The following is a 72,089-nucleotide window of genomic DNA, read 5'->3' on the forward strand; positions in this document are numbered from 1 at the left end:
ATACGTCTCATATCACTAGATTCTTACCAATACACACACCTTCTACATTATAACTGTAACAATTGTGTTTCGCTTGTATGTTGTTTATCTACGATGCCCGAGGAAAACAGATTAAAATGAACAAAAAGATGGCCATTAAGAGACTCGAGCTGAAATCACAGCTTCACATTTTTAATTACACCCGGAGCCTCCTGAGTGTGTTTTCAGCAAGATCTGGTCACGTGATCCAACGAGTTTGCGGCGGCGATTTTAACGGTCCTGCGGCGCACCAGTGGACGATGAGATGAGATGAGGATTGGCCTCGGGGGTTTGGGTCAGCGGCCAGCGGCTCGCAGTTGTGTAATCTGGGATTATGTAAGAGCTGGTGGCGGCGGGAGGAGGTGGCGGCACCTATGAAGGCAGGAATTTGCTCTTCCTTTGTCTGCCGTGTCACGCCACAAACCAGCGCCACAAAGCCAGTCGCGCTGGAAATGTCGAATCACGGTGACAACGAACCGATGGCATGTTTGCGTTCGTTGCCAAGCAGACGATATATATCACGAGTCTCCGACGACATCCTTTTTTTACGCTGAACTCTTGCCTCTTGACGTTGCCATGGTGACGACACAGATTTCATTAGTTGGCTTTCAGAGACGCCGAGACCTTTAGGATCTCTGTCAGCGTTATTTGTGTGTGTGTTCTAGAGGTTTTCCACTTCGGCGAGAAAAAATGATTAAGTCTCGGGCCCGCAGTCATAACAAGCGCTGGGTTGGGTCACGACGTCGACTCACGGCTCACATTTCAGGAAACGAGCCGTCTGACTGAGACGCCGAACAGAATGTTGGCGAGTCAGCGGACGGGATTGGACAGACCCATGACTGGGATGAGATCTCATGAGGACATGGTTCTCACTTTCACACATGAACTGCTGTCACTGTTTATTAGGAGTGTGTATTGTCAAGAATCTGGCGATACGATACGTATCACAACACGGGGTCAGGTGTAGTAACAAGGAGATATTCGTAGTATTGTCGAGTACTTGACTTCTGGTGTTGCAGAATTTACAGACCACATGACTCTTGATGAAGTCGTAACTACTTTCATTTGTTTTCAAACCAAAATATGTTTAAACATCTGCTTTAAAAGTTGCGAGTCCACTGTATCCTCTCGTCCTCAGTTATTGCTCGGATCTCGCAAGATTGGTCCTAAAAGCTTAATTGCAACACAAAAATGAACAGTCGCTGTGAATGTTTGATATAATTGAAAAAATATACTGTATATATATTTTTTAAACACACTTAATTGAAATATAAACTATAAGAAATATTAAAAATAAAACATGATTTGAAAGACAAAGTGCTGTTGAATACCGATATGTTATAGTGGAGAAAAATAAATAAATAAATAGTGTAATTTGGGTTCCTATTCCTAATCCTAATTACTAATGTGTTTCGTCATGTTAACACTATAATTCAGATTAAATGATAGTTCATTCTGATGCTTTATCTAACCTTTATCAATAAATAATTCATATTATTAGTCAATAATATTCATCATCCACATCCACAGAAGGTTCTTATTGTTCCTCATTAAAAAAATAATTGATAAGAAAACCAAATCTTCCTAATTTGTAGAGCAAGTTTCTCCCAAGATGATCCTAACAGTATTATTTATTGCTACTATTACAAAACTATATGAGCCATAAAGAAACCAAAATTGATGGTTGTTTAAAGACGAATCATTTTCCTCTGCTGGGCTCAGCGCTCGAGCAGCACGTCACCACAACCCACGCAAACCAAATCCTGTAAACTTCTGAGTCACGATAGATACATTAACTTTCCGAAAAAATAACAGTTTGACATTTGTTGTCACCTCTTATACTTCAGATAAGGCGAACTGATTTTTCTGCAGCTGCCAAAGAGCACTAAAGCACACAGCTTTTCTTTCTGACACCAAATTGTTACTTGGAAGTGTAACGTCTGTGTTTGATGAACCCACAACTCTGAATCATCCAGGGCTTAAGCTCAGGTGAAGACTCTCTTTGTCGCACAGTCATGAAACATCCGCTCAGTTTGAAAAGTCAATAATGACTTAATAAGGAAGAAAATTAAAACACGATGACACTGTCGAAAAAACGTGATTTCAAATATCTCTTCTGAATTCCAGCTTGTGACTATAGTGCCACCTTATCCATGTCTGAGGCCTGTGTGTGTGTGTGCGCATGTGCACGTGTGTGTGTGCGCATGTGTGTGTGCGATCTCGTGCATATTTCAAAAAGGTCAGTTTTGACATACGTTGGGTCAAATCCTGTCAGTTTCTCTCACATGTCAGCATCAGCCTATGCGTTATGACATTTCCTGTTGAAAAATGTCAGCCGTCTTGAGATTCTGCTGTTCTGACCCGGTTTCCCCAGGCACCCATCAAACCACCCGTCTGCGAAGATGCTCTTTTTATTCGGTTATTTACACAGAATTGTTTTTTTTTTGGTTGTTGTCAGACACTGTCTTTGTTTCCTGCTCTGAAGTTTTTGAGTCACGGCATCGAAACTCTCTTGTGGGAGCAGCCATGGTGGTCTCCCTTCTTCAGAAATGGTTCTGACAGGAACTTGTGAAACCTTTGTCACGACCCGATGCTGCTAGGTTGCTTGAATCACTAGAGAGAAGTCATTTTTCTGTTGTCTAGCGTTTCTGTTTTTTCTTTTTAACTTTCCGTTCCGGAGTTAACAGCCTGTTTCTGCACTATTTTTGGACTATTCCTTTTTTTAACACATTCTAGTTTGTGCTGCATCTGCCAGTTTTGATTCCTCCTCGTTTATTTTACCTTGTTTAAGCATCAACGCTGTCAAACACACAGCCAGCGATGACAAAGTATTTGAATTGAGACAAATATAAGCGAAAATGAAATGTTTTTATCATTTTTTCTCCTCCAGAAAAATCCTTGATACTTTCGGCATGCAATGAGTTTTTCTAGGCCACGTGTGTGACATCAGTGATAAAGATAAGAAACATAACAGTAAAAATAGTGTTGAAGGAAAGGAATTTCCTTGTTGAGTGTTTGATAAAAGCACTCTGGTTTCCTCCCACAGTCAATTCAATTCAATTCAATTCAATTCAATTTTATTTAAAGTGTCTTATCATAACAAAGTTATCTCAAGACACTATACAGTTGAAATAAGACTACAGTTGACTAAGGAAAAATAGATCCCAGCAATTCAACAAAGAGCAAGAAACAAAACACTGTACAGTGAGCAATGGCGAGGAAAAACTTCCTTTTAGAAGGCAGAAACCTCGAGCGGAACCAGACTCATTGTTGACGGCCTGTCGCTTTGACCGACTGGGAGGAAGGATGGGGGGGTAGACAGATGGATAAGGAGAGGAGTGAGGGAGGATATAGTGAGAGAAAAGAGGAGAGTGTAGGAGGGTCCATGGGGGTGCTGGAGAGAACTCGGGATCTGATCAGTCCAAAAACATACGGTTAATATTACAACTCTTTTATTAATGATTCTTAATACTGTAGTCAAGTGAGTGTTCTGTCTGTACGTGTCCTGCGATGGATGTGATCTGACCCGGGTGTTCCTTGCCTCTCGCCCTATGTAGCTGGGATAGAAACTCCATCCCCTTTTGACCATGTTAAGGGGATGATCGAGGAGTAATGAATGGAGGAATATTTTTCATCATAAATTATTGGATTTGTTCTTAAATTGCGAATATCTTTATTCTAAAACCGACTTTAAATGTTACTGTAAATCATTTAACAATGTCTGATAAAGAAAATTTTGGAAGTTTAGGATTCATTGAATCCATTGAACCATTTCCTCAACTTTTCAGACACAACCATTTTGAACAATTTCTTGTGGATTTAATTACATTGAAATGTCATTTTTATTTATAAGGCACTTTAAGGCGTCAAAGGTTTCCCACTAAGTGTTGTACGAAAGTTAATAAAACAAGCAATAAAATACAGAGAGTTATAATAAAGTACTATCAGACAACGAGAAGGAGCACAAAAACCACAAGATGAAGCTCTTAAATAAAGGATATAAAGTACCAAGCTGAGCTAATGAAAAAATACTAAATGAGAATTATCAGCTGTGTGCTTTAATAAAAGCAAAAGAGAAGAAGTTTGTTTTAAGATAACTTTTTTTAAAAGAAGATTGATGTACATTTTAGTTATAACTTCTTCTTTTGGGACTCACTGTCAAAGTCTAGTAAAGTCAAACAACAACATTCTGGTTTATAAAAAGCTATGGATTCAACAAGTCTGTATCTTGAGCTCAGAAAAGTCGTCCTGTTTGTATCTTTAGATCCAAACCTATTTTTGTTAAGCTTGTGTTAATCTTAGATCCCTGGAATAGAAAAAGCTCCATCAATAGACGACCACGGGAAAATGCCCCTAAATGGCTGCTTTGAAAAACATTCCCTGTGAAATAAGTGATATTTTTAGAGTCGCTGCTCACTCGACTGATTCCCAGAGTTCAGAGCAAATATTTTCTCTGGAATTATTTTAAGTCAAGTAGCAGAGTTTCATTCAGGAGATGGTGAACAGAAAAACATGTAGTCGCTACTTTTGTCAAACACCCTTAGTAATAATATACATTTATTTGTAGTATTGTCTGAGTACTTTGACGTACGTTGCAGAATTTACAGACCACATGACTCTTAACGAAGTCGTAACTGTTTTCATTTGTTTTCAAACCAAAATATTTCCAAACAACAGCTATAAAAGCTGCTGGAGTGGAATGTATCCTCTTGTCCTCAGTCATCGATAATAAGCTGCGGAGGACGTAATGACTGCTGCCATCCAGTATCCAGAAGTTTAATTGCAAGATTTCATCTCGTCCTCAGTCATCACCAGGATCTTGTGGGATTTTACAGTTTCTTTAGCACAGTATGATTGTTGCCATCTAGTGGCTGGGAGTTTTATTGCCACACGGGCACCAAGACAAAATATAATTTCAAAATGGAATTTGCCACATCAAGTGATATTTCTTAATCATATTTTCTACTTTTTTCATTCTTTTATAATTGCAGAAGGTCAACGTTAAATTTCAAATAAAACTAGATTAATTATCTACTTTCTATTTCTAATGGTATAGTAAAGTAGTATAATCAAACATTTAAGTCATTAGAATCAGCATAAGCTTGCTTGGTTTGACAAAATTAAGCCATTTTAAAGCAAAAGTTTTTTGTAATGTAATTGTATATTTTTTTATTTTTAATAATTTTCTTGGCTTCTTTTTATTTTTTCATTTTTGGGTTGCAATTCAACTCCCAGCCACTAAATGGCAACAATCATAACGTGCTGAATAAACAATAAAATCCAACAAGATCCTGGTGATGACTGAGGACGAGAGGATACAGTAGACTCCAGCAAATTTTTAAAGTTAATGTTTGGTTTCAAAACATAATGATAGGGAGTTAAAATGCAACACAAAGATGAACAAAAGCAGAGAAAATAATTGAAAATTTACATTTATTTATATTTATAAAACCAAGTAGCTACAAGCTACTGCTAAACTTTGACTAAACTTACGCTGTACCCAAAAAAATTAGAAAGTAGATTATTAATATAATTTTATTTTCAATTTAACGTTGACCTTCTGCAATTATATAAACCATTTCATTATATTATATTGCAATTATACTGTATATAAAAGCATTAAAAAAAAAGAAAAGAGGATTAAGAAAGGCGGTAAAAGCTGCTAAATTAATTTGAAACATCTGGTTTGCGTCCACCAGGAGCGCTGACGAAGGTGAAGGAGAGCCAGCGACACGTGGAGGAAGGCAAGATGGACCGAGCTCAGGCCGAAGGCATCAACGACCGCTGCAACATCATCTCCTGCGCCACGCTGGCCGAGATCCAGCACTTCCACCAGACCCGCGTGCACGACTTCAAGGCTCAGATGCAGCACTTCCTCCAGCAGCAGATCCTCTTCTTCCAGAAGGTGACGGGGAAGTTGGAGGAGGCGCTGGTCAAGTACGACAACATCTAGAGCCGCGACCCGGCGGGACTCTTTGAAAAATCAACTCGTCCAGGCTTCGTTTTTGAACCTGGATCATCTTATTTAAGACTTTTATTCGTTCCGGACTCGGACCGGTGACCCGAGGAGGGAAAACATTTCATTTATTACATTTTTTAAAGCCTTTTAACAGCGTTTTTACCAACAGTTGAGGTGCTGCGCCGTCTGGTCTTTCACATGTTTACAGCCACGCTGTCGCTGTGCCTTCTGATTTCCTCACTGTCACTGAGAAGCTTTATATGTGGAGATATGAAGGCTGTTCTTACACGACACACACTCGTTCTGAAGGGAAACTGTTACTTGTGGTGGGTTCATTTTTATAACGTTGAAGGGAAAACACTTGTCGAGGCGTACAACGACATAAATTTGGCGGTAAAAGAAATGTTTAACCAGGAAGCCTGATTTTACTGTGAGCCGAAGTTGAAGAGATTTATGAAGAAGAAGCAAATTAAAAACCTTCCACTCAGACACGTGTCGAGTTTCTCTGACAATTACAGCTTTATTACAATTATACCTTGTAGTGTACTATTGTGTATTGGTGTGTGTCGCTTTTCTTCTGCTACTAAACTAATTATAATGGTCTGTGTGATAACTTGAATCCTCAAAGGAGTCTGATACATACAGGGTCAAAATACAATATATCGTGATACTGTAGTAACAAGGGTATATGTGTAGTATTGTCGAGTACTCTGGTGTTGTAGAATTTACAGACCACATGACTCTTGACGAAGTTGTAACTGCTTTAAATTGTTTTGAAATATGTCCAAACATAATTTTTTACAGTTGCTGGAGTTAACTGTATCCTCTTGTCCTCAGTTATCAACAGGATCTCGCGGGATTTTCATTGTTCCTTAAGCTACGGAGGATGTAATGACTGCTGCCATCTTGATGGATGTTTAATTGCGACACAAAAATGAAGAAAAAAAGTTTTATTTTATTTTATACACAATTAATTTATTGAGATATAAACAAAGAAAACTGGGCGGAGGAATGGAATTTGAAATGTTATATTGCGCCATAAGAATGCTTTCATTTGTTTTGAAACCAAAATATGTCCAAACATCAACTTTAAAAGCTTCTGGAGTCAACTGTATCCTCTCGTCCTCAGTCATCCCCTAGATTTTAAAGTACAGCCACTGGAAGTTTAATTGCAACACAAAAATGAACGCTGTGAATTTTTGCATGTTAATGTAAATTTTAAATCTAATTGGTTTATAATTAACACATTTTATAAACCAAGAAAAGTAAACCATTAAATAACTATTCTTTATACAATTATTTAAATAGAACAAAAAAAAGAAAATCAATACAGTCCTGTTGGATACCAATAGAGTAAATTATTGCGATGTCTTACCATATCAATGTTTTCCAACACCCTTATACAATATATATTGATACTGTAGTAACAAGTATATATGTGTAGTATTGTCGAGTACTTGACTCTGGTGTTGCAGAATTTACAGACCACATGTCTCTTGACGAAGTCGTAACTACTTTCATTTGTTTTCAAACCAAAATACGTCCAAACATCAGCTTTAAAAGCTGATTGAGTCCACTGTATCCTCTCGTCCTCAGTCATCGCTGGGTTTAATTGTTCCTTAGGTTGTGGAGGACATAATGACTGCTACCATCTAGTGGCCAGAAGTTAATTAATTAAAAACGCTGAATATGTGCATGTTATTTTATAGAAAATAATATATACATTATATTTTACACATACTTTATTCAATTACAGAAAACCATTATATCGATACATTGTCATTTAAAAAAACATTGTGATATATAAGTGAGTGGATATATGTTCTTTATACCCTATTATTGTGATCAATGTCTTGAACCATCAAACGAGTTTACTCCCATAATGGGGTCGAGTACATAGTAGAAAGCATGAGTTAACTGAGTATAAATAATTCAAAAGAGTTTTTCTCTCGACACTCTCCCTCCGGAGGAGTCGCTGCTTCATATTCAAGAGTTCTGCTGACAGTGCAGAGGTCAAGGGGTCATCAGGGACATCACGTCTCTGTCACGACCAGACAGGAAGAGGACGGTGATGAAAACGTGAGTCACAACCAACACCACCAGGAGCAGACTCTGGGTCATGTGATCCGCTTTTTTTATAATAATAATAATAAACGTCAACAGACGTGAGGCAGGTTTAGGAACTAAACTAGTTATCTTGGTGATTCCAGTTTTTTGAAAGGAGATTGGAATGTAAAAGTATATTTATTTGAGGTTTCTAAAGAGATAATAGGTTTAAGTCGTGAGTATGTTCTCACAGTATAAAAGATATAAAAGAGCAACCACTCTCTGCTGTCGATCCAATCATGGGTTTGAACAGATGCAGGATCGAAGCCGCCTCGGGCTCCGTGGACGAGCCAGAGCCTCAGGAAATGGGTGATCCTGTTTTATCAGCTGATCCTCTTCACAGAACCAATAACAGGTTCGTCTCCTTTTCTGTCAGTTTCTCACTTCTTGAAATTCATTTTTAAGAACCAAACTCAAGAAGAACATTTGTTATCTTTAGAGGGAAGAAACGATGACTGTGGTTTTGAATATTCTTGGAAAATCTTTTTTTTTTTAAATCAGCAAATAATCTAAAACAGTGAAATCCCTTGTAAATGTTGTTTACAAAGCATAAATACGTCTGATTTTGCTCTTCTGGAAGTAAACAAAACATTATTGACCACTTCATCTGTCAGATCAGACCAGGATAAAGCACAGCCCGGGGGCCAAGTGAGGCCGTCTGACTCCATCTATGCGGCCGGCATGAGATGAAAATAATGCTGTCAAACTGACCATTTAGAAGATGTTTTTTATGGCTATTCAATCGATATAAAACGTATTAAATATCTTAGTTTTAAGACTTCCTTTCTTCCTTTAATTTGTCATTTTTAGGTTTTTCTTTTAAATAAAGGGATTTATCTCATATTTTAAATGGAATATAAATGAAAAATGTTTAAAATTAAATATTATACAATACATTTTTTAAATACATTATTTTTTGTCCCCTTATTATAAACATTTTTAATGAAAACGTATACAATACAATTAAAGCTTATTTCATAATATTTTTTTTGTGTGTGTTTTTTTTAAAGTTTTTCCAAGATATTACAGAGCTTTTTATTTGTTCCTTCTTTCTTTTGGCTTGACGTTCCCGTACAAATGTGGCCCCTGAGAAAATGTACTTGGCCAGCCAAAGGCAGGAGGCTATCCCAGCTAGTTAGGGTGTGAGGCGGGGGACTAATTCACTCTCTATTTAACTTGTTTCAAAACCCTTTTTCACCCACTTTCTACCTTTTTTATTTATTTTATATTTTTCAAAAACAAAGGGATTTTATATCATATTTAAAACAAAGAAAGGATATACAATTTAATATTACACAATTTATTGCATGACATAATGATATTTTTTTAATACATCACATGTGCATTTTCTTCCCTCTAAAAACTTTTAATAAACGTATTTTTGAATATATGCAATTAAATGAAGGTTTGTTTTATAATATCCTTTTTAATGTGTCTTTCTTTTGGCATAACAGTCCTTATAAATGTGGCCCCTGAGGAAATGTACTTGCCCACCCCTGCCTTAAACGGAGTTTCCGAGGGTGGGAGGCCATCCCAGCTAGTTAGGGTGTGAGGCAGATGAAACCCTGGACAAGCCTCTCATCCTCCACATTACACCAATAAACAGAAAACCTTTTTACATAGAAAATTTAGAGACACTTTTAAAGACAATAAAAGAGAGTCTTGTCGAGAATAAACCAAAAACCAGCCAGATTTGAACCTGCAACCTTGCTCCGGCTGCGTTGACCCCGTGTGACCACCAGGGGAGCTTCGTGATCGTGCGCAGACTAACATTCTCAGACTCACACGTCAGATTCCAAACACCAGACAGAGAAACGAGCCTCTGGACTCATCCTGAGGGTTTTTCCTTCACCGTCACTAGATAATGTGAATGTTGTTAAAACACTTATGACACGTGAGCAGATTTGAGGGAGAGTTATATTAATATTTCATTTAAAAAATGGTGGAATAATCTTTACTGCTGATTCTTTATGGCTTCGTCCATCTTCTAGTTCCACTGAAAACCTTTTAAACTGTCATATTATAACGGCCGGGAAAATTAAAGCATAAATATTTTAACAAGGATGTTAGGTGACTTTAGGTGAAAAGGATATTGGGTAAAAAAACAAATCTAAGTATATATATTCATTTTAAGGTTTATTGTATTATAGCAGTCTTTCACCACATATAATTATTACATCTTTGAGCTAAGAAATAATACTAAATATTAAACAATTATGATAAAATGTAGAGTAAAAGATTAATAATTCGAAACAATGTATTTGAAAATCACAACATGTGCAACAAAATGATTCCGTCAAGTCTGGTGTAATTCAAAGTATTTCTTCCCCATCAGAACCGGAAAATTGTTGATTTAGTTTAACTACATATCTAAATGTTCCATTATATATTGTGTTTATTTGCTATTTTTTGGTCTAAAGCTCGTTTCTTTGAGTCATGTATATGTGAAGTTTGCTCACGTTTGCTATCATTATATTGTTTCAAACGTCTAAATGACAAGTAACAAGTAAAAAACGTTTTTTTTAAATAAATACAAATGAAAGTATAAACGTCTTACCCGAGTGTCGACTTGTCCAGCTGCTTGTTTGGCGCTGAAATATTCCAAAAACAATTCCCTGCTAATGCTAATGCTAGTTAGCTAGCAGGCTTGTGTCAGTAGCTAAACAAAATGGCCGCCACTCTTTATCGACAGTTACAGATCAAGTGAGAGAGACGTTTGAAAGACAATTAAAGATCATTTTAAAAATAGATATCTTGTGCTGTTGACTCTTTTTTTTAAATTGTGTTTTCTTAATTTATATTTTATTCATTAAAAGTATTTACAATGACAAATATATATTTTCAAAAATATTAACAATGAAGAAAACGATTTGTTTATGTTTGTATATATATATATAATTAATAAAAACAACCAGAATAATGTAGACTCATAAACAACAATATTTAACAAAAGATATTAAATGAAAGTTATTTAGATAATTAATAATAATAAGGTGTGAGTCGTTTAAGAGACAATGAAAGATAATTTTAAAAGTAGATCATAATGTGTTTCTTTAATAATATTTAATAATGAAAGTAAAAGTTTTTCTTATTTATTATTATTATAAATTATTAAAAATAACAAAAAAATACTTTTAAAATTAAACCAATGAAATAATTTATGATATTTTAATATTTTAAAAAACAAATAATATGTGTATATAAAGATAAATAATCTGTTTAATAAAATGTTTCTGTAAGAATTATACTTTGTCGAGTATTCTAAGCCTGCAGCGGTCAGTACCTAACAAAAAACTTTCCAAGGAGAAAAACTTTGGTCAACAAGTGGTCACAATGTTTCAGTTAAAGGCTTCAGGAGCTTCAATCGTTTCTCTGAGGGTTTGAATATAAACTTGTGAACACGACGAGCAGTTTCTCTCCGTCGTCCTCGTATTCGAGGAATGTGGCGTTTGTGCTGACTCAGCGTTTTCTGCTTCCAGAGAATCTGCTTCCAATTACGAGTCTTTTCTTCACATCCACGTCTGACAATGACAACGTTCTCTCTGGAGGATTCTCTAACCTCGAAACATCTCCTTAAATTATTGATTTATTTCTTTTAAAAAATAAAGAGAGAGAGAAAATAATTGTGGCTCCTTTAACTGTATGTGTGCGGTTCTCATGAGGAAAACTACACAACTAAACTATAATACATATTATATTATATATACTATTTGTATTTTTAAATCTTTATTAAGAGTTTGATGATAAAAATAAGTTAATAATCTTTGTTTTCTTGCCCATCCTTGGTCTAATGTAAGCTAACGCTCTAAGCTAATGCTGCAAGCTAACGCTGCAAGCTAACGTAACAAGCTAATGCTACAAGCTAACTCAAAATTATCCCACGGTTCAGGTGTGGAATTAATTCCCTTTTTTTGTTCTATCATAACTTCTTAGCTAAATTCAACTGAACCCTGACCACATATCTGCCTGCTTACGTCTGGCTTGTCCAGTTTCGGATTCAGCCAATAGGAGGGTAAACACAAAAGGTGTCGTTACAAATGGCGTCACAAGTTGAATGGTCAGCAACTCTCGCGAGATCATACACTGACATCAGCACAGACTCGTTCGTGACTCAGAGTTTGATCTGCGACACCTTTTTTTTAATTTGGACCAAAAAAAAATTGAGACAAAACGACGACAAAATAAGAGGAAACTATGTTTTTGTGGTTGTTTTTTTCCGGATGTTGTCAATATCCGGAGACGCCTGTTGTCGAGGTGTGGTTTTGACCACAATGTTCTTTCTTTGGCAACCAGTAGTCGAGATTTTTGACACAAACAACTGGACATTCTTCTTTTTTACACTTAAGACAATCTATAATTCTTCTTCTTTAAACAACCACCATGACCTTCCACTAACTTTAGACCCCCTGATGCGGGTTTACTACTTTTTAGATGTACCCAACCAGACGACAATATTTTAATGATGTTATTATGTTTTGTTTTTTTTGCTAATAAGCCAGTTTCAACCAAAGGGAATTCTGGGTAAAAATAATTAATTTGGCGTAGGATCCAGAACGCTACCAAGACCTCCTTCTTCCAACACCATACAGACTTAAAAAAAAGAAGGAGGTAAGGTGACCTCTGAGATACAACTTTCGCAGCTACATTTAAGACACAGTCTTTTATTTGATCTGGATTTGTTTTGGGGGCTTGTTTGTGTCCCGTACCTGCCGGAGCGTTCAGGAATGTCGGAGCGCTCACGTACTTTAGCTCTTGTTTTTATAGCCATCACACAGGAAGCGCTCGCTGCCGGGGCCTCATTCATGTCGTCTGAAAACTGCTGACGCCTCCCCCGAACCACTGGCTGCCCTCCAAGGTACACACACACACACACACACACACACACACATGCACACACACACGCACACACAAGTTCCCTCCCCCATCACATCAGTGTCATTTAAACCTTTAATTACAACACGAGCGTCAACGGTTCGATCCAGAACAAGAGACTTCCTCTTTTCAAAATACATGTTCCTGCCTTGCTCAACGGCGTCGTGCAACATCCAGTTGGTTCACCCAGTTGGGAAACAAACCAGCAACACACTCCAGTACCAGGAGAGAAAAAAAAAGTTGTTGTGGTTTTGACAACAGTTTGGTTTTCATTCATTGACGCGTCAGAGTTTCCTGCCAAACACGTATGTGTGAGATTCTGAGAGTCGTCGCTGAATCTAACACGAGGAATGAAAACGTATGATTTGCTTCGTCGATTAACCAGCTTTTTTTTTTTCTTTTTTAACTACACAACCTAAAATTGCTTTTGTGTCTTTTGTGCTGTAGAGCTTTTGTTCCCTGGATTTTAATTACAATGATCACTCCGAGTCTCTCACTGAAGTGGAAACCATTAAAGACCCACTTCACGACTCACAGGAAAAACCTTTTGCTATTTAGCAGTTAGCATCATTTAGCAGTTAGCATCATTTAGCTCAAGTTTTACTAAAAAATAATTTGTTCAATTTACTCACACTTTTGTAAACCTTTCAAATGACTGGTTAAAACTAACATTTTACTTTAAATTAAGTAGGTTTTGATCTCTAAAAATAAAACGGTTTTATTGAAAAAATAAAATTGAATTTCTGCTCAAAAAGAATGAAGAGTAACTGGTGCTAAATTCACGTCACAAGTCACTTTATACCTCCTTAAAAATTACAATATATTCAAAATGTACTTGTACAATGACAATTTACTTTTGCTTAAGTATGTTGTCTTTGCAAAATTTTTCCCTAAGTACCGGTACTATATTGTACCCTGTGTACACCTGTGAGCTTCTGAGTAAAAAAAATTTTAAAAAGTCAAAAATAAATAAAGTACATTTCTTCCCAAAAAGAACTGGATCCAAAGTCACACAAAAAAATCTAAACACATTAAAAATATCATTAAATTAAAATTCAAAATGAACTTAAAGTAGACCTAAAATTTTACTTACACTCTGAACTTTTGAGTAATAGTACTTTTTTCTCAACTAGAATACTTTTGATACATTTTCCAAACTGGACTGTTTAATAGCGTTAGCATGTTTGACTATTTAATCTCTCTATTACAGCGATAGCTAGTGTCATTTCAAATGTATAAAAATTATAATAATAAATAATTTAATGTCAAGAAAGAGTAAAATATACAACGATCATTTAATGGGACTAAAAAATTTGAACCTCTGACGTCATGACGACGAGGTACTTTAAAAACATTTTTAAATTTGAAAAAAAATGTAATTTTGATGAAGGTACTCTTCAACACATTAGCATTAGCATGTGAGGCAGCTAGCATGAACAGTACCCACGATTCAGATGACTGAAGAATGCGTTTCACCTGCCGAGGTTCTTCTGTTTGATCTGAATCCATGTCTTTGTCTTCAGCGTCTTTGACTCCAAAACATCCTCGTGATCTTCGACGAGACGAGATTAAAGCTGGCGACTCTGAGAGGATTTTCATAAAGCTGGACACGTCCCCGTGGAGTCGCTTCATATCCGGATTATTAATGTTGACAAACCGACAATAATCTGGTCTTGAACTCGGAGACGCTGAAAATTCTTCTGATACGTTTGTTACCCATAAACCCATCTTTTACTATGTATCTCCACTCTGGCATGGGGTATGTCTTGGGATCCTACAGTCTGATTAAAACTCAAAAACACATCATTTGAAATTGGTTTATTAAAAAGTCAGTATAAATAAACATCTTTCCAGGTGACATAACGAGGCGGGAAGTAACTTTTTCACGTACAAAAATCGGTTTCTCTCGTACAGTGGTTCGTACCTTTTTATTACACTTTAAATACTTCTCAGTGTCTCGACTCCAGTGTCGCCGACTCAGCCAAAAATCTCCCTCCAAAAAAAGCTACAAAAAGTGGTTGTTATGCTAATCTCAGTGTTGCTAGCTTAGCCGCCTTAGTTTGTTTATTTTGTAACAACTCTGAATTTGTAACAATTAAAACAAGTTCGGAATCTGCTTCATAACGATCATTTCGATAATACTTCAGCAATTTTAGTTAATCTGTAAAATTTCTTAAAGTTATGCCTTTAAAATTTTGATGGTGAAACAAAAACGCATAGTACGAATTAAAAGCAATTTTTCTAAACGCAATTCAAATAAGTTTCTGTCGCGTTTGTCGTAAAGCTAGCGTCGTTTTATCCATTAAACCGATTTAATTTCGTACGGAGCGTTTCTTGCTAGCAGCTACATCACGATCATAAGAAAAAAACAAACAGTTTCGCGGCAGATTTCGGACTCTGGTTTCCGACAAAAGTCAAATTGTCGCAAAACTGACAAACAGGGTTAAACATTAGTGGTGGATAAACACGAATATGAGGTCAAACGATGAAAGTATAAATAAAATAACATACAAACAGAGTAAAGAATATAATATATGTGTTTAAGTATTAATACTTTGATAGAGTTCCTGAGATACAAAGAGATAAAGAAGGTTAAAAGTCCAAACATCAAGTCGGATCCTTGTCGTCCGAACCGACTTAAAGGTTTCCACGAGCCAAAGAAAACTTTAGATGTTTAAATCTTTGAGCAGTTTTTGATTTGAAGTTCACACAGTAAAACCCTGTGAGTCTCCAGGTGAGTGAGCAGTTTGAAGAAGTAAAAACGGGGGATCGTTGTCGAGGAGGAGCCACAGTTATGGAAGTAAATCAGTGTCATTGGAATATTAAACGGTTGAATTTAACATTTCAAATGTTGAAACTTTTATTGTTATTATTTCTTTTAAATGTTGTGTTTTTAAGCATTTACTTATTTTATAAAATACTATTTTCATACATTTTCTTAATTTCAATATTGCATGTTTGAAATTTGCTTTTATTAAATAAAATATAATTTCTTTTGTCTTTTTTTTTTTATAGAAAGGTTAAGTTTTCTCTGTTTTTTTTCCAATAATAAAATGAAACAATTCTCATATTTTCAGAACAATTACTTTCTGTACACATAGAGTTCGATATTTGAATCCCAATAATGCAAAAATACATTTTCTAAATTCAATTTTTCTCAATTTATCGTCCTTTAAGTTCAATATAAAATGTCGCTATAATAGTGTCACCAGACAAAAACATAAAGAGCTACTTGATTGAACTGTCAGCCAATCACGTGACACACAGATGATCACATGACGACGTAAAAGCATGTAAGTAAGCAAGTAAGTAAGTAATTTTCATTTATCAAGTAGCTCAGTCAAGTAGAATTTCTTTTTGAATTATTGTGTACAAATGTATTTATTTAGAAAATATTTGAATTTTAAATTCAATTTTAAAATAACAAAAACATTAAACATTTCTACATTGAAATAATTTAATAAAAAGTTATTAAGAAAATTAAATACTTCATTCATACTTTCATTAAAAAACGAATTTAAAGTTTCAACATTTGAATATTTAAATTGAAACTTGTAATATTCCGTTGGCACCGACATAAAAACTTCCAAACACAGTTTTCACTCCATCATCTCTGAACTCAAAGCTCAGTCCGAGTGTCTTCTCTCTGGTCCGTCAAACCCAGTACTGGTTCTTGTGAAGCGTCGGGGTTCCGACCCTGATGATCTGCGAGGAAGCGGCGGAGTCCGTCCAGGAGTTCCCCAGGATGCTGGACCCATACGCGTCAAAGTTGGGGGTCGTGGCCCGGTCCAGGGCGGGGCTGTTGGGACAGGTGTGGCTCAAGGGGGTGACGGTGACCGTGGGGGCGGCGGCGCTCCTCTGAGGCTGACCCTGGTAGGCGGTCCCGGGTGCAGAAGCAGGACCCTCGTTGGCGTCCTCGCGGCTCTGCTTGCCGCGCCGGTGGTGCCGCAGGAAAACCACCAGAACCACGAAGATGATGACGAGCAACAAGAGGGCGAGCAGCGGCAGGATCACCATGAGTGGACCCGAGGTCTTCTGAGGGTACGACTCCACGCGCACGGGCGTGTTTCTGAGCGGGAAGTAATCGGACCCGGGCGTGGGTTTCCCCAGCGTGGTGCTGAAGCTGCGGGTCCTGTTGGAATTCCCCCAGCGGTTGCGGCTCTTGTACTTCTGGTGGTTTTTACTGGCCTGCTCGGTGTAGACCGACGCCACGGAAGGGACGGGTGACGTCGGTCCCACTCTGGAGGCGCGGGCCGTCTCCTGGACCGAGATCAGTCCTGTGGTCATGATGGGAGTCCTGGTGGTCCGGACCAGCAGCGGATCGTAGGGCACGACGGTGAAGTGGAACTCCCCTCTGGCCGGCGGCAGGTGGTCCGCCTTCAGCACGAACACCAGCGAGTCGTTCAGCTCCAGCAGCCCCGTCAGGTTGGCGCTCGCCTCAAAGGTCACGACCTCTCGCATCACATCCTGGAACGTGAAGGACTCCACCGGGGAAGTCTTGGGGTGACCCTTCGTTAGCTTCCCGAACCGCGGCGGCGAGACGACCTCGAACACGGGGTCGCAGTCGCAGACTTGTGCCAGTTTAGACGCGTTGAAGAATCCCGCGCTGATCCTCACGGGGGTCCCGTTGGGGGTCCGGACATTTTGTCCCAGCGCCACCAGAGGAGCCAAGGTCACGTTGAGGACCTGGCTGCTGAGGTTCACCTCGGAGGTGAAGACCGTGAACTCGAAACTGTCCTCCCCCGAGGACATCTGGACCATGTGGTAGGAGAGTCTCCCAGCGTTGACGTCCTCCTGGTCGAACTGGACCACCTCCTGGTTCTCCACCAACAGCTTCCCGAACCGCGGCGTCCTCGTGACGCGGTAGTGGATCGTGGTGTTCTTCCCGTTCGTCCTAGCGGACAGATTGTCCCGCGTCACCGGCGTAGACGTGGACCCTTGTTCCAGGGTCAGAGCGGCGCCGCTCACCAGCGCGACCTTGATCTCGGTCACCTCGAGGTTAAAGAGTTTGTAGATGGGTTTGTGGAGACCGTCCGTGACGCTGAAGTAGAAGACGCCGGACGAGGGGGTCCCGTCGTGCACGAAGAAGACGCTCCCGTTGTCGACCTGGGCCTGGGTGAAGCGGGTCGCCGACGCGTTCAGGCTCCCCTCGAGGGCGAGGAACCCGTTGTTGGGTTTGCTGATCACCGAGAAGACGATGTCGTCGGGAGGATTGTCCAGATCTTCCACCTTCAGGTTCTCGGGCGTGAGGACCGCCACGTCGCCCTGGACCACCGACAGGCCCGGAGCTTTGGTCTTCAGCAGGGGCGGCTGGTCGTTGACCGGCGCCACCGTGATGTTGAAGCGCTCCTCGACGTAGCCCGCCTGGGGGCGCTGCGCCGACTTACCCTTGGGGTTGACCCAGACGCTGAACCCGAACCAGTCCCGGGTGGTCTCGGAGTCGTCGTGCCGGTAGGCGATGCCGTACTTGTTGACGATGAACTGGGAGAAGTTGGGTTTCTCCGCCGTGAGGTTCCGCTCGCCCACCACGATGACGCCGTGGCGAGGCAGCGTCGTCACCTGGAACCAGACCTCGTGCGAACCCCTCTCCGGCGCCGGCAGCTTGGACATCAAGTTGGAGGCGTCCAGGTGGGACTCGTCGATGGCGACGCTCCCTCCCTCGGTCACGACGGCACCTGGACACCACAAGACCAGGAGTCAGTACTTCCCTGGACAACACGGGTCGACCAGGGCGCTGTTACCCGTGTTCGCCAGCAGGACCGTGCTGCGCTCGGGTCCCGTGTTCTGGTAGGAGATGTCGATCTTGAACGTTTGGCTCTCCATGGAGGAAGGAGGCGACATCACAGAGAAGGCCAGAGAGTCCATGGCTTCCCAGCCGATCGCCTCCATCGGAGACTGGATGTAAAGAACCTGTTCACGGTCGATCTGAGGGTAAAAAAAAGAATTTAAGTCCGTTTGTCACAGAATAGAGAGAAGGAAGTAATATTCTTTCATATTTCAGTTCATCATCAGAAGATTGAATTGTTAAATTAAACATTTACATGTTTTTTTATTGAAATGTTGTTGTAGTTTTTAAGCATTGAATCTTTTTTTTAAATAATTTATTTAAAAATGTAATATTTAAAGGTTGAAATTGTTTTGGTTTTTTTTAAAGGTAGTGGAGTAGAAAAAAATGATAATATTTTCAAAGTAAAATATTTTTTTTAGTAGTTTGATATTCTGCTTCCAATAATTAAAAAAATAATGTTTTAAGTTCAAGCTTTTTTATTTGTAGACTTTTTTTAAATTCAATATAATTAATCCAATCATGGTGGAACTATAACTTTTTATATCAAATTTAAAATGCTACAAATTAAATATTCTTAAATTTAGAATTATTATTATATATATTTTTTATTATTGCAATATCAATGTTGGTATGAGAAAAATGTTTTATTATTATTATTATAAGGGGCCAATCTGAAAAAAATATCTATTCATTTTGAAAATATTCATATTGTTTTGTTCAATTACATAGAATAAAAAATATATTGAATGCAGAAATTATTATTTTTTAATTATTGAAATAATAATATAATAATAATTAATTAATTAATAATAATAATTTTGCAAAAAAATCAATTTCGAAAATGTTATAATTTTTTATTAAATTATAAAAAAAAAGTTTGATATAAAAAATGTTGTGTACAACATATATATATGAATAGAATAGAATAGAAAAGCTTTATTCATATATATATATATATATATACATATATATATATATATGTATATATATATATATACATATATATATATATATGTATATATATATAAAACAATGCTGCAAACAGTTTAAACACATATTACAATTAATATTCTGATTGCACTGATTTTTTTAAAATACTCTTGACTAAAAACTGACTAAAATAACAAAGTACTCTATATAAATGTGTGGCCTGGGGGCCAGTAGTGGCCCTTTGCCTTCCTTAAGGCGTCCCTCCAGACCAAAGTCCCTGATCTTTGACTCAACATCCTGGTTCTTGTCCCTGGACTCACCATGTCCTGCGTGAAGCTGGACACGTCGACAGTAGAGTTGTCCGTCTGCCTCGTCACCACTCGTCCCAGTTTAGGCTGTCGGACGATGTTGTACGTGACGACGCGTTCGGACGAGTTGCTGACGTCGTTGGTCTGGACCAGCAGGTGCTCCTGGGTGATCGGCGTCGTGGATCCTGGACCAGGAACGAGAGGCGAATAAATGACAGAAGAAACAAGACGAGAAGCAACAAATTGGCTTTTTAATGGACGGACGTTATTGAATGAAATCATTAAAAAACAGATTTATTTAGATTAGATAGACTTTATTAATCCCTCTAGAGATCTCCTTAGGGGAATTAGATTCCCATCTCACAGCAGACGATAGAAGATGCAGCTAGTTTTATAAAAGCAAGAACAAGAACAAAGTGCAAATAAAAGGAACAAAGAACAAAGAGTTTATTTGTTATTATGAGTTTGAAGTTGTTTATATAATATTTATTATGAGATTTAAGTAGGATATATGGCATTTATTATAATATTAAAGTCATCTTTTAGCTTTATATAATATTAAAGATGTATAAATTAAAAGTATTACAAAATTAAAGTTGTATAAATTATATTTATTACGAGATAAAAGTTTTATATATTACTTTCATTACAATCATAAAGTTTAAGAGTACATTAGATTATACTTTATTAATCCCTCTGGAGATCTCTTTAGGAAATAATAATAATTGAATTCAACACGTTGTGATCAAACTTTTGAATTGGCTTTTTCATAATAATTCAATCAAAAATGTAAACTTTTTTTTTTTATATCTTTATTTCAATAGTTTGGAAAATGTTGTAAATGTATTTATTTTTAATTCTATATAATTGAACAAAATAATATAAATATCTTCAGAATGAATGTATTTCTTTCACAGATATACTCAAATTACAATAATAATAATGGAAAAATGTTTAGGATTATCACACCTACATAAAAAGTTATATAAATATATTGTTATCATAGTCTATCTGCCAAAATAAAAATCGATTTATTTTGAAAATATTTGTATTGCTTTTATTAAATCATTTTAAAATAATCAAATATTTCAATATAGAAACTATTGAATTCTATTATTAAAAAAATCAATCACTGCTTAAAGAAAACAAAAATGTACTTCAGCACAATAAGCAGGTCACAATATAACCACGAGTATTTTTAAAGTCTTATCTTATCATGACTTTAAGGGCCACAGAGTTCGACACATGCCACACATGTTTTTGTTTTTTTCAGGCTGGCAGGCTCCTGGTGAGGATCTGGACGAGCCAGCTGTAACAGTCACATGTCGACCCTTCATCTAGTTTTGAAAGCATCGTGTCTGATTTCTCAGAGAAAAGTGTCTTGAAACATACGTTGTGCGTTTCTGCAGTAAATGTGAATCTTCTTTGAAGTGAGAGTCGAACATCCACTGCTGTTACGTAACGTAAAGGAGCTTCAAAGCGTTTCTACTCTGCAGACTTCAAAGGTGACGCCGACGCTGACTCATGCGGAGACGTTCACTCCTTTATTTAGACCAGCGCTCTCCTGACGCCTGCCTCTGAGGTTCCCTCGCCAGAGTGGAGGAGAGACCGGCAGCATTTTGAGACGATGATACGAGTGAAGAGGATTTTACTTTTTAAATGACATTAAATCACCAAAGGTTCGTTTTTTTTAATGTGGAAAAAGTTGGTACGGTAACATCTAAACACAGACCAGGTTCACCTGCACTAATGTCAAGAGTTACACAAACTCTAGTGTATTGACAAGACTGTATGCATCACGATACGATATATCGTGATACTGTAGTAACAAGTATATATGTGTAGTATTGTCGAGTACTTGACTCTGGTGTTGTAGTATTTACAGACCACATGACTCTTGACAAAGTCGTAACTACTTTCATTTGTTTTCAAACCAAAATATGTCCAAACATCAGCTTTAAAAGCTGCTGGAGTCCACTGTATCCTCTCGTCCTCAGTCCTTGCCTAGATCTTGCATGAATTTATTGTTTTTTTAGCTGATGACTGCTGCCATCTAGCGGCCAGAAGTTTAATTGTAACAAAAATATAAACAAATACTCTGAATATTTCCATTTTAATTGTAAATTAAAATATATATATATATATATTTGTATTGCATACACACTTTTATATTTAAATATAAATAACTTATTTTTGAAAGCAAAAGAAAAAGAAAAAAATCAATTACTCCTTCATTTTCAATACTTTATCGTGCGAATAAGACGTCGCCATATTTAAGTGTTTGGATCCTTCCTTATGTGAAGATCTAAAGATGTAAAGATGTAAAGATGTAAAGATGTAAAGATGTATATACATGCGTCTCAAGGTCGACTGACAGACGAACCGGTTACCGACTCGACCTCAAACAGAAACTCAGTTAAAACACTGCAGTGCTTTTCTAAGAAACTCAAGAAGAGATATTTTTAGCGAGGCCTCACTTGATCAAAGTCCCTGAATAATTAACACAAGGCATTCTGGGAAAGAGGAAGCCAGTGAGTCAGAGATCCACAGGTGGAGTCAGAGACATGTGAGCATTTCTAAGAATGTGAGCAACTAAGAGGTTTCACTTCCTCTTCTCGGACTGAAGAAGGTTTTTCTTGGTCGTCTTTACCTGGAAACACCTTGAGCGGACGATTCTTCTCCAGACTGAGGAGCAAACTCTTGGCTGTGATGCTGAAGATTCCTCTGGGAGAGAAGTTCAGGCCGTCGTTCACCTGGAAGTTGAAGCCTCCGGACATGGCGCCTGAGAAACATGGAGCGACCAAAACATTATGACCACGGGACTCGCACTCATTTGATGGAAAACATCACAATAATGTAACGCGACATCACATTAATAATGATGTTTTTCAATCAAAAACATGATTTAAATCATTTAAAATAATTCATTAATAAATATTAATTATTATTTACAATTTAAATGTATACTAATTCACACAGTTTAAAAATATATATATTTATTTCTAAATGAATGTTACATTTTGTCGTATCCAGTCTTAAATTAAATCGGAGTTAATAAAAACATAGTTAAAAAACATTCATGATTCAGCGAAAAGAGATGCATCAGCAAGAAAAGAGGAAACAAAAGGTCAAATCATGAAAAAAACAAGATTCAACTTGAGAAAAAAGTATGGTTTAAAAAACAACTTTTAACATTAAGCAACTAAAAAAAAAAAAAAAAAACAGTTGTATTTTTGGTTTCAGGTAGAAAAGGATTTATTATCAGAATATTTAAATATATTTTTACAACTTTTGATTAAAAAAAATCTAAAATAAAGTTAAATATAATACCAATAGTAGGAAATAAATTATAATAACTACAAATTAAATATTAATGTATAAATAAATATGTAACTAATTGTTTAAAATATATCAAGAGAAATACAAAATAATAATATAGAAATATAAAACAAGAAAACATAAGTATGTATGTTAACGATGTAACTTCTACCACCAGAGGGCAGCACCGCTACACAGCTCCCCATTGGTCACTTCAAGTTTATTTTAGTTTGAGTTTATTTCGGTATTGAAGTCTAAACCAAGTGGTCTGACATCATCAACACTGTCCAGAGATCAGGTGAGTGAGGAGACAGTCATTGATTGACAGCCTCAGTTGCCGTGGTAACAAGCAATAATCTTTTTTTTTCTCAATAGTTGCCAAACAATAATTCAGTAACAGGAAGTGATGTCACCTTTGTGCACGAACAGCAGCTGGCCCTGGTCGATGTGAGCCTGAGTGAAGTTCAGCACCGCCCTCATGGGGGCGCTCTTCAGGGACAGGTGTCCGTTGCTGGGCGGGGTCACCATGAAGCGCAGGTCTGCAGGGGGCGAGTCCAGGTCCTGAGCCCGCAGGTCGTCCGGACGGATCTGGGTCACCGAAGACACCCAGACCTGCAGGTGTGAAGACCAGAGGAGTTAGAACCAGCATGCCCACTAGAGGGCGCCGTAGACTAGGATGACATCACCATTTACAAAATAAAAGCTTTATGTAACATATATAAAAAAAGTTGTTTCTATTTAATTTTTACCAACAAGTGTAAAACAAAACTGTTCAAGCAGCAAGCTAACTTTTTTGTACTTTTAAATTAATTAATAATTATTATTTAGTTCATTTTCCTTTTTTTTGGTGAGGATTTATTTTCCTCCAAATTAAATTTATAAAATAAAAATATACAAACGCATTTTGATAAAAAGTTTATATCATATTTACATGTTTTTTTTCTCCAATTTAAATGCATTTAATATAATATAAAATTTGGAGAAATCACAACTTGAGCTGACATAAAACATTGAATCAGAAATAAATATTTTGTATATATATATATATATATATATATATATATATATTGAAACAAAGTTTATATCATATGTTTTCCAAATTAAATGAATTAAACGTATAATAAAATGCAGTGAAATAACAACGTTAGCTGAATTAAAATATATATCTTTGAAATGTGTTATACTAGTTATGTTTTCTTTGTACTTAAAAATATTTCTCTTTAATTATTAATTACTTTTATGTTTTAGGATTTCATTTTATAATTTTTTATTAAGTGAGATTTATTCTCCTGTAAATTAAATGTTTCATATATATATATACATATATATATACTGTATCATATTTGCATGCTTTCCCAAATAAAATACATTTAATATAAAATAAAATGCATTGAGATCACAATTTCAACTGAATTAAAACATTGAACTATAAATATATATATCTTTAAAATGTGTTAAACAGTTAGTCGGTCGACAAGATTAGCATGTTGTCGATGATAAAATCAAATCAGTTTTTCCTTTTTTAAAGACGCCAAACAACCAATTAAACTTGAAATGTAAAGAGTAAAAACACATAAACAGACTTAAAAGTCTTAAAATTCAAAGCAGAGTGTGTTGATTCGACACTAAATCATGAAGACGACACACGGAGAATCCTTTACATTATTTCCACGTTCCCTTCCTACCTTTGTTCAAACTTTCGTGACTCAGTGAAGCAGATCTTATGTCACATGACTCCAACGAAGGTCGACAAGATCAGCGCGTTCAAGGGAAACATTAAATATACTGAAGGTCACCAAATGAGGGCGCTCTAGGGCTGAAGTCAAAACTTAAAACTTATTTTTCTGACGTTAACTTTGACGATGATTCTTGCTACTTCAAAATAAATGGATTTTCAGTGACGGTTAAACCTGGACAAACATAGGAGCGACTCAACAGTAAAAAGAACCTAAAGTGTGTATTAAGTTCAGATCTTGTGTTTGAGAAGTGCAGTAATACACTAAGAGAATACTCTGATAATGGTTTGTCGGAACATGAAGCAGTTGAAAGCAGGATCTTCACTCGGCCGTGAAAGGACGACGCAGGAATGTGAACAACCTGTTATTAACGCAGTAAAAACTATCATGTACTGTTTTTTACGAGCTACGACTTTTACCGTCGGCAGAGAAAACCTTCTTTGAAACGACGGCTGAAATACGAGCGCGGAGTTTCTTGGTCGTACGTCAAAGGTTTTCACACCTGGACGCGAGAGAAAAATGTTTCTTTTGATGAGGCCGGTGACATCACCGTTTTCAAAATAAAAGCTCATACTTGCTAGTTTAAAATATGGTGTTTCTATTCGTTTCATTCATTTATTTTAGAGTAAAACTAAATCTGGAGGCACATTTTTTCAATTATTGTGTTTTACTTTTTTTGTTTAAGGATTACATTTTTTCTAGGAATTGTCTTTTTTTTGTGACGATTTGTTTTCCTCAAAAAAAAGAACAAAATGCTTCTTCTTTCCACCACAGTTCTTCTATGATTTATTTAAATAAAATATGTTTAATATGATCACATGATGAAATAATTTGCAATCACGGATAGAAAAAGAAAAAGTAATAATAATAATTTGGTTCTATTGATTATTAGTCTGAATGGTGTTTTATTTTGAAAGAAACAATGGATTTTATTTTGAAGTCATATTGGCACACGCTAGTTCTGTCAAGTTTAATGAGTAAAACACAAATTCTCTATTAAACCATCTTGGGCAGACAAACCAGTCGGGTTTCTGCTGACTCAGAGATATTTTGAGATGTATTTTTTAAATCCACTTAACATTTGGTTTTGTTTGTCGTTTTAATCTGAAGGTCCAGGTTAAGCTTCAACTGGTCCTTGATGCAGAAAAAGTTTGGAGAACCATGGTCTTGACTACAAGTTTAGTTCCTACAATAGCAAAAACAATCGTACCAAATAAATAATAAACATTTTAAAATCTGAGACAACCTTGTGTGGATTAATCTTAGATACTCTTCAAATATCTAATAACAAACCACGACTTAACTTAAAAACACAATCCCCGGGAGGTTCAGGGTCAATGACAGGGAAGTCTTAACTACAGAGTCCGAGAGGTTCACGACCAGTTGTTCACAGCAAACCTCTCAACAACGAGCATCTGTGCCACTCGGGCGTTGAACCCGCGACACAAGCATGTGCCCCCTTTTCCGTTAGACCCCCACAAACTTCACAAATGTGAGGTCGGCGACACACAAGATCCATCTGTGGCGGAAAATCCCGTCATGCCGTCAAACTTCATGTGCATCATATTAGATAAAACGTGTCATAACTCGAGTCCCTCTAAAACACTTAAACTTACTCACTAAAAACACATTTTAAATGATAATTTACGTAAAAGTTGTCCAGAGACTGAGATGTCAATTTGATTCACGAGCCTTAGGCATCTAGTGGCGGGACGTGGAATAGCACATTGACCCCCGAGATTAATGTTATTAGTCTATAATTAGTCTTGGATTTATTATCATCAATGTGCATAAAAGAACCATTTAAATATAAATATTTTTCTACTGTTTTCAAATATTAATTTAGTAAAACATAGAATTAATTAATTAATATTTACAAAAATACTATATTTGTTTCAAAATAATGACATGAACATGAAAATGTAGATATATATTCTGAAAATAAAACTGTATTATTATTATTTTTATTAATTCTATTTGTATAAACATTTTTTGGACAACCTTTATATTATCATGGTTTGAAACAAATCTTCAAATTCTACGTCACATGTTAATTTATGTAAATTATTAATATTTAAATGTGTATTTTCTGACAAAGGTTCAGTACAACATGGAAAAAGTTGTACAGTTAGAGAAATAAACGTTAAATCATAAATAAATATATTGACTTTTCAGCTTTTAGGTTTTTAATTCAAGGGACAACTAACAAAACAGGACATTAAATATAATAAAGATAAATTACATTTTTATCAACAACAATTTCATTACCTGTTGGTTTTTTTTGCATTTCAAATATTTCAAATAAGAATTTAAACAATATTAAATATTAAAACGTCTCCGGCGAGAAGGGACAGGGAGCCCCCTGGTGGACACTCGGGTCATGCCAGTGCAGATTTAAAAGCATCTAGAAATGTTTTAATGTCACAAACTTCTTCACATTAAGTGTTTTTGTTTCTTTTTAAATGTTAGATGAAAAGGTTTACACTTTAACTGCGTCTGGAGTCGAGCCGGCGGTCGCAGGAATGCGAGGCATTCAGGGTCAGAGACAAAGAGTTTCTCTTCAGCTCTAAACACAGACTCTGAGGACAAGTCGCTGCACGGAGCCACAAACAAACGTGGTGTTGGTTAAACACACACTTTTACACACTTTTACACACTTTTACCCCCGAAACACTTGATCACGTGACAGAGATTCAAGTTTGACTGACAACCTGTTGTTTGTGTCTCACTTTTCTAATGTTTTCAACTGTCGAGTCATAAATCAAGTGAGATTTGAAGGTCATTCTTTTTATGAATCACCCAAAACTATTTATCCAAGGGATTACAAAAGTTATATATATTCAAAATACATGCTTTATGTCAAAAGAATAGCATGTCAAGCAATCTGTTTTAAAATGAAACAGGTTTATTTTAAATAAAAATTCTGAACCCGCAAAAAGCAAGGCCCGGAAAAATGTAATCTTCTTTTACAAATAAAATAATTATAAACCTAAAAAGTATAAATAAAACAGACATTAATTATATGCTAACAACACCATGCTAACACTAGCATTAGCATCTTTGCTGTTACCATGACTTGTAGATTTGGACCTTCCAATATCCATGATTTAAAGACGTCATGCTAACACTAGCATTAGCATCTGTGCTTTTAGCTAGACTCGTGGATTTTGACATGCCATTATCCAAGATTTAACAACACCATGCTAATACAAGCATTAGCATCTTTGCCGTTACCAAGACTCATGGATTTGGTTCTTCTGATATCCAAGATTTAAAGATCCCATGCTAACACTAGCATTAGCATCTTTGCTTTTACCATGACTTGTAAATTTGGACCTGCCATTATCCAAGGTTTGAAGACGCCATGCTAACACTAGCATTAGCATATTTGCTTTCACCATGACTTGTAAATTTTGTCATGCCATTATCCAAGATTTAACAACACCATGCTAATACAAGCATTAGCATCTTTGCCGTTACCAAGACTCATGGATTTGGTTCTTCTGATATCCAAGACTTAAAGATCCCATGCTAACACTAGCATTAGCATCTTTGCTTTTACCATGACTTGTAAATTTGGACCTGCCATTATCCAAGATTTAAAGAGGTCATGCTAACACTAGCATTAGCATCTTTGCTTTTACCATGACTTGTAAATTTGGACCTGCCATTATCCAAGATTTAAAGAGGTCATGCTAACACTAGCATTAGCATCTTTGCTTTTACCATGACTTGTAAATTTGGACCGGCCATTATCCAAGATTTAAAGACGCCACGCTAAAACTAGCATTAGCATATTTATGTTACCAGGAAATGTTGAACGTCACAAAAGACAATAGTGATAATTCCATGTGGATTATTTCAATGTCAGAACTCATCTTTGATTGACAGCAACAACACTGCAGCTTCCTGTCCATATTGTCCTGGTGTGTATTGGTTCGAACAATGTTAGCTTCGAGCCACAGGCGTGAAAAGAACGAGTGTCAGCGAAGTGATGATGACATGAAGGTCGGAGAGAAGTTCTCGTCTCTCGTCACGAGTCGACACTCGAGCCTCGAGCTGTGGATGTATGTCTGAGCTGCAGACGACTGTGAGGAACAGTGTTTACATCAACACATCCTGAGGATCAATAAACTTCTACCTCTCTCTCTCTATATATATATACAGTATATATATATATATTAAATTTAAAACAACAAAAATCAGTCTTTACACTGTTTTTGTTGAAAAAATGTAAGAAGAACAAAACAAATATGGAAAACGTAAAATACTTTATTAATTAAAAGAAGAAATTAAAATGATTAAAAAGTATATTCAAATAAAAACAACAAAAATCAGTCTACTGAGGTTTTTTGTGAAAAAAGTATGAAACAAATATATAATGTAAAAATGTGAAATAAGTCTTAAATCACTTTTAAACAAAAATCAGTCTTTCCACCGTTTTTTTTCTTTTGGAAAAAGATAAACAATATGAAAAAAATATGGAAAATTTAAAATACTTAGAATATTTTATAATTAAAAAAAATTAAAATGTAAATGATAAGAAAGATCATCACCTTAAAATAAAAACATTTTTTTTAAATGAACCGAATGTGGAAAATGTAAAAAAGGAAATATTTACAATACTACAATCTTCTATAATTAAAAGGAACAATATTAAATGTTCTTCTGAATATTAAACAAATATTAAAAAAGGAAAATACTTACAATATTGTACAATTACATTTAAAATATAAAGGGACGGAAAATTAGCCTTTTTTTCTGAAAAAAAGGATAAAAGGTATATGGAGAACGTAAAAAGTAAAATCCTCATAATATAATAGAATTAATATAAAAAATAGGTAAAAGTAAAGAAAAATAAATACAATTGTAGTTTCTTCCTTTCATTTATCCATATTTATAAATACATTCTTTTTAATTCTCATGTGTAGATTAAAAAAAAATGTTTATTTAAGAGTTAAAAAAAAAAAAAAAGGTTGAAAAGAGTTTTTTGGAGGAACAGACTAAAATATTTAAGCTTAAATAAACAAAAAGTCTAGCATGAAAAAGACGTTCGAGACGCACCATTGAAATGATCCGACATATTTTCTTGGCTTCATCATCGAAGGAAAACATGTCAGCGATTCGTTTCGGTATTTTTGCCGATTTATTTTTAGACCGTCGCGCCTCGACTCAGACTCTCCTGAACCTCAGCCCGAGACTCTCCTGAACCTCAGCCCGAGACTCTCCTGAACCTCAGCCCTAGACTCTCCTGAACCTCAGCCCCAGACTCTCCTGAACCTCAGCCCCAGACTCTCCTGAACCTCAGCCCCAGACTCTCCTGAACCTCAGCCCGAGACTCTCCTGAACCTCAGCCCCTGGCTCTCCTGAACCTCAGCCCCAGACTCTCCTGAACCTCAGCCCCAGACTCTCCTGAACCTCAGCCCCAGACTCTCCTGAACCTCAGCCCGAGACTCTCCTGAACCTCAGCCCCAGACTCTCTTGAACCTCAGCCCCAGACTCTCCTGAACCTCAGCCCCAGTCCCTCCTGAACCTCAGCCCGAGACTCTCCTGAACCTCAGCCCGAGACTCTCCTGAACCTCAGCCCGAGTCTCTCCTGACCCTCAGCCCGAGACTCTCCTGAACCTCAGCCCGAGACTCTCCTGAACCTCAGCCCGAGACTCTCCTGAACCTCAGCCCGAGACTCTCCTGAACCTCAGCCCGAGACTCTCCTGAACCTCAGCCCGAGACTCTCCTGAACCTCAGCCCCAGACTCTCCTGAACCTCAGCCCACGTGAAAATGCCGCAGAGACTCACCCTCAGGACCCGGTTGTTTGTGATCACGGGAGGCTCGTCGTTGACCGGCGCCACCTGGACGTGCAGGGTCCGCGGCGCGCTCTGCTTCCTCAGGCTGGTGTCGTTGGCCACCACCGTGAAGTTGTCGCTCAGAGTCTCGCTGCCGTCGTGCACGTAGTAGATGAATTCTAGCTCCACCTGAGAGACGAAAAGATCATTTTAATTCAGATTAATCCTTCTTTGACACCCCGTAACAGACATGCAACCTCATTAGAGACGCAATATTTCAAGCATTTCATGTTTATTTCATTATAAAACATCCACAATCGGTTATTAAACTTGTATATTTCTATAGAACTGGAGATTTACAGAGTTTAAATGCCAATACTCAACATATACCAAGTGTTACGTTGCGGTAAATGTCACCAGTAAATGTCACGGTTAGCCACGAGCTAAGCTAGCATGTAAACCCATCCGTTTCCCAAGTGCCTTTACATTCCAGTTTGAAAAAAACAAACAAGAATACAGTACATTTGAGTTTGTGTCCAAATAAAATGACTTATTATTAAAGATATAATAACTAAGAATTTTTTTTTTAGTTTAATTTTAAGAGAGAAAAAATGCTCCCAAAAAAAGAAAATTGTTGATAGCTGTAGGCAAAAAAAAAAATCAAAATGGCATCAGAGATGAAAATATTGTTCATAAGAAAACGTTTTTATTATTTAAAAAAGTTTAAAATAAAGTTAATGTCGGGACATTTCCTCTCCCCTCACTAGAGCCACATAAATACTGGTATCAATGGAACATTTATTACCATTTAATTATATAAAAAGAAGCTAAAGAACTATAATTATAAAATGGGCGGCTCAAGACCTTGGCTCCCACAGTGGTTTGGTGGTGCCACATTCTGTCAGTGACCAATTTGTAATAGCCAGAACATGCAAGTCTCAAACTGTGGGACATCCTTAACTGATTTATATATAATAAATAACACTTTTATTTTTAAATACTTAGTACTCAGAGACTTGAATCATGAAAATCTTGAAAATAATTGAATTTTGAATGAAAATTTTACATTTATAGGTGGGAATATTTGAAGAAATTGTCATGTGTTCTTTTATTTATATAAAAACATACTTTATGTCAATCACAACCCTTGAACGAACATCCTCGTGAACACGTCACGAAAGCTCTCGACTCACCTGCCTCCTGCTGAAGGTGCTGACGGCCACGCCGGGGTACCTGGAGCTCTCGATGCGCCCGTGCCGCGGCGGCGCGGTCACGTTGAACAGGAAGTTGACTCCGGCGAAGTGCTTGTTGGTCACGTAAAAAGACTCCTCCGTCAGGGCCTTGACTCCGCCCTCCTTCAGGCTGAAGTCGGCCACCAGCAGCGGGATCAGCCTCGGGACGATGTCCACGGAAACCCTCACGTCGCCGACCTCCGTGACCCCGTTGCTGGCGTCCAGGACGAAGGTATCGTTGAGCTGGTCCGGCTCCACCTGCACGTACTGGACGCGTCCGTCGTTGACGTCCTCCTGGGTGAACGATGTGACGGGAGACGGATCGTCTTCCGCTTCCACCGCTCGGCGAAGGTATCCGTGGGACGGGGGTTTCCTGACAGTGAAGACAATCTCCGATGGCAGGTTGTCCTCATGGGTCACCTGCAAAGATGGAAGGTACGGCGGTGAAATCACCTCCGGTCTCGTGTCACAGTCACTTACTTGTATTTCCTTTTCTGTCTACCATGCATTACGTGCTCCGACCAGTGGTTTCCTGGATTATTTAAACATGATCATTAAAGGTTTTATTTGTTTGGAGTAACGCGGTTATTATAGAAGCTGGAAGAAGCGTGATCCGAGTAGAGACAAAAAGTTTGCCTCAATATAAATTCTGATAGACCGCATTCTGCAAGTTGGTGAGGTTAAGTAGGCTAGTCAATAGAAGTGGCGCATATAAACCCGGACATACAAATAAGGACATCCAAATATGGCCGCAGTTCGTCCCACGATGCCGTGCGACGTTCCCCATGATTATTACGCCATGCTAACACTAGCATTAGCATCTTTGCTTTTAGCTAGACTTGTAGATTTGGACCTGCCATTATCCAAGATTTAAGAACACCATGCTAACACTAGCATTAGCATATTTATGTTACCAGGACCTGTTGAACGTAACAAAAGGCAATAGTGAGTTTAAGTTCCCCGGCACCACTTTGTAAAGTTACAATCGTTTAAAATGTCTTTCTTTTTGGATACGACCGGTTATAAACTGATGGCTCGTCTTTGCGTCGACCCAGTCAACAACAACAACCGGGATCGTGTCGGTCGTATATACAGTTGCAAGGGCGATGCGAATTCTTCAGGCACAAAAATCATACAAATATCTTCGTCAACTTTGACTGTAGCACATCACATTGTCCTCAAGAACAGGAAATCACCAATTTTATGGACAACAAACTCTTAAAAATCTAGTGAAATATTCCAAAATGTTGGTTGAAAACTAAAGGACTAAGGACATGAAAGTTGACTGAAGGATCATCGATCAATTGGAAAAAAAAGGCCTTTTTTGACAAAACCGTTTATTGGTTATGTCTTGATTCTTGATATCTTTCCACTGAAAGATAAAACCCACTGAATACATAACAAAAACCCCATGAATGCTTTAAATTCACCCTTCTGTAAAGGAAATGGCCTCATTTTCATTTCGCCTGAACTTTTACCAACATTCTGCTTAGTTGAATAAAATATGTTTTAGATCATCTAATTACTCAAGGATTCTTCAAACAAAACGCACAAACTCACCTCTAGTTTACTTTCGTCAACGGTGACGGGCTTCCCTTCCTCCACCAGCAGGGTGTCTAGTTGCTGGACGATGGGCGGCCTCTGATGACTCTCCAGATAAACCTTGACAGCGACCCTCAGAGGAAGCTGAAGGTCTTTGGCTCTGACGGTCAGGTTGAAGTGATCGTTCAGATGCTTGCCGTCGTTGTGAGTGTATCTGATGAGCCTGTTCTTCAGGTCGGCCCGAGTGAACGACCGCACGATAGTTTCGTTTCGATACAGAGTCCCGTACCTGGGAGCTTCCTGAACCTTGAACACGACCTCTCTGTCGTTCCTGACGTCCAGATTTGACTCGACGCTGAGATTATGATTTGAGATTATGACGGATCGTCCCTTTTGCACAAGTAAGCCGGAGTTGTTTCGGACCTTTAAGAAGGGCTCTTGTGCGCTGACATCCAAAAGGCTCGACACAAAGTTCTTCCCGTCGGAGACAAACAAAACGAACCGTCCAACACTTGCTCCTTTGTGTAGGAACAACACTCTCTTCTCGTCCAAATCCCTTTGGCTGAAATGGAAGAGTCGCTGATTTGTGTCGTTGGCCAGCACCAGGTCTCCGATGGGGATTCCCCTGCGAGCGTAGGTCAACTTTCCGTCGTCGAAATCCGAGTCATCGTCGCGGTACCGTAGGTCGTCTGAGGTCAGCATCCTCTGACCATTTTTAACCACGTGGAAGACTTTATCCACGACGCGCACCGGCTTCTGGTCGTTGACGAGTCGCACGGAGATGTTGAAAGTGGCCTCCTTGGAGCCGACCTCGTCCTCGGCGATGAACGGTTTGAATCCTCTCGTGGTGGAGGCGATGAACTTGAACGCGTCCTGCGTCGTCTCGCTGTCGTCGTGCGTGTACATGATCCGTTCCTCCGCGACGTCTTTGTTGCTAAACGACAGGATGTTGTCGTTGGTGGAGTTTGAGTTGGAATGACTGATGCGGGACAGCTTCCCGTGTTTGGGGCTGCTGATGACGGTGTAGTACATCTCCTTGGTGCTCAGAGTCTCTGCGAACAAGTCATCTTTGGTGATCATCTTACTCTCCCCCTCCTGGAGAACGAGACCCTCGTTCCTCATGAAAACGCTGTTGACGTCGGCTTTGATGGAGAACTGGAAATCGTAATTCTGTGACTGAGCGTGTTTGGAAAAGAGGTGGAATTTGAATTTGTCGCTCGTGTCTTCGTGAGGTCTGTCGACGAGCGCGTAGTGAACTCTCAGATCTGTGACATTTCGTTGACTGAAGGTCGAGTTCTTCCCTAAAACCGAGGAGTCCAGCAGGATCTTACCCTTCTTGGGCGTGGTGAGGACCCTGAAGTAGAGATCGTCTTCGGGCAGCAGTACTCCTCGTGCGAAGGCGAACAGATAATCCGAGGTAAGGGTCACTTTACGAACTTTATCCAATTGTATGGGTATGTTCCTCAGGAGGGTGTAGCTCACCCACTTCACCGTGATGGAGAAGAGTAACTCTGTTGTCGCCTTCGCAGCCACGTTTACTTTGCACTTAAAGTAATCCGTGTCATTGGTGGTTTGGATGTCTTGGAATGTGTTGACATACCTCAACCTTTCCTTCTCCAGGAGCCTCTGGGAGAAGGAGTCGGTGTGCCTCCATTCACCACTCGAGTGAAGCCTCTGAAGCTCACCGTATTGTGGGGGTTCGATGACATCGTATCGGATGTCCACCACTTGCTTGACCGCATTGGTGGTCAGGCCGAGATGCTGGGAGCCGATCATAGCCGCCTCTCCCTGGACTATCTCCAGGCCTGTGTTGTTGGCGATCTTGTACTCCAGAGTGATGGCCATGACCCTTAAAACCACCGTGTTGCTGACCTTTTCTCCGTCACCGACTCTAAGAACAATCCTGGAGTTTCTGACCCCAGTGTGCACGTAATACACTCTTAATTCCTCCAAATCCTTGTGAGAGAATGAGGTCACAGCTGTTCCCGGTTGGTTCTCTAGTTCCAAATATCCAGCATCTGCGTTTAAATTCCCCAGCACGGAGAAGACAAGATTGTCGTAGCCGCTGTCAATGTCTTTTGCTTTTAAGATGTCGGTGGTGAGGCATTTTTTGGAATTCTCCAGGAGGACGAAGAGATTTCCTTCTGGGAGACTCAACTCTGGCGCGTCGTTAGTGGGCGTCACCGTCACGTTGTAACGGTATATTTTGTTTCCTTTAAGATACTCTGGCACTTGTTTACGGCTGCTGGAAAATATCGAAAACATGAAGAAGTCGTCCGGCTCTTCCGACCCCCCGTGGATGTACATGACCCGCTCGTGCCACAGGTCCAACATGCTGAAGGTGTTCTCCTCCTGGTCGGGGTCCACGTCCAGCCGGATCTGACCTCGCATCGGCTGCTCCTCGATTCTAAAGTTGATCTGAGATTGTCGTATTCCGAGTCTCTTGAAATCCAGGAGGACCTTGATGTGTTTGGCGTCGAGAGACGCTCGACCTCCTTCGGGTACCGCGAGAGGTTTCAGATGGACAAAGTTAGAGCCGTACCTTCTGTCCAGCCCCCACGCGAGTGTGGACATGTGCAACGAAGGAGTTGGGGTCACCGGGTGGAACCTCGATCTTGGTGCTTTTGTTGGACTTGCAGCTAAAGAGGGTTCAGGGTCCTTCTCTGGCTCACAGCCCACTGAAATATCCTTGGTGACCACAGCCTTTGACAGACTCAACTTTACGCCGTTGACCTTGATGTTCTTCAAACATCCCTTGAAGGAGCCTCCGTGAACCCGTTTACCCGACACAGACAATAAACCTGCCTTTCTGACTTCAGCTCTGGTGCCATCGTCTACGCCGCCGATGAAAAAGTGACCCTTCGCTTGGAGGTTCTTGACACGAGTTGCGATCTTTAGCATTTCTCCGTCGACCGAGAGCTCCACGCTCTTCAGGCCGAAGGTGACCTTGACGGTATGCCACTTCCTGTCGTTGACGGGTGTGAGAGAACGGAGTTCCGTCTTCGTTCCACCTTTGCTAACCACAGCCACTGGCAAACCTTCCTGGATCTCTAAGGCCACAAAGTCTCTCTCTTTGGCTGATTCGAACATGATGATCCCTTCGCTGGCAGAGGTGTGCACTACACACTCAAGTATCGCCTCCTGCTGGCCACGCCAAGGTGAAAAAGAAACATAAGCCCTGGAGCTGAAGAAACTGATCGGGTCGTCTTCTGTGGCGAGAAATTGAGGGCTGCACCCCAAAGAGACCTCGTAAACATTCTTGAATCCAGAATTCGGCCTCAGTGATGACAGCAGGTCGTGGTTGTTGAAGAACACGTCCTCCATGCAGCCTCGAAAACCAGCAGGATCTCTGGCGAGGTACTGTTTGTCCAGGCTGCCGGAGCCCCCGACGTACAGACCGTCCAGGACACTGAGGACGTGATCGGATCCCGACAGCGTTAAACCGACATGAGAGTTCTTGTCTACGGTCATGGAGACGTTGTTGAGCTCGTGGTGCACCTCCACGGAGTGCCAGGCCAGGTCGTTGAGCTGGGTGCCGCCCTCGGACTCCAACATCTCCTCCCCGGATCCAAAGTCCAGCTTTAACTGAAAAAAAAGAAAGAAGAGAAAACACATTAGTATGTGTCGATACCGTATCTGCTGACCGCATGGAAGTGTGAAGACGCCACAGTGCTCTATGCCCACCATCAAGGGTGGCTTCTCTTTTACGGCTGGTTTCTCCAGTTCACTCAACCACACAAAGACTGTAACATCATGCAATATTTCTTACAGAAAATGTATTTAAATCCATTTTTTAGGAGAGCTAACTTCTCACGTCCGGCATCAATTACTTGATCTATATTTGGATGTTATTTGTAATTATCTTTACTAATGTCTCTTATTTTTGTTGCTTATATTTAACTCAATTTATTCATTACATTTCCTTTGTTTTCTGGGGAGTGTTTGTGTGTGTTTTTGTTGACTTGAAAAAAAAAGAAGGTTTGAGAGAACTAGTTTACAGAGATGCTCAAAAGTTATTTTTTGCAAGGCCAAGTCAAGCCTACAGTCTTTGTAAATAAGTCAAAGTCAAGTCTCAAGTCTTTTAATAAGTCAAAGTCAAGCCTCAAGTCTTAGTTAATAAGTCAAAGTCAAGTCTTTGTTAGTAAGTCAAAGTCAAGTCTAAAGTCTTTGTTAATAAGTCAAAGTCAAGTCTTTGTTAATAAATCAAAGTCAAGTCTAAAGTCTTTGTTAATAAGTCAAAGTCAAGTCTTTGTTAATAAGTCAAAGTCAAGTCTAAAGTCTTTGTTAATAAGTCAAAGTCAAGTCTTTGTTAATAAGTCAAAGTCAAGTCTAAAGTCTTTGTTAATAAGTCAAAGTCAAGTCTTTGTTAATAAGTCAAAGTCAAGTCTAAAGTCTTTGTTAATGAGTCAAAGTCAAGTCTCAAGTCTTTGTTAATAAGTCAAAGTCAAGTCTCAAGTCTTTGTTATTGAGTCCAAGTCAAGCTTTAAGTCTTTGGTCACCAGTCCAAGTCATGAAACAAACAAATATTTAGGGAGAATCGAGACTCTCAAGTCCATCATAAATCCCAGTGACTGGATATTATTGCTTTTTTTCCTTGACTACATTTTATTTTCTTACATCGAGCAAACTAAAGGATCTCTTGCTCACACAAACACTAACACACACACACACACACACACACACACACACACACACCGAGACTCCTTGTGCTCATGATGTCACCTGTTGTTACGCCGGCGCTCTGTGATTTTGAGCAGGAAGAGCGTGATTATCTCCTCGCCTTCAGCGAGATCCTGAGAGCATCCTGTCACCATCTTAAGCTACTGCAGCGCCGGGATGACGCGCCTGTCAAGGCTCGCTGCCGAGGCCTCGCCGCTCACGCACCGACTCCCCGCGTGACGCTCGCCCCTGACTCAGGAGGAATCAAAACATTTTAGTGACCTATGTCTGTTTGAAGGAACGCTCGTTCACATTCTGTGATCGCTGGAGTGCAAACACTGCGAGAGCTTTTCTCCCCGAGGCGGACATGGCTGCCACTGAACTTTAGTCACCTCCTCTGTAAAATTAAATTAAAAGTTCTACCTTGAAAATGTTGAAGGACTTGGTGGCGGCGAGTCAGTCGGCGTGGAAAGTGTTGAAGGCGACTTGTGAGTAAGTTTTGTCCTTTTTTAGGCAATAATTCCCCCCAAAGACGTGGGAGTCATTTCTAAGAACGACCTTGTTTGGTTTGGTCATCGCCCGGGTTCTACAGAGTCAACAGTCCAACAGGCAGGGATTTAAGGTGAAGTGGGCGACCGGGGGGTAGGTTTCCTCTGCCCGGGCGGATGATACATCGAGTCACTTGTTGTCGACCTTTAGCTGTGAAGGCCTTCAGCAGCAGAGAAATCTTTCTATCTCCGAGCGCTGATCCTGAACTAAGCCTTTTTTTATTTAACAAACCCTTCTTTTTATTAGAAATTCTGCGACTCGCGTATGTTTGCTTAATACCCTTCAAAGTAAAATGGTAATCCTTAAGGATTTGGACCCGGGTAGACATGACAATGGATTGCACATTGAAAATGATTTCACTAATTTTCTACTCACCCTCGTGTGGACTAAGGGTTGGGATTATTTTCAAAGTAATCTGTTCCTTTTGAGAGTAACAGACAAAAATATTTGTTTATTTTAGTGTCGCCTGTAACGTCCCACTTGTGTTGAAGCCTCCATATAAGAAATTCACTCAAGACCACAAAGTCTGTCTCAGGACTAACAAAGACACACAACCACTCACACACACACTCATACCTACAGACAATTTCCCCAAGTTCCCAATCAACCTCTGAATGTTTTTGGACTGTGGGAGGAAACCGGAGTGCACAGAGTAAACCCTTTGAAGCAGGGGGAGAACATACAAACTCTACAAGTTTGTGGCAAATTCAAACACCACCTTGTGCTCATACAATGGTAATTACGGTAGCTCCCAGTACTTGTGGAATAAGACCACCCAAAAACAGACCAGATTCACCTGCACATGTATCAAGAGTAATGCAGGCTTTCAGGCAGGATAACTACTGAATAATGTGTGTGATTAAAGCATTTGAAGTTGTGTCTGAACCCAGAAAAAGAGGGTTTTATAATTAATGCATTAGCGTTAAATAGTTCACAGAGGATGAAAGACGAGATAGCTGCTGGAAAACTAGTTTGGATTAAGTTGTAGAGTATTATTCAGGTTAAAAGTCTACCTAGAGAGCAATTCTATCAATCACAAAAGTAGCGAGTTGTAGTCTCGGAAAAAATTTAAATCAAACTGATGGGAAAGTCCTGAGCTAGAGTGTGTGAATCAAATTGAATTAAGAACATGTAATAATAGTAATATCTCACTGATTGTATTTCTTATCACGGCGTCTCTAAAGGAGTAAATACTTACCCTTAACAGCTCATTCAAGGTGGGGGGAAAAACTTTGGAGTCAGATAATTAACAGCTTGTGAAACTGCGATAAAGATATAACCGCGAACTAACAGCAGTGTGCCTCAGGAAGGATTCAGACAGACATGTAAACTCTGTGTTGTTCTCACTTGTACAAGTAAAACGTGCGACTTTAAACCAAATCTGATTTCTATCCCTTGTTAAATAAAAGCGTCGGTTCATATTCTTAACCTGAAAGAATCAATATTAGTTTCAGTTCAGAAACTGGCAGAAAAATGATATAAATAATAAAAAATATAATCAAATGTTATTTTAAAAATGTAAAAAACGATATACGTCATTGAATTGTCATTTTTAATGTTTTTGGCAGTTTTTTATCTTATGAAAATCCCCGGGCATCACACAGTACTTCAGCTATTGTCGATATAAAAATGTTAAAAGACATTTATGCGTATAACAAAAGCACAAATAAGCAACTTTGTTGGTGTAAACAGGTAGAAAGTTGGAGAGGAAGAATGTTTTTATCCTCTTTTACTGCAGATAAGGAGCTGTTTTACTCATGGATGGACGTTCGATCGGAGCAGGACGGTCTTGACATTTGTTCTCGAGAAACTGGAAACTCAGTTGGGTTTTGATGATGATTATTTTGATCCAGACTCCCAGGAAATGTAACATCGTGAAAGAAGAAATTAAACTCGGCCTTGAGTCGTCATTAAGACTCGCGACCACGTTCACTCTTGGCTGGTGTTTTAATTACACGACGTCTCAACGATCTTAAGGCAAAAACACCCAATTAAAAAAATGATAAAAAAAACAAATTATCCTCCGCATCATGAAAACTCTGTTACGCAACTGCTTTCTTCATTAATATAACTGACCCTTAATTAGCACTTTAAGGTTTTTTCTGTGAACAAACTACGGACAAAAGTGCAAATCACTGCAAAGATTACATTTTTTTTTTTTAACTTTGTCGTTTCCTGTTTTACAATCGATTATGTATTGAAAACATACGAATACGTATCACGATACAGGAGCAAGGATACGATATATCATGACACTGTAGTAACAACTATATATTTGTAGTATTGTCGAGTACTTGACTCTGGTGTTGTAGAATTTACAGACCACATGACTCTTGACAAAGTTGTAACTGATTTCATTTGTTTTCAAACCAAAATATGTCCAAACATCAGCTTTAAAAAGTCACTGTATCCTCTCGTCCTCAGTCATCGCAGAGATCTAAAAAACTCTAAGGACAGTTCTGCCATTTTTATTGAGGGTTTTCTATTCTGTCTCCGTAGAAAAAGTTTGCACTTTGATCACAAATCTTTGTATCTTTGGCCAACAATATCAACTGTAAAAAAGCTGCTGTGATGAGTTCACTGAGAGGAAACGTGCGTTTGAAATCAATTTAAATCAAGGTAGAGAGAGAGTTCACTGAGAGGGAGTGAGACAAAGAGAGAGAAATGTTGAAAACAAGTTTGAATCCAAGTGTAGAATATGAGTCTCAAAGTATTTAATTGCAAAAAAAGTAAGTAAGTAATTTATATTTGTATAGCACTTTTCTAGACCAGGGTCACAAAGCGCTTAAACATTCAAAACAATACTCAATAAAATATATAAAGCAATAAGACCAGTTAAAAACACCTGAAAATATAAATGTTTTTAAAAAGTTCATATATTAAACAGTTTAAATGCATTATCTCAGTTCACTGATTGATGTTTTTAGTTGAAAAACCCATTTAAGTTTTTAGTTTTTTTAATTAATGTTAAACACAGTCAAATAATAACTGATATATTCATGTTTTTCGGAGAAGATTTCAATACTTTGGCAGAAATAATGAATAAAAAAAACAACAACAGTAAAACTAACATTTCTCAGTTTGCTTTGAAAACACACTTTTGTGACGCGACCAAAGTCACAGTTGACGGTTGAATCACTGATTCGGATCAAGGACGAAATCGCGTCACGTTGTTCCATCATAGGTCGCGTTTCGGCTTCGAGGACTTAAAAAAAAAGAGAAACTATGCGTTGGAGCGACTATTTTAAGACACGGCGGTCGATGGACGTTCGCTGTTTTTCGATCGTCTCCCGACGCGGACTTCAATAAAGCCGCGCCGACCTCGTGCTGTGACAGGAAGTGACAGGAAGTGACCGGCGTGGTGTCGACGACGGGCCGGCGGCACCGAGAACTGTCAGCTTGTGTCACTGTACGCCGGAGAGCGACGCTGTCGGATGAGACGGAGCCGCCGCCGCCGGTCATCGCTCGTCTTTGAGCGCGACCACGCCGGCGCCGGCGCCGCTCGGACCCGCGGCCGCCCATGTACCCACCTGCAGGCGCCCGGCGCGGAGCTCCAGCAGGAAGTAGACCGTCCGACCGGCGGCGAGGAACAGAAGGCCGTCGGAGCTGGAGGTCCTGAAGCGAACGCGAAGCCCGTTACGGTCCGACGACTCCGTGGCCTTGAGCTGTACGAAGCCATCGCCGTAGAAGGAAGCTGTGGGAGAACAGAGGAGTCGTTGAGGAGACAAGCATGACGTCAACAGTGTTCTTTCGACGCACGGATCCGGTGCTTTGAGCATTAATCCACTCGCTGCCTCCGTGAAGGAATCGAACGCTTGCGTAACAACATTTGAAGGCTTGAAAGAACAACAGAAAAAATGTGTTTTGTTAATCCAGGAACTACAGATTCACCACAAGCTTCAGACTGTTGCCATAAGAACCAACATTACACTAATTATACTAAACTATTAACTACATTTTCTACAGTTGTATCCTCTTTTCATTGATGCTTTTTATGTTTTAATGTGTTTCACTGTTTTAATATTTAGATTTTTTTTTTTTTAAATGTATCTTGAGCGTCTTTAAATATAATGTATTATTGTTAAAACAATGTAACAAATAGTGTTTTAATGTGCGTGTTAAAAGGGTTTTCTGCAACAGAATTAGGATTCCTTTGGATTGTGAACGTCTTTCCTTTAAATCTCTTCTTACAAATACAGCGTATCCAAAGGTCGGGACACAAGGGTACAATTTGGAGTAAAGAGGTCAAGGTCAAGGCGGGAGACTCCAGTAGACTCACTCAGGATCTTATTCTTTACACCCAGAGTTGGTGAACTTTAAAGTGTATTGGCAAGAATCTGGTGATACGATAAATATCACGATACGATCTATCATGATACTGTAGTAACAAGTATATATTTGTAGTATTGTCGAGTACTTGACTCTGGTGTTGTAGTATTTACAGACCACATGACTCTTGATGAAGTCGTAACTGCTTTCATTTGTTTTCAAACCAAAATATGTTTAAACATCAACTTTAAAAAGCTGCTGGAGTCACTGTATCCTCTCGTCCTCAGTTATCGCCGGTTTCTCGCAGGATTTCATTTAACATTTTATTGCAACACAAAAACTATTTTAATTGTAAAACCAAATATATGAAAATCAAATTATTTTTACTTCATACACACGCATAACCTTTATTTCATTTTTTTTAAACAATCCATACTTTGTTGTTAAATCATTCGTTCCTTCTGTTATTAGACTTTATAATTCTGAGTTTGTGGGCAGGAGTGAAGTGAGAGGTTGATATTACTCTATTCTATGTTAATCTTTGTATCCTTTTTCATTGCATCCTTTCTTTTGATCTATGTTCTTTATATTTGCACTTTGTCCTCCCTTGCACTTTGTCCTTTGTTTTAAAACTTCTGTACCTTCTATAGTTTGCTGTAAACTGTGAAACCCAATTTCCTGAAGGAGATCTCGAGTTCTTTATAAAGTCCATCTATCCATCTAAACATCCATACGGTATCGTTCCAAAAACTATTGCGATATTTTTTTCGCCCTGTGACGAGAGCATAACCAGAGAAAGAGATGTAAAAGGACCGACTCATACTAAACTTATTCTCAGGTTGAAGACGATAATTTCAAAGTGAGGATTTGGATTAGAGAGTAAAAATGATTTGAAAGTTTGTCTCCACAATATAAAGCAAGTCTGGGTCAATATGACCCTTTTTGAGGTTTTAGAAAACAACATTTTCAACATTTAGGCAACATTTATTTGCGTTGACATGATCCGCCAGATACTAAACTATTGTTTTAAGACATTATTTCCAGATTTCGGAGACGTTGATCTTTCACCATTTTTTTACTTTCTGTAATGAAAATGTGTTGAATTTTCAACTTTTCTTGAGGCTTCAGAAAACAAAATTTTCAACCTTTAGGCAACATTTATTTGTCTGCATGTGGCCCTCAATAGGTTAAAGGTCATGTAGAAACTAGCTTTTGTTTTATTATTATTCAATACTAGTCTTTTAGGACTTTCGTCCTCTGCTTTTGTCATTTTATTTAAGTGTATTCAAGAGGATATTTGGATTGAAACTGCTTTTATGTCTGATTTATTTAATTAAAAGTTACATAAAAGACAACAACAAAAGAATAACTCAACATATATAGCCTCTTATTTATTCTAGTTCACGGCAGCCACTGTACGAACATGTAATTACTCGCCACTGATCTAAAGATCCACGTGATCTCATGTATTTATTCATCCACCATGGAGATCTTTTAATGCTCCAAACCCCCTCAGAGACTGGGTTTTCAGTTGCCTTGAAGATGCCAGGGAACATTTGGGTCAACGGTTTGAGACGCCCTGGTGGCATGTGGGTCTGCACCAGCCTTCATTCACAGAGTCCACTTATGTAACCTGTGACATTTAGATCCAGGCTCTCGTTCCTTCTTCCGGTCCTGGACCGTCTCGCTGGAATCTCAAGACCCGTTCCAGCTCCAGATGAGGAGTGTTTGATTTCAATATGGCGGCGCGTGAGCGACGAGCTCGGACCTGTCTCAACCACCAACACTCATTGTCCCACGACGACCCGGATCCAGCTGTTTTTTCTCCTTCTACTCCCCTTGACATCACCCTGTAATCCAGGCTGACAGTGTTGCTCTGTCATCTTCCTGCACCTTCATCAGGATCCATCGATGGACGTCACAGTCAGGAGTGAGTCACTCCACGAGTGTTTAAAGAGAGTAAATCTACGAGCGATTGAACCGATCTGACAACTTCTGGTCATTAGCTAGAAAGCGCTCGCGCGTGTTTAGCTAACGCCGCCAGACATCGTGTCCGAAGATCGTCATCGACGTGGTTTTGTTTACACGAGAGTTTACTGACCATAACGTTGAGGAGTTGAAGTTTAACAACGAGCTACACGTCCTGTGGTGAAGAAAATATTGAGCAATATATTATCTATAAAGGTACTTATTCACATGTGTAATAACAGAAGAATTTGGATGGATGGATGGATGGATGGATGGATGGTCATCGTAAACTACACTTAATATCATGGCATTAAGGAGTTAACGCTGAACTAAACCTTAGTTACTGATATTATTACTATACGATTGCTTGTATAATTAACAGGAAATAAAGACGTAACTGAAGATTCACTAAGTTTTAAACCAGCTTCTCTACATTGACCCCTCATTAAGTATTAATACTATGAGAGAAGAATTCACTAATAATAAAAATGTCGCTTTTGAAGGGGAAACAGAAAGTAAGAAAGTATTAATAGCATTTTAATCTAAAATCAATATTTGTAATTGATAAGGTTTCCTGTTCTAAAGTGGCAGCAGATTCATGTTTTTTTTAAGTATATTACAGTTGTGAAATACAGTGAAAATTTATTTTTCTACTGGTGTGGCCTAACAATAATTATACAAATATTAAAAGAAACGTATATTCATATATATAAATATAGAAAAGCTCTCTATAAATACTAATTACTTACATATTTAAATACTTATTATAAATTAGAATGATATTAATACATAATATAGCTCCTAATAGAGCTTTTCTTTTTCCTTTAAAGTAACAGTTTTATTAATACATACATTATGGCATAGTATTAATACCTAATAAATATAGAGAAGCTAGTTTACACCAGAGTTTTTAGTTAATTACTTCTTTATTTCCGGTTAATAATCCATAGTTCAGGTGTTTATTAGAATAAAGTGAACAATGAACAAGGTGTTACTTTAGTTAATAGTTAATTTGTGGCCAATTTGCTGTTAATACAAATATGAATAAGTATCTTATTACTAGTAAATATGTGTTCCCCATTCTATAGTGTTGCCAAATATTGATATATTTAAATATTGCAATCATTTTTGGGACAAAACCAGATTGATTTTCAACAGCACTGTATTGATTTTGTTTTGAATAAGATAAGATCTGACTTTGACCCGCTCTAGTAGAAGAACTCACATTTCTTCGACCCTTAAAACTGACGGTTTCTTCCAGGATCAACTTCAAAATTCTGGTTCTTACTTCTACTTACTTACTAAAAACCAACATGCAGGTGGTTCCTGAAGTTTTTAGGACCATAAGTAAAGACTGGTGTTCACTGAACCCAGAGAAGACAAACGTCCATGAAGAGAGGATCGGGTCAGAACCACCGCTGGTGTTCAGCACAAAAACACACACACACACACACAATGAAACACACACACACACAAGTTTAAAGAGTTCCACAACATCCACCCCCACTACACGACGCTCCGAGGGACGGTCAACATGAAGCACTAAGTGAAGCTGTTAATGATATTGACAGACCGGGCTGGAGGGGTCGGCGGGTCGGACAGAAGCTCCATGTTTACTCAACACTAGTGTCTTCGCTCGTCCACAACTAACAGGAAGGAAGTCATTCTTCTTTTAATTGGCTGGTGAGAAAAGAAAAGTATGGAAGTAAATCAGTGCCTTCAGAAGATTTAAATTACTATTTACAATGTTATAATGTCGTATTTAACTTTTTTTTTCTTTTTTGGTGAAGGTTTTTTTTTTTCTTAAGCATTTTTGTTTAATAATTTAAATCAATCATTTTTATATTGAAAGGTTGAATTAGTTTTTATTGAATAATTCCATTCGATTATTTGACATTTTAGAATTATTTTCTTTAATAATTCTATTAAATAATTTGTATATGTAAAGGTTGAATTTCTTTAGTTAAAGAAATTGAATTAAAAATGTAAAATATTTTTCTAAAATTAACAAAATACATTTCACAGAGTTTGATTTTCTCATTCCAATAATACAAAAATTGAAATGTTCTAAATTCCACACTTTTTTAAAAATGAGTATCCTTTTAAATTAAATATAAAAAAGTTGGTTAAGTAGGGCCGATCTATGCTAAAAATACATTAAAAAATATATATTATGTTTAACAGAGTTTAATACTATACAGTGATTACAACGTTCCAATTTAAATCAAACATTTCAGTTTTTAATTCTAAGGCTTTAAAATGATATATAAAAATGTGAAAATATATATATATATATATAAATATATATATATAATATTGGCATTTAAAAGGCTATGATGTTTGTTTTACACGTGAAATTTGATTTTATAATTCCAATAATTCATTTTAATTAATTATTGGAATTATAATATAATAATAATAATAATAATAATAATAATAATAAAATTATAATTATTGTACAATTTAATTAATAATTAAACACTATCTTGCAACTTAAGTTTGCTTTAAACTTGTATTAAAAAAATACATTTCTGGCTCTGATGTTCTTCCACAGAAAGGTTTGACTCCAAGTGTCGTAGAAGGTAGTTTGAAGGTAGTTTAAAGTAATTTGAAGGTAGTTTGAAGGTAGTTGTGGTTCGAAGGTGGTTCGAAGGTAGATCGAAGGTGGATTGAAGGTAGTTCGAAGGTAGATTGAAGGTAGTTCGAAGGTAGTTCGACGGTAGATTGAAGGTAGTTCGAAGGTAGTTCAAAGGTAGTTCAAAGGTAGTTCAAAGGTAGTTCAAAGGTAGTTCGAAGGTAGATTGAAGGTAGATTGAAGGTAGATTGAAGGTAGTTTGAAGGTAGATTGAAGGTAGTTCGAAGGTAGATTGAAGGTAGTTCGAAGGTAGTTCGAAGGTGGATCGAAGGTAGATTGAAGGTAGATTGAAGGTAGATTGAAGGTAGTTCGAAGGTAGTTCGAAGGTAGTTCGAAGGTAGTTCGAAGGTAGATTGAAGGTAGATTGAAGGTAGATTGAAGGTAGATTGAAGGTAGTTTGAAGGTAGATTGAAGGTAGATTGAAGGTAGACTGAAGGTAGTTTGAAGGTAGATTGAAGGTAGATTGAAGGTAGTTTGAAGGTAGATTGAAGGTAGATTGAAGGTAGATTTAAGGTAGATTTAAGGTAGATTGAAGGTAGTTTGAAGGTAGATTGAAGGTAGAATGAAGGTAGATTTAAGGTAGATTGAAGGTAGATTTAAGGTAGATTGAAGGTAGATTGAAGGTGTGAACAGAAGACGAAGCAGGTCCGTCATGAAGAAGCAGGAACACCAACAGAGTCACTGACCCGCTTGTTCACCGGCTCTCGGTTCCGTTCACCAGGCGCGAGCAGTTTAGTCGACGCGTCGGAAACACGCCTCGACTGAAGTGCCTGCTGTGGTTTGTGGTCGACTTCGCTCGAGCTCCAGCCTCCCAACACAACAGGGAGGACGGTTGAGCAGTCGAGTGAATCAAATGTCTGCGATGCGGCTCCGAACCAGTGAGTCAGTGAAATAATTCCTGCTCATCCCCGAGGACGCCTCAGACTGGCCGCCAGAATCCAGATGACACACGGGTCCAGTGGAGCGGCGAGAGGATCCAGGACGGGAAGGATGTAGAATCCATGTTTCCTCCAGAAGTAGATCCATGTTTACAGGATCCACCGTGAGTCACCGTGTGTGTACACAAGTGTGTGTACACGAGAGTGACTGTTGTCATCGTTGGTAACACAAACACATCGTGTCTGAAGTGATACTTTCTGACGTGTTTTATAATAATAATAATAAACTGTGTTTGACGATTCCTGCTTTTTATGCATTTGAAAAGTACAACTTCTCCTGGCCGGGAGGTGAGCTGAGCTAAGGGCCACGTCTTCACCACAACATCAATTGTCTTCTTTTTTTTTTAGCACGGAAAACAGAAAAAAAAATATTTTTAGTGAGAGAAAACAGTAATAAATTAAGAAAAAAAACGGAAAAATTGTTAGCACCAAAAATAATTAGCAAAGGAAAATTATTTGCACGAAAAAAAAAGAAAAATTGTAAGCACAAAAAAATGATTAGCAATGAAAAATTATTACCACTGAAAATAACAAAAATGTTAGCACAAAAAAATTATTAATAAGGAAAAATTATTACCACAAAAACTTATATAATATAATAAATTAGCAAAAAAATGGAAATAACGTTAGCACGAAAAAAAACTATAATTAGGTGCGAAAAACAGAAATATAATTAGCACGAAAACTTGTTAGCGCGAAAAACATAAAAATAATTAGCATGGAAAACGGAGAAATTGTTGCCTATAAAAACATAACAATACAGAGAAAAACTTAAAATAACTAGCATGAAAAACAAGAAAATATAATCACTAAAAAAACATAATATATAATAAGCATGAATTATGGAAAAAACTGTCATTGCGAAAAAACATAAAAATAATAATGGTGAAAATAACAGCCCAAAAAACAGAATAGTCGAGTAAAAAACTGAAAAATATTTAGTGCAAAAAACAGGATTTTTTTCCCTGTATGTTCAAGTGCGAAACACTTTTGTACAAAAAATCCTTCTATTAATTAAATCTTTTGAACAACAACTTTTGAAGGAAAATAAATGATAATGATTTTTCCATAGCACTGTGGAAATAGTAGAGTAGTTTAAGTGTGTAAATGTACACAGTAGTATTTGATCAAACACCTATAGGCTGCAGAAGTACACGTGACCATCAAGGTCATTTTTTGAACTAGGAACACAAGATCTGTTGCTTCACGTGTCCTTCACAACAACTTTGAACCTCCAGGAAGATTCTTTCCTACGAGAGTCGACACCAGGACACCTGGAGGTTCTTTCAACTGGATCAACCAGGACCAGGATCACTAAGAGCCCATGAGCAAGACTCTCCATGACAGAGCTAGAGCTGCAGAAGAGTAAGTGCTCGGTTGTTCCAGGTGTCACTGACTTCACCGAGAGCTTCTTCTACCTGTGATTACTGTTAATGAGAAACTAGCAGCTCGTGAACCTTCATCAGGATCAACAAGACCTTTTGAAGGAGACAAAACCACTGGAGTGAGAAGAAATATGTAGACTTTAGACCTTTAGTTACACTCCAGTCACTTCTTCCCGTGAGAACCAGCGTCAACATAGATTTGTTAGTTTCAGAAACACCTCGATGTCTTTGAATGCACCAGTTATTTGAACATATATATTCTATACAAATAACTATAACTTACTCACTTATTATGACTTATTTAATCACATTTACTAAACACGTTTTCATTCATTTAATCATCAAAATAATGCTCTTAATACTGACACACATTATGTGTATATCTATGTATACACAAACACATACATATGTACAAACACACACACACACATATATACACAAACTCACTCACATATATATGTACAAACAAGCACACACACATACATATATATATACACAAACACACTCACATATATACACACATACATACATATATACACCCACACATTCACATACATACATGTATATAAACACGCACACACAAATACTGTACATATACCCATATATACACACACACACTCATATATATATATACAAACACGCACACACACATACAAACACACATAGACACACATATATACACGTACGTATATATATAAACACACACATACACATATATACACACACACACACACACACTCATATACATATATACAAACACGCACAGACACATACATACAAACACACATACACACACATATATACACGTACGTACATATATATATATATAAATAAACACACACACAAACACATGCATATACACATATAAATATACATACACACACACACACACACACATATATACACACACACACACATAAATATACATTCGCATACATATATACACAAACACACTCACATACATATACATACACACACACACACACACACACACAAATACACACAGAGACATGCATACATACAAATATATATACACAAATATAAAAGTTTAACTATTATACAACATCACTAATTGTCCCACAGTTTTACAAACAACCACGAATGCTCACATGTTCAATTACAAAGACACTGATTCTTTAAGCGCCATCACAGATAAACCATTGAAACCCCAGCAGGAGCCGAGGTCACAAGCAGGCAATTTCGCTCCGAATTTAATGTCAATTTCTATTATAGTAGAAATAGAGGACGAAGCTCAAAGTAATATTAGCAACAGTGAAGATGTTAACGTTAACGTTATGAGGTTAATAAAGTTTTATATTTGACACCAGATGAAGGAGTAACTAAAGATTCGTCTGCTTCAGTAAAACCACACCTGCCATGAAAACAGATTCAAGCCTGAGGTTGGAAACATTTTTCAGGTCATTTTTTTTCTCTTACATAACATGAATGAAGTAAAAATGTTTTTTTTTTCTGGTTAATTATGTCTTAAAATGTAATTAAAACTGTATGGACTTCATTTAAAGCCTTGAGTCACAGGTTTGTTTTAAGGTTAATATTGAAAAACCAACAACAAAAACAGTTAGAAAACCAGAACAAACATTTTTTGTTTCTTTACCATACATTTATCTCTCACTGGTACTGAATAACTTTATTTTTTTGTATAATTTAATTGTTTTTCAAAGACCAAGCATCACTGCTAGACTGTTTTCTACTAAACGTAAACATTCTAGTTGATAATCTGTACATTTGCATGAAACATGTGAATAAACACAAACATTCCAGATAAATTATTCTTGAATAAATCCTAAAAATTTGATGTTGTTGTTGTTGATCCTGTCCTTTATTTTTCTCAAAAAATAATGATCAAAGTTGATAAATAACATAATTATAAATTAATAAATACATTTTTAAACACATCACTAAACGTATGAATAATAAGTGAGTAAATATCAAAAATAAAAATAAATAAATAAACGAGTTCTTGTTTTATTTTGTCGTGCTATTTCTATGTATATAGTCATTAATACAATTTGACTTTTATTTATTTGTACATTATATCATTTATGCAATTCGTTCTTTCAACTTATAGTTATAAAATGTTTATATTTCGTCTTTTATTTATTCATTTATTCATTCATTTATGTATTTAAAATAATTTAATGTATGGTCCTTCATAAAGGACTGGCCCCTGCGTATAAAACCACATGTACACAAACTAAAATTTAATTTTAAAACGATATTTGTGCAGAATTGTGAAGAAGTAAATGAAGATAATTCAACAATAAAAGGACATTAATGATGCATTCAAAGGCTGCTCAGTAAAACACAAACACAGGGTCCATCAACTCAAAAAGCCCTAAAGTTAATTAAAAAACAAAATATGTTTTTAAACTAAACTTCATGGCCTCGAAGAGAAACAAACATTGGTAACAATTTAAAGAATATTTAAAGAATATTTAAAAGTGTTTTTACCTCCGGACGTCAGCGGCACCAGGAGGGACCACCAGAGCAGCCCGAGGAGCAGCAACTTCTGCGGGGACTTCCTGCGTGAAACCACCATCTTCCTTCGCTGAGAAACACCGACGGACACGCGCGGCAGCGACTTACATATTTCCAGACTTGTTTCTCGAGTGAGGGGACACCGAGGTGCGAGCAACAGCTTCGTGGAGCGACGCGTGTGGAAGTGAGGAGCTCCTGCTCCAGCGAAGCCCCGCCCCCCGAGACACACGCTCCGCCCTTCAAAATAAAAGCATAGCGAAAAAAAATCACTGCTCAAGTCAGTTGCGGCAAAATCCTCTAGAAAAAATAAAACCTTTTAGGTGTTTTTGAGCCAGAACAATTAAAGGGTGTTTTACCACGTGTGACTAGGAGGAGGTCCAGGGTCAGACGTGTCAGTCAAGAGGAGCTAGAATCAGGTGTTGCCGCATAAACGTAGCTTTTTCTCCTATTATAAACATTCCTAGACATATTTATTAAAACGTTTTTGTTTGTTTTTGAATTGAGGTTATGAGTCAAAATCTCCTTGGCAGTGGTAACTATCTTGAACATCGTTTTTAGGATTTGAAAATAACTTCTGAAGTCTGACAAATAAATGTATCAAATTATAACGACAAGTTAAATAAGTGATAAATAACAAAAAATGAGGGAAAAACTGAACATTGAAAAAAAAGTTTTAAAAGGAAAAATAATGTAATGGCAGAAAATATTAAACATTCTTAGTTCATTTAAGATTATGGAATTAAAAACACACGTAAAATAATAATATCAAACACAGAGTATATATAAAACCTATTAAAGAAATACAATAATAAACCATTCTCAATGAGGTAATGAACACTGAAAATTATATAAATGAATAACGATTTTTTTTTTATATAAAAAAAATAAAAATATCATGTAAATAATATAAAAAATGATATCTTAATAAGACAGAAAAAAATCACAATTTAAAAAAATTACATTATCATTTAACAAAATAATACATGAAACAAAGTGGCAGATATAAAACATATTAAAATAAAATGTACACCTTTTTAAATGAAAAGAAATATACTGGAAAGAAATATCTATAACATATTTGTATAGCAAAATAAATGAATAAAACATTTTTTTAAATAGAAAGAAAGTGTGATTTATTTTTTTTAACAATGCATTACACAGTTTATTAACATATTCAGAACTAAACATGATGAGAGAGCGGCAGTAAAATGTCATTAATATATAAAACTCATATATAAAATCACAAGTACTCAGCTGTGCCTCATGAGTTCCACACGTGGAAGTTTTACTGTGTGAGTGAGGTATTAATAAAAGTGTAACATGTCAGAAACAACATTCAATGTTGAATAATCAAATAAATACATGAGGTATTAGTGTGACGGTGGAGTGACGCGAGGTCAGCAGCTCTCCAGCAGCTTCTTGTACTCCTGCTTGATGCAGCTGTAGATGGGCGAGAAGAAGCGTCTGTCCGGCGCCATCAGGTCCGTCACCATCTCCGTGTGGTCCAGGCCCGGCAGCAGGTAGATGGACGCCCGGACCGACAGAGACTGAAGCAGCTCACAGTACTTGACCGACGCCTCGCACGGGACGATGATGTCGTTGGTGCCGTGAAGCAGAGCAAACGGAGGAACACTGGAGTGGAGGAGGAGGTGGAGGAGGAAGAGAAAGAGAAGAAGATGAGAAGATGAGGAGGAGGAAGAGAAGATGAAGGTGAGGATAAGGAGGAAGAGGAGGAGAATATGAGGAAGAGGAAGAATTGGTGAAGGAGGAGGAGGTGGTGGAGATGATGAGGAGCAGGTGAAGAAGATGAGGCGGAGGAAGAGGAGATTATGAGGAGGTGGAAAAGATGAGCAGGTGGAGAAGATGAGGAGGAGGAAGAGATGACGGAGAAGATGAGGAAAGGGAAGATATGATTATGAGTAGGTGAAGAAGATGAGGAGGGGGAGAAGGAAGAGAAAATGAGGAGGAAGAAGTGGCGGAGGAAGAGAAGATTATGAGGAGGTGAAGAAGATGAGGAGGGGGAGAAGGAAGAGAAAATAAGGAGGAAGAAGAGAAGATAAGAAGGAGGAGGAAGAGAAGGAAAAGATAAGGAGGAGGAGGTGGAAATGATCAGGATAAGAAAGAGGAGATTATGAAGAGGTAAAGAAGATAAGGAGGTCGAGAAGATGAGGAGGGGGAGAAGGAAGAGAAGATGAGGAGGGAGAGGAGGAGATAAGAAGGAGGAGGAAGAGAAGGAGAAGATAAGGAGGAAGAGGTGGAGATGATCAGGAGGAGGAGAGGAGATTATGAAGAGTTGAAGAAGATGAGGAGGTGGAGAAGATGAGGAGGTGGAAGAGGAGATTATGAAGAGGAGCAGTAGATGAGGAGGAGGAAGATAAGATGAGAAGGAGGAAGAGAAGAAGAGGAGGAGAAGGAGGTGGAGAATACAAGGAGAAACATCAGGTCAGGATCTTATGTTCACCAAGTGTCCTCAGTCGTCCTCACCTGCTCAGTTGGTCGGAGCTGAACTTGCCGAGCCAGTGTGTGGGAGAGTAGTACGGGAAGTTCTCCACGCCGTTCATGGCCTTGTGCATGGTGGACACGTACTCCACGCCTCGCCGCTGCTCGTGCTCGTAGTGCTCCATGATGTTGTAGACGCCGCTCAGACCTGGAGGAGCAGAAGACTCTCATCTGAACCGGGTATTATATTGGCAAGACTCTGGTGATACCATACTCATCTCGATATATCGTGATACTGTAGTAACAAGGATATACGTGTAGTATTGTCGAGTACTTGACTCTGGTGTTGTAGTATTTACAGACCACATGACTCTTGATGAAGTTATAACTGCTTTCATTTGTGTTCGAACCAAAAATAAAAGCTGCCGTATCCTCTCGTCCTCAGTCATCACTGGGATTTCTTCGCTTCTTTAGCTGTGGAGGACGTACTGACTGCTTCCACGGCAACGCGATAAAAAACACACTCAAGGTCAAAGGTCAAGCTCGTACCGATGATCCCCCGGACCGCCTGCGAGACGTCCCGTTGTTTGCCGACCTCGATGAAAAGTTCGTCCCTCGTGTCGATGAGGAAGAGAACGGTCAGCGCCGACAGATGAGCGCCGGCAGAGTGACCGATGATCACCATGTTGTTCTGAGCAGAGAAACACATGCTGTGACTGAAAGTTCCATTAGTTTAAATCTGTGTCTATGGGAGTATATTAGAGTCAGACGAATATTTCATTGAGTTTTTAGTTAATATTTCAATATTTGAAACTTTTTTTTCAGCATTGAATAGTTTCATTGAATTAATTTAATTCAATATTTTCTATATTTAATTCGTTTTTTTTTTTTTAATAATTGAAATAAAAAAATAAAAGAATTCTCAATAAATGAAAGTTTCCTCTTCATATTAAAACATACATTTTCGAAACTCAAAATTTCGTAACCTTTCAAATATAAAAAAGCGTTTTATCTTTTTATTTTTGAATAATTGGAATAAGAATATCCAACTGTATATACAAGTCAAATGCATTCATTTTGAACATTTTAATATTCGTTTATTTAATAAAAATCCAAGCTTTAAATAAAAATTAATTAATTAATTGAATGATTCCATAAAAACAAATAACGTAGAAATTATCAAATTCAATTTTTACAAAAAAATAAATAAATGCTAATAAATAAACAGCATATCAATACAAAAGTGTGAAATAATAAATTCTACCTTTTAATATTCCGATGATGCTGATTGACGTTTAAAAGCTTTCGATTTTATCGTCACTTCCTGAAACCACTCGAGGGATAATATCTAATAATAAAACTTTATTGACACAGCTCTCGGTGACAAGTGTGTGTGTGAGTCTTACGTTGTCAAAGTTGTACTTGGGTCCGTTCTCCACGGCCCACACCAGACAGTCGGCCACGTCCTGCACCATGGCCAGGACGTTACACTGCGAATCACAAGCACCAGAATCAACAGAAGGTTGTTTATTTTGGGGGAACTTTCCACCGCGGCAGCATGTGCTGCTTCGCCACCTTGGGGTAGGTGCAGTAGTCGGGGCAGACGACAGCTGCGTTCAGCTCCTCGGCCATTTGTCTGGCCAGCAGACAGTAAATGGATCTGTCCCCGGACCCCCAGCCGCCGCCGTACACGAACACCACCAGCGCCGCCGGCGCATTCCTGCCCGAGGAGGGGGGGTGATACAAGTCCAGCTTGTTGCCACGGCGACCATATGTGATGCCCTATCACGGATGGTAAACAAAGAAGGATATTTAAGTCCACACACAAGGGTCACAAATGACACCATTTTGGACTGTGGGAGGAAACCAGAATGAAAAAATTAAACATAAAAACAAAACATATATTTGTCACTTATGATTCAAATGTCCTTCATTTTGTTTTTCGGACAATTTCAAGTGTTTTCAAAGTGTTATTTAATTTCTATTTACTTCATATTGTTGATTGTTTCAATACTGATTTATTTAACTTGCTTTTGAAGCGAAACAGAAAGTAGTTTTGCTGGATTAGAATCATCAAAGGTCTTTGTTTACACGAGTTATTATTAGTATTGGTTTATAAATAAAATATGAATAGCATAACGGAGACTCTGGGGGGCGCTCGAGAGCTACATTCCATCATTATAGATGGATAGTAAGTAAGTAAGTAATTATAGATACTATTTACTGCTATATTACAGATCTATTTTTATTTTATTATCTACTACTAAGCATGGGGCAAACTTGAAAGTATTTTATACCTTTTAAAAACGCTCCTTGATAAATTAATTAAAAAATATATATATTTGCATAACATAGAACTTAAAGTGTATCACGTATCAGTTATTTCAGATTCCGGTGGCAGTGAAAGAAAGAGATTATTTAACTTCAAATATTATTTATTTTTATTATATAAATCTATATACAATTTCTCAAAGGGCCATGTTAGAAATTGTTACCGTTTTGAGGGTCTGTAAAATCAAGGGTATAGTGGAAAATAATTAAATAAAAGAAAAAGAAATAAAGGAGAAAAGAAAAATGGGATGATATAACAACAGGGCGGAAATTATTTAATTGTTAAAGCTGTGTGTTTGTTTTTAGCAACTAAACGAAAAAGGACAGAAGAGGAAAATAGTAAAGAAAAAAAATAATCTTCGTAGCATGAGTAAAGAATACCATTAGATATGAACATTATTCTTTTATATGATCCGTCTTACAGTTTTACTCTGACCTCATGAAGGCCAGGTCTGATATATATATATTTTTTTAGCTTTTTCTTTTTTGTTTTTATAATTATTTTTATATTCGTTTGTGATATAAATGTTCCCAATTTTCTCTTTCTAGGGTTTTTTTTCCCTTCATTCTGCTTAGTCGATTTAAGCACTGCCTGTTTAACTTCAATTTAAAAAAAGATCTTTAGTTTAAATTATTTGTCATTGCCAGGATTTCATTATTCCTGTTTTTAAACAGAATATGTCCAAACATCAGCTTTAAAATCTACTGGAGTCACTGTATCCTCTCGTCCTTCCAGGATTTAATTGCTCCTTTAGCTGCAGAGGACGTAATGACTGCTGCCATCTAGCGGGAAGAAATGTAATTGCAACACAAAACTTTGGAAAAAAAAATGGCATGAATTTTTGAATGTTAATTGTACATAAAAAAAAACTATTTATATTTTCATTTTTACACATGAAAAACAAGCTTTTAAACGTCAATCAGCATCATCGGAATATTGAAAGGTAGAATTTAATATTGAACATTTTTCTATTGATATGCTGTTTATTTATAAGCATTTAGATTTTTTTTTGTAGAAATTGAATTTAATAATTTCTACGTTATTTGTTTTTATTGAATCATTCAATTAATTTTTTTAATTTGTTTATTTATTATTAAGGTTGGATTTTTATTAAATAATCTAAAATTAAAATGTAATATTTTCAAAATGAATGCATTTGACTTGCACATACAGTTGGATATTCTTATTCCAATTATTTAAAAATAAAAAGATAAAACACTTATTTATAATTGAAAGGTTACGAAACGTTGAGTTTCGAAAATGTATGTTTCAATATGAAGAAGAAACTTTCATTTATTGAGAACGTTTTTTTTTTAAATTTCAATTATTAAAAAAAAAACGGATTTAACTTTTAAAAATAGAAAATATTGAATTAAAATGATTCAATAAAACTATTCAATGTCGAAAAAAAAGTTTAATATATTTAAATATTTACAACAGACAACAGACAAACCCCAAAGGATCCACGATAAAATATGATTTGAGCGCCAAGTCAATTTTCCCCCTGTGTTGTGCGTTTTATTTAAGCATTAATGCAATAATAACATACTATACCTTCTCGTAATGTTTACGGTTCCCTTCGTTCTCGTACCAGGACTTCCACTGGAAGTAGAGTCTGCCGTACTGCAGGTACTTCAGCGTCTCCAGCACGGCTCTGGTCAGACAGTAGATCCTCCTGTGACGAGACAATCGAAAAACACGTCATTCAACTGAAAATACTTTAACAACGAGTCGACTCAAGGCCGTCACCGTGGCTTGATGGCTTCCAGGTACTTCTTGAAGCCGGGCTTGTTGGGCCAGCCGTAGAGCCACTGGGCGGCCAGAGAGATGGAGTACGGGAGGCCGACCAGCAGGACGCCGGCGGCCACCGGCAGCGACACACGGTTCTTCAGCGCAGACCTTCAGGGCGGAAATGTAAACATTATAAAGCAACTGTGAACATCTTTCACGGTGATCTTCTGAAACTCACATGGTCGACGTGACGCCTGCGCCTGCAGAGAAAACACACACTTCTGTTAAAGTTCGACACAAGTGTGTATCCAGAAATATGTGAATTTTTAAACCGATTTGAAAATGTTTCACAGTTTAAGAGGCTTAAACTATCGACCTTTACACTTGATCAAGTCCAGCAAGTAGTTTGTAGACCATTTTTTGTCAATATATTTAAAGATAATAAACTTGCATTAACATAAGTATATACTATCATTATAATTGTGTATTATACAATAACAAACCAGTTTTAAGAAGTGAAACATCGCCCTCTAAAGGTAATGTAGGTTTAATGATTGTAAAATGTATAATTACGTTTTTATTTCAAGCGATCCATATTTATATAATGTATATATATATTTTATAATACAACAGTTGTATCCAAATGGATAGTATTAACACAATATTGAATGAGATTTAAATAAGTATTTGGGACGTAAATAATGTGTTAGAAACGGATGAACGATATGAAAACGACCTATGTTTATTAAAACATGCGGCAAAAGAGAAAAATAATCTTTTTATTTACAGTATAAATCCATGTATTTTGTGTCGCTGTCTAATGTAAAGGTCAGAGAATACAGGAAGCTGAACTGTACATGTAAAAACCTTAACTCTCGACGTCCGGTGATGTCACCTCCCCCTTAAATCCGTTGTTTTTCAGCTGGTTTTGATCTTTATTTCAGATTATGTTTCGGTTAAAACTCGCTCCGACAGGAGAAAGGTTCGCATTATTGTTTTGACAAAGGCTGACTAGCGTTAGCTGCGGTCACGTGGTTTACTGTCAGCCAATGGAATCGCGCGGTAAACCCGGCATGACCTCTCCCGTTTCCGGTTTTGCAGTACAAATATTTATACAATGAGTCAAACGTTTTAAACAATGTCGCATCAGAGTTGAAACTATTGGCTTGGAAATAATCTGAAAGCGTAGTTAAATTTATAGGAAATAATATTTAAAAATATATCGTCAAACCAATTCCGTTGACCTCACACTGACCGGAAGTGCTGGCGATCCATCGCTGCCGTCAACACTACAATACTGACAATAAAACACTTAAAAAAACGCATTATTTGTATACAAATATTATTATTTCTATAAAAATATTATATATAAAAAACGTAAAAAAAATAATCGTAGTTTAAGCGCGCTCTTGTTAATACATCTTCATTTTAATTCTCGCCGTTTTATTTAATTGAATGCATTTTATTTTACGTTTTAATTAGTCTGTGTATTCCCACTTAAATGTACCGTTTCTTTTTCTCTTTTTATTTTATGTAATTAATTTTTATTTATTCCATTATTTTTAAGTCCATACCGTCAACACCCAAAATTCCTCGTGTTTACAATAATATCATAATAAAAATATCTGATTCATTAAACAACACTTTGCGATTACAAATACACTTGTACTTAAACTATAACAGATATATATAATACATTTTAACTAATATATTGATATTGAACAGTTAACATTATTAAAAGTTAGTCTTGCAACCAAATATATTAATTTTATTTTGGGGAATTTCTACACATTCAAATAGTTAATTGAAATTACTTTTTGAGTTTACTGTGCAAGTTTGGCCAGGAGGTGGCGATAGAGCTCTGCCATCAGTAGACAAATGCTCCAGTCTTCTGCACTGTAACAGTTTCTGCTGAAGATGACCTGCACTGGACTGTCTGTCCTTGCGTTTATATAAAGCTGCTGAACTTTGACCTCAGTGTCACACTAAACACACTGTATTACATGTTTTCTTTGACTCGCTGTTACCTTTTCGATTCCAGCGATACATTTGTCACCGGAGAACCGCTGGTGTGTGAGTCGCTGCTGGCCTTGGCTCTGGAAAACCTCAACAGTCAACCTTGGATATTCACGGAAAGGTGATCAGCGCTGGAGCAGGGACCGGTCTGAGGGGTTATTGTTATGTTTGGCCCCACAGAGCGAGCAGGGCCCGCGTGGGCGTGCGGTTCTTTCCTCCATCTGCCACGATGTGGGGAGTCTCAGGTGCTTTTTCTTTTTTCTTTCCCCCTCAACAGTGGAAACGTCCGACGAGTGCGAAGTCAGACTCTCAGTCGGCCAGTACTCGGTCCTGCGGTGAATTCTTCGCTGCATTTTCTCGTGCCTGTTAGATGCAAGCTGGTATTATGATAACAACAATCCACAAGAGTCTATTCATCGGAGGCACGGAACATGTGGGGGCGGGAAAAGAAAGTCTTCCATGAAGGTCTTTAATTTCATGAGGTTTGCAAAGTGTCAAGGCAGGATAAGTTTCGGTCCTTCGGTCCAGATCAGGTAGACCAGGGGTTCCCAACCATGGACCGGGTTCGATGTCGGCATTAGATTCCCGGACCGACCTTGAGATAAAAACAAAAAAATGGATAAAATAAAAAAGCATGACCAGCAATTAAACTAACTTTAAGTGCATGAATAACACATCATAAACGCTTAATCATGAGTTCTGGACTGTTTTTTCTGCAACCATATACTCTAATACAGGGTTTAGAGTTTAACTTTTACTGTCTTTTTCACATTTTTCAGTAGTTTACCGACTAAATTGAACTGAAAAGAGTGACTTGATGTTTTAAGCTTCACAGCCTGCAATTCTTTAAAAATAAAACAACTTTTATAGAGTAATAATCAGTAAAGCAGAAATTATAACCACTGGGGTAGAACCCATACATCATACGTTATACATCATACCGAAAATGCAAAAGGTTTCGACTGCGCACAGGCGGCAGTGGAAGCTCCTACACCGAGTCCAAAACAGATGCCGATCTCTAACTACGTTTCGTTCCAGGCCATTAAAAGCCGACGCAGTGAGTTGTAATAGAAGTGCTACTGAAACTAAGGCTCAATAATAAATAGAAGATGTAAATACAAACAAACCCAGTTTAGGCCCCCTTACCTGAGTCCATATGAAGAGGTAGATTCTGGTTCAAGCCTCCAATCACAAGAAATGCTGAGACAACCAGTGGATAGAAAATACTGGTATCTGGAAAAAATGTACGACTGGACAAAACTAGGGATGTGAGAAAATATTGATACAGTATTGTGGAAGAAATATTGCAATATTGTGTATCTGTTTGGCTTTCAGATCATATTTGATTCTCATCATAGTTATTTTAGGGTTTATTTTTCTACAAAGTGTGTATAGAATAAAACAATTAGATTCTTTAAAAAGTTTTTAAAAAGATTGTTCATTTTTGTGTTGCAATTTAACCTCTGGCCGCTAGATGGCAGCAGTCATTACGTCCTCTGCAGCCCAACGAAGAATGAAATCCCAAGATATCCTGGCGATGACTGAGGTCGAGAGGATACATTCGACTCCAGCAGCTTTTAAAGCTGATGTTTGGACATATTTTGGTTTGAATACAAATGAAAGAAGTTATGACTTCGCCAAGAGTCATGTGGTCTTTAAATTCTGCAACACCAGAGTCAAGTACTCGACAATACTACACATATATACTTGTTACTACAGTATCAAAATATATCGTATCGTTGACCCTGTATTGTGATACGTATCAAATCGCCAGATTCTTGCTAATACTGGACTTAACACCTTATAACGTTTGATGTAGAACCGTTATCACAGAACAAACCTTCCTTCTCGTTCTTAACTTGGCAGGGTTAACTTGGATGGGAACCATCTTCAGAAGTCATGTAAATATGCGAGGAGCCTGGAGGGTTTCTAACTGGTAACGCAGGTCCATCAGGTTGTCTCGATACGAATAATAACAATAACACAAGATACTTTGATTTGAAACTAACTTCATCATCATCACCATCATCATCATCATCACCATCATCATCATCCGGCCCGTGCCGTCTCGGTGACGTGGCACAGCGGAATGTTTGGATTTCATCCGGCTCACACTCTCGTGGGAAATCCTTCGCTCGTAGTATGTGTGCAATCTTCTTACAGTTGGCTTATCTTCAGCTTCATCTGCTGAGTCATCGTGGGTGTTCACGGGCAAACAGCAGCTCTCTAGTCTTTGTGAATGCAGACTTTTGAAGAACACACACAGGGAGCGTCAATAGCTAAGAGATGAGTCACAACAGAAGACATGTTTAGATTGATTCATTCTTTTCTTTAATGTGAACAACTTTTGAAGAAGGTGCGGCTCATCGCTGACCTCTGTCCATCAAACTGACATTTATTATCCGTTCTTAGAAGTGACACTGACCTACAGACGATATATATCTATTATCTTACTTCACTAACACATATTTTACGTTTCCTTCCTAGACATAATCCTTAAATATTTGAAATACCTACCGCAACAATGATGGGTACCACATTTCTGTCGCTTAAAAATGACATGTCCATCAACAACAAAGAGTTATTTGGTTTAACTTTCAGTAATATTTCTCAAATAACATCCAATTAATACTTTCTAAAAACTCGAAATCTACCTTTAAACAAAACTATTCTTATAGACAAAATGTTTCATGCAGTATTTTGTTGATATTTTTTTTAAACTTCCATATTAATGGTTGGACATCAAATTAACTACTGGCTGGATAATTAAATAATATAATTACAATAATAATTATAATAATATATATACCTATGTATACCTATATACCTATAATATATAAACAATTTCCAGAAGAAGAACTCCTGAGGGATCAATAAGGTTCTACCTAACCTATATTTGTTTTATTTTACTGTTTTAACTTTTTTTTTTAAGTTATCAAAAAAATGAATTTAATTGTAAACATCTTTTTGATATTCATCTACAAAAATCACAATTTCAAACTGCGATATTGTGGACATAAACCGCCCCAGTATGAACCAAAATAACTTATTCTAAGGGACTCTTTTCCTAGTTTCTAGCGGTCCAGGGTTGTCAGGGTCACTGCCAGAGTCATTACACCAGAGGCCAGTGACATCTTGGACGAATGAAAGATCCTTGAACGTGAACAGAGAAGCATTCTTTCGACCTCAGACAACTGTGGCAAAAATGATACAATGTTTGCTGCGTTTCAAGAGAGAGGGAAACACCTTAATATCACCCAGATTATCGAGTCTCTAGGGGCCAGTTGGATCCATTTCTAACTTGTGGGGTTCTGATCCCATCAGCTGGACATTGGCAAACATTGCTTGCGTGACCATGAAGTTTCAATATACTTCTACTGTAGATGTACTGTCAAAGCACAGATTAAAATGAAAAAAAGGATAATGATAATGTGTCTCCAGCCTCATCAATTTCCGTACAGAATATTGCTTTTGAAAGGTTGATTGAAATAAAAAATGTACACTAATTAAAGGTTTACCAAAAATGGGACCCGCATCAAAACACAAAGTGAAGACAAACCATCAACTGTGGCTGTTACCAGGACAGGGAGGGAAAAAATTAAGAGAAAGAAAATAAAGGCTTAAATATAAAGGGAGGGAAATACTCATGTAGTATAACTATGTCGGATGATAAGTAGGAGTGTCTATAAGCAAGAATCTGGCAATAGGATCATGATACAGGTACAACAATGCAATGTATTGCAATACTGTAGGAACAAGGATATATGTGTAGTATTGTCGAGTACTTGACTCTGGTGTTGCAGAATTTACAGACCACATGACTCTTGACGAAGTCGTAACTGCTTCTGTTTTTTGTTGTTTTCACTGTATCCTCTCATCCTCAGTCATAACCGGGATCTCTCGGGATTCATTTGTTTCCTTAGCTAAGGAGAAAGCAATGACTGCTTAAATCATTTTATTGATCAAACTGTTAATTGTAACTATGGAAAAGATAAAATACGAATTTGAAAGTCAGAAGTCAAATATATAGTATATAAAAAAATAGTGCAATACAACGGCATATCGATATTTTCTGACACCCCTAATTATAGGCTGAAATGTTAATTAAATACATATTATATTAATTGTTTAAACGGTACACACCATAGTTAGAAATGTCTTTAACATAATGAAATATGTGATAATGAACAGCACAGTATGTACATCTGTATTTTTTACAAGTATTTTTTTGTGTCAAGGTATGTAGCCTTGTTGCCGAAAAAAAAGAACTTGCACTATGCACGTCCCACAAAGTGCTACTCAACAGAAAGTCAGATTGTTAAAGAATCAACTTATCCTAGAATAAATCAGACAGAGAGAAATGTGATGGTAAAACTAAAGCTCTACAAGTGTGTGTCTCTTTTGTCTCATCACTTTTAAGTAAAGTTAAACTTTAACCAACACACGCATCGGCCTCCATTGGTCCTCGAGCGGCGCTCACTCCTTCACCGCGACGCCGTCTCATCCTCTCACGCTGGCTCCTGGCCGTCGACCAGAGGAATCTCAGCCCAAATGCCAATATCGTGCATCTCCACTGAGAACCTGACGGGAGGAATGTGACAGACTTGGCTCGCCGCTGCGACGCACTCATGCCTTAAACCAGTCTTTTAGGCAGATTCAGCCTCTAAATTTGGGACACGGTGTGTGTGTTCGGTGAGTAAATGTGTGTACACGACTGTTAGCGTCCCTCCTGAGGACCCCCGGCTGCAACAAACCCATGCATGGCCGCGAGCCAAACCTCAGAACATGCTGCCTTCACTTTCCTCTGCGTCCAACCGATCATCACGACCAACCGAACCACGGTGGGTTGGAGGGTCGAGGACAGAGCCATCTTTTCACGGCCGACTCGCAAACACGCCAGGACCAGGAGAGAACCCCTCTTTCACGGTGGGAAACCATGGAAACTGGCACTGACCACAAGGAGGTTTTCTAGGTATCTTAGTGTCCGGAATCATGGCCCGTGGAAGACAGAGGTGCTGGTGGCTACAAGGAGATGCAGACTTTTTTTTTTGGAAGGACTCAGATTGATAGGGAAGAAACAGAGCGAGCATTCTTGTCAGGTGCACAGTTTGAATCTTAACAAGGCTGCGAGGATGCTCGAGAGTTTATCCTGCAGAGAAAGCACTGAGCTTGGCCGGAGCCTCAGGGGAGGAAATCAAAGTTTTTTCTACAGTCCTTGTCGTGCCAAGATGTCTTGCTAAAATGGTTTAAAACCCACCAAAGTTGCCATTACAATAAAGCGCAGGATTAACTACAGTACCCAAGACAAGGGAGCGAGTTAGAAAAATAAAAACAATGTGTTTCTTTGGAGATGAAATCTTGTTTACCATAACCACACCCACTCTGCAATGATTGGTCAAGTACCGCAGGTCATCAACTCCAGGAAGTCTCCACCTCTAAGGGACTCGTTGGATGAACAAAGCGGGGCGTGATTACAGCTGGCTGGAGGAGGAGTGAAGGCCATTAAGTCATAATGGACTCCGCTCTCGTAACCTCTCGTCCGCCCAGATTTCAGACGAACTTTATAAAGTAATAAGTTGAAAACATGGTCATGATATGGGACTTATTGCATCTTGGAGAGGAAGACTTCAACATTTAAAACATGGGAGTCACGAGGCTCCTGATTAAAAAAAGTTTAGAACAGTTAGGTTAAGTAGAATGTTAAAAAAAAGATCGGTATCTGCTGGGTTCCCATTTAAATTTTCTCACAAATTAAATCTTTTTTTTAGAGTAGGGACTGTACTCTATGATGATTTCAATATTAAAACATTTTGAGGAAAAAAGGGTGAAATCCTTTTAGACAGGTTTTAATAAAGGGGTTTCCATTAAAAGTTGCGCTTTTTTGTGCTCATTAGATTCTGCACAAGTCGTACTTCTAAGTTAAGGCTCCCACCCTTATCTAGACTGACCCTAAACACAAAACAGTAACTACTTAACTTGGCTTAAAGTCATGACTGACAATACTGGTCATAGGTGCCTTTTAGTTTTACTACCTGACGGGACAATGTTCAGGAATGGAACTGTCTCTTTGGAGCTTCTCTCAGATGGAGTCGCTCACTAAAAGGAGGAGATTTGAAGAAGAAATGCCCCAAAATCATGAGCGTTCATTCATACAGTCAGAACTCCAAAGCAGATGTCGACTCGATGACTTAGTCAAGTTTAGTAAATCAACCCCCAAGTCCAGAGTCCTGGTCCTGGTTGAGGACCCTGACCTCGGCGGGGTTGGTGTGTGTCAGTTCGCACACCGTCCGACATCTTTATATAGTTTAGCGGAGTCGAGTTACAGTGCGTCACGACAGTTTCCAGCTTCGCCTGAGTCAACAGAAGTTTCCCTCCAACGGGCAGCTCTTGATATACGGTTGGACGTCCGCACCGACACTGAAATAAAACAAGCAGCGAAAGTTATTTAACCCGTGGAGGTTTGCCAAAGAATGACCGGCAGGGAAAACATTAACATGAGATAACAAATCTAAAGTGGATCATGGATCTCACCGGGTCTGAAAAACCATCAGGGGAAAATTCTGGAAGTGCTTTAAATCAAAGTGGAACCTGTCGCACACAAATAGCCCGATAGCATGACACCCTTGCGTTACGTGTCGCGATCCCCTCCTCAGCCCTTAACACGTCTTACAGCTGTCTTACATTGTGTTCCTTCAATTCGCTGGTAAATCAGTCCTCGGCACACTTGACCTTCCGTGACTCCTGAACGCTGAGGCGAAAAGTCTGCCTTCCGCAGACGCAGCAGTGTGTATTTGGATTCACTGGTTTGGATCTTCAGCGCTATTAAAACATCTCACCGCAGTGGACAGAGATCCAAACCCCCCCCCCACACCCCCTCAACCTCACCCAGGTGAGGACACAGCCAGGTCAAAAAGTATTTTAGCATTTGAAGAGAATTACAATCGACTTCTTAACTCTCTTGGAAATAAATTGATTGACAAGGGATTTTCTTTTATGTAACAATTATTTTTAACACACTTCCTGAGGTGGTCTGACATGGTGGTCTGCCATACAGGGGGGACACTGGGAATAGTCTTGGCTCGCGTCCTTTTGGCTCCCGCAGACAAACTCTGGCGGTCGTCTGCTCCAGATGAAGAGACGAACTTTGACTTTGTTGGCGCCGATACTCGGTGTGGTCGAGTTCACTGGATCGATGAGGGCAGAGGAACATGTTGCATTTAGAACACTTTGTTCTCGGAAGATAAAATCTGGTTTACCAGAACCACGCCCACTCTGCTGTGATTGGTCAAACATCCAGGTTTGTCACCGCACGTCTCCAATCCCGGAAGTCTCCACCTCCAAGGGGCTCGTTGTATAAACAAAGCCGGGCGCAATTACAGCTGGCTGGAGGAGGAGTGAAGCCATTATTACGTCATAATGGACTCCGCTCTCGTAACCTCTCGTTCGCCCAGATTTAGTAATTTGAAAACGTTGTCATGATGAGAGACTTACTAGATCTTGGAGAGGAAGACGTCAACATTTGAAACATGTTAATGAGTCAGGAGAGTTGGGTTTTCACCTTAGTTGCCATTTAAAGTAATCGAATGAGGAGCGTCTTTGCTAACATATTATCAAAGCGATTCTAAATGAGTCGTAAACGTTCAAACCCAAATCACTTCATTTTTAATCTAGTACTTTAGTACGGAGAACCAACATCTGTCCCTCACATGTCTTCGGGAAGCCATTAAGCTAAACATGCGACACAGTATTTAAAAAATAAATAAAATAAAATAGACCTGCTTCTGAAGGAGATCATGGAAGAGCCGTTGACTGGTATTTTATACTTTCGGCACCTTTTGTTTGCTTTTCTGTTCCGTGCGTGTGGCGCTCACCACCAGGATTTAAAACATTCCTTCCACAGTCTGAGGCAGTATCAAATACTGTGCCCCTGACATGGATAAACATTTGAAAAACTGAGGTCGGATCATGTATTTTATAGATCTCGAACATTCAGCCGACTTCCAGCACAAATACTGGTTTAACCTTAACAAAACTCTTGCGGCCTTCGCATCGCCCCACATGGAACGGCCGCAACAGTTCTTCATTGTACAGCACATTTGTTTTTTCAGATATAAGAGCCCCACGGGAGCGAGAGACCGTGAACTCCGGCGCTGCTCTGAGACGTACACTACCATGGAGCGCTCACTGTAAATGCTAACAATGGGAGGGAAGAGTCAGAGTCAGCATGCCCCGACCAAATGTCAGCATGCTTCAGGTTCAGGAGATTCTCCTGGAGCCAGGAAAGGTCGGTCACTTTCTCCACAGCCTCGCTCAACTTGGCGCTCTGGCATAAAAGCCGTTTAGAATTTATCGATCCATTTGAACCGTTTTACATATTGGAAAAAAAAAGTTGACTGCTTAACTTCTGATTTATTCGCAAATATTCCGAAAGTGAAAGTATTTTTGAGCTATTGTGATGTGACTGAGCAGCCTAGTGGTTTTCCTACAGTTTTTGTTTTATTTACTAGAATTTTACCTCAAATAAAATCACTTTCAGACACAATTATCACTTCATAAAAATTGTTTTGCATCACCACTCACTCTTCATCTCACCCCCTCTCATTAAACTCATCACTACAGGAAATACTTTGCGGTAACGATGGACATGCAACATCAAAAACTATATATCGATTTTCAGTTGTTATTGTATGAGAAACCCGCATGACTCTCGCCGCTTGTGTCGATGCTACGCAAATGTTGGGGGCTACCGTAATGACTGTTATATAGGTGCAAAGCTCCGGGGGTCTGCTGTTAGATGATGTTTAAATCTTCTATATTTGATACATCTTCAAGCAGGTATGGCGATTTAAAACTTACATGTCTAATTCTAATGTGTACAACTGAATTATCAACAGAGGGTTTTGAACCAGATCACCTCGAAACCACGTTAATGTCGTGATTCGATAATATCCTATTGGTTGTCTCCTAAAAAATAGAGAAAAAAATCATAAGTTTGATGAGAAAGGTGAAAAGAAAACCTCTTGTCACTTATATTATGTGAGGATAGTGGTACAAGGAGATGCTTTGCGCTAAAATTTAGAATAAAATGCAACATTAAAAATATTGGACTTGTTTCAATGTGAATATTCAGAACAATTTTAGGTGACAATAAATGAATCCTTTCTTTTGTCAAATCCAATTCCTGTTTCGGTTCTGCTAAATTACCGTTGAAACACAAGTTTGCTCCACACCAATAAAGTCTCTGATTACATTCTCCACCTGAACTACAAACACCTGAGCTGGGGCGGAGTCAACACCACCGTCCATTGTGGCAATAGTTTGGTTTGCCGACTCAGCTGATTTCGTGCGAGAGAGCCGATTGGCTGCTCGGTGTCAGGCGTTTTTCCACCTAAACGTGGGAAGAGCAGGTGCTGCTAGGTTTGACCAGATGAGACTTTTGTAATTTAACCATCTGTGGTTGCAATTCTCATCAAATACTTGCCACCGTCGTGTTGCTAAACCCTGCAGTTATTTCATCTCAATGATTTATTGCTCCCCGAGGGGTTTTAGTTTCACAACCAGTTCACATCGTACAAAAATGTATGATGTGATCATCGTACATTTTTCAAGACATCAAAAACAACTTTTACACACAGCAACAGACTCTAACCAGACCTTGAGAAAGGCCAGAGTGCAGGTATTTAAGTGTATTTTTGTGGCCCTTGTGTAATCTAATCAAAACTTTTAAACTTAATCATGTAGAAATATTTCCTGCATCTAAACTTCAACCCTCAATATGACTTTTTCAAACTTCCTTAGGACTCAATTTTTTGTATTTTAAAATATATTTTGACCATTTATTTGATCTAAAAAAGAGATATAATTATATTGACAAACGTCACAATGATGATGATGATGATGTTTGATCAAAAGCTCTTTTTGAATTCAAGCAAAAAAAAACAAACAACAATGTTTGTCAATTTTTTTAAAGTTTTATTTGCCCTCGTCTTTTTTTAAAATAAAAATAATACATTCTAACCAATATGACAAAAACCAAAATTTGACTGGAGACTAATATTTGTTTCTAAATATCATTATATATATCATTTTCTGGACATACTGGAATTATTTCCTATCATGCAAGGACAGGAAGTTACAGTTTGAAGTTGTGTAACCAAAAAAAAACGTTTCTTTGGTATCAGCCACAAACCCAGTGAATAAAATAACCAAACCTTGACTGAGGACTTTCAGATTTACTCAAGCATTTAACAGAAATTTACTTAAGAAAAATGTGTCAGTGCATTCAGGTACCCATGATTAAAACGTAGAAATGAACCACCTGTCGCAGGGGCAGCATCTGAAGTGAAGCGGCCCAGACTCTCCACAGAAACCCTGTGCAGCTAAGAAAACACTCCCAGGTGAACCGAGGTGAAAAAGAATCTCTTGAATTTATGATTAAATGATATGTGATATAACAGAAGACTTTTTTTAATGGATTAAGAGTCGTGAGATAAAACATTTGCAATCGTTGGCAAGAATCAAATATGTATTGAGCAGATCCCGACATGTCGCTTCATCGCTGGCGTTCTGATGACTCGTGCTTCTGCTACTTCAACTCCTACTGAGATAACTCAAGTGTTTCTGTTGCACAATAATTACCAGGAGTGAAGATAAAACTGAGTTCTGGCAATGAATGTGGTGATAAACGCACAGAGAGAGAAACCAGAGATTTTCCAAGTAAAAGTGAATATTGTGGGGTGTCATTGAAGATAATATTTCATGTTCAAATACCACTCTTGGGATTTTCGTTTAAATCATTGAAATCTGCATTCATTCCTGTTAATAATTACTGAGTCGGCATTTAAAACGCTCAGACGTGACCCTATGGAATGCCAGGAGTGCCATAAATAGGTCATAAAAAAGCAATTGGAAAAAGACAGACAGGAAGAAAAGCAAAAATATATATCGACATATATTGACATAAATAAGCTCCCTTTCAAGGGAAAAAAACACACAAATAAATGTGTATATACAAATTAAATTTATTTTTTAGCATTTTAGAACAGCTTATGACCAACTACCCTTTTACCGACTGGT

The 72,089-nt window shown here is 38.1% G+C and overlaps 3 protein-coding genes across 5 annotated transcripts in view; 1 reads left to right on the forward strand and 2 right to left on the reverse strand.

Annotated features, from left to right (window-relative positions):
- snx18a (sorting nexin 18a) overlaps window positions 1-6,466 on the forward strand; it is a 15,310-nt gene extending 8,844 nt beyond the window's left edge. Inside the window, exon 2 of the mRNA XM_087788053.1 lies at window positions 5,718-6,466. Within this exon, the coding sequence (XP_087644179.1) occupies window positions 5,718-5,971 (254 nt within the window). The 3' untranslated portion in view covers window positions 5,972-6,466. The remainder of the gene's footprint in view (window positions 1-5,717) is intronic.
- An 8,292-nt stretch (window positions 6,467-14,758) lies between these two features.
- Window positions 14,759-52,556, reverse strand: cspg4ba (chondroitin sulfate proteoglycan 4ba). Its single transcript, XM_087788122.1, has 10 exons — window positions 52,469-52,556; window positions 42,332-42,495; window positions 33,612-37,178; window positions 32,013-32,471; window positions 30,832-31,008; window positions 23,713-23,911; window positions 22,632-22,763; window positions 19,994-20,166; window positions 18,697-18,880; window positions 14,759-18,630 (listed from the first exon to the last, which is right to left on the reverse strand). Exons 1-10 carry the CDS (start codon window positions 52,554-52,556, stop codon window positions 16,610-16,612), a joined length of 7,164 nt encoding a protein of 2,387 aa, XP_087644248.1. The 3' UTR covers window positions 14,759-16,609.
- Window positions 52,557-53,601: 1,045 nt separating this feature from the next.
- LOC148087447 (uncharacterized) lies at window positions 53,602-60,011 on the reverse strand. Of its 3 annotated transcripts, none has more exons than XM_087794483.1 (9): window positions 59,870-60,011; window positions 59,236-59,257; window positions 59,016-59,165; window positions 58,821-58,941; window positions 56,510-56,716; window positions 56,341-56,424; window positions 55,484-55,625; window positions 54,980-55,142; window positions 53,602-54,127 (listed from the first exon to the last, which is right to left on the reverse strand). In XM_087794483.1, coding segments are annotated over exons 2-9 (1,104 nt in total). In that variant the 5' UTR covers window positions 59,238-59,257; window positions 59,870-60,011; the 3' UTR covers window positions 53,602-53,892. The 3 variants fall into 3 exon arrangements, with proteins under 3 accessions (XP_087650609.1, XP_087650522.1, XP_087650692.1); XM_087794396.1 differs by having other exon boundaries at window positions 59,865-60,011; XM_087794566.1 differs by having other exon boundaries at window positions 59,855-60,011.
- Window positions 60,012-72,089: the final 12,078 nt, after the last annotated feature.

This window comes from Callionymus lyra, chromosome 1 (assembly GCF_982586985.1).
Source record: "Callionymus lyra chromosome 1, fCalLyr1.hap1.1, whole genome shotgun sequence".
In the NCBI taxonomy this organism is placed as follows: domain Eukaryota; kingdom Metazoa; phylum Chordata; class Actinopteri; order Syngnathiformes; family Callionymidae; genus Callionymus; species Callionymus lyra.

Excerpts from the sequence above, each read along its gene's own strand:
- cspg4ba (XM_087788122.1), bottom strand. The coding sequence starts at position 52,556 with ATGGTGGTTTCACGCAGGAAGTCCCCGCAGAAGTTGCTGCTCCTCGGG. Across the intron at positions 42,496-52,468 it reads GGTGCCGCTGACGTCCGGAG|CTTCCTTCTACGGCGATGGC; the intron begins GTAAAAACACTT and ends GTTCTCCCACAG. Across the intron at positions 31,009-32,012 it reads GCACCTTCAGCAGGAGGCAG|GTGGAGCTAGAATTCATCTA; the intron begins GTGAGTCGAGAG and ends TTCGTCTCTCAG.
- LOC148087447 (XM_087794483.1), bottom strand. Across the intron at positions 58,942-59,015 it reads CTGGAAGCCATCAAGCCACG|GAGGATCTACTGTCTGACCA; the intron begins GTGACGGCCTTG and ends GTCTCGTCACAG. Across the intron at positions 55,626-56,340 it reads CCAAGTACAACTTTGACAAC|AACAACATGGTGATCATCGG; the intron begins GTAAGACTCACA and ends TTCTCTGCTCAG.